Source organism: Macaca mulatta, chromosome 7 (assembly GCF_049350105.2).
Source record: "Macaca mulatta isolate MMU2019108-1 chromosome 7, T2T-MMU8v2.0, whole genome shotgun sequence".
Classification (NCBI taxonomy): Eukaryota; Metazoa; Chordata; class Mammalia; order Primates; family Cercopithecidae; genus Macaca; species Macaca mulatta.
Genome location: NC_133412.1, coordinates 100,707,898 through 100,779,986, shown reverse-complemented (window position 1 = coordinate 100,779,986; position 72,089 = coordinate 100,707,898). Strand labels below are relative to the sequence as shown.

Here is a 72,089-nt window from a genome sequence, read left to right as displayed (position 1 = left end):
AAAACCATCAGATCTTGTGAGACTTCTTTTCTATCACAAGAACAGCATGGGAAAAATTTGCCCCCATAATTCAATTACCTCCCACTGGGTCCCTCTCACAACACATGGGAATTCAAGATAAGATTTGGGTGGGGACACAGCAAAACCACATCACCGTTCATCAAAATAATCTCCTTTACAAAACTTAAATTGAGGTCACTCATTACTACTGTGTTTATACAACAATATCCTGGGCTAGAATTAGTAAAAGATCAAACCAAAACATACAAAAAAGAACCTCTAATCAACACATTTAGTTATCTTTAAAGCATTAAGATGGACAAAAAGTAGCATTATACTGGTAGTTCTTTATAGAAAAAAAAATCAGCAAGTAAAAAGTCATTTGTCTCTATGTCATAGTCTAAGGGAAAAGCAGATAAATATGTCATAGTAATAGTTTTGGCTGCTTTATTATTTAAAATAGGAAACATAGGAGAATGTTTAAATTAATACTTAATACTATTCATCTGATGAAATTGTATATATTGAAACTATATTTGTATACATTTTGATACTATGAAAAGTAGTTACTTTAAATATTAAATTAAAAATTACAAGCATATTAGTCTAACATACAGTATATTTTAGACAATAATTTTTAAAATTATAAATATGAATAGAAACAGAAAAGTCACAGATATTAATTTTGCTTACACCTTGTGAAGGAATAAGGAGTGAATGTAATGATTAAAACAGGATTTTTATTTCTCAAATATTATAAAATAATAAAAATATTGCCAGTTCAATTTCATTAAGTAATTTACAGGTTTCTGATTATATTTTTGGCAGAATCTTTTCATCAGTTTTCTGTCTTCTTCTCCTTCCACTGTCAAGTAATTTGACTGACAAATTTTTTTGAACATATCTTGCTCGTTTTATGTTTGGGGTTTCTTCCACTTCTCGTTTAAACTTACTTAAATTTTACATTTTTTGTTTGTTTGTTTTTGTTTATTTTTTCTAGACAGAGTAGAAAGACCTCAAGCTCGCAAATACTTTGGTCAAACAAGCATTTGCTACATATCTTTATTAATTTAATTTACCTATGGTCATCCATAAGCCTTTTTAGGTATTTGCTACTTAAAAACTATGATCACATTTCAGTGTCCAGGTATGCAGTTGCAGGTAGAAAGTACTGAATTTTAATACCTTAGACAATAAAGTTAGTTAAACTGCAAATAGTTAACTTTAAACATTCTTTCCCCAAACTTCAGATTACATTAATTTCAAACCAAACGGAATGAACAAAGATTCCATCTTAAAAGGTATAATTGAAGTTGCTTAATATATAAAACAAGTGATATGGGCATTTCTGCTGAACCTCAAGTTATAAAAATTATAAAAAAAGGAGATACTATAAATAGATTTTCAGGACAGTGCAAAAGAAAATAGAAACAAAACCAAATATACATATTGTGTCAGGCAATTTAATGTTAATCTTATTTTTTATGGTCTTTTAATATAATCCAGGGTTTATTTAAAAAAAACATTTAAAATATATTCTAGCTATCGGATCAGTACGATCAGTTAATTTTGTCCATTAAATAAAACTGAATCAAATCCTTCATTCTTCAGTCTGAGGAAATCGAATGTCCTTAAGTTTGTTTCAGTTTCTAAGGATTTGTTCTCAGAATCATCTCCTGCTTTTGATCTCATTCATATGTTACTTTAGAAGGTTGTTCTCATCCCCCTACCCTACTGGCTTATAGTGGTCAGTTAGGGCTGCCATAACAAAATGCCACAGACCAGGTGGCTTAAAAAACAGACGTTTATTTTCTCACAGTTCTAAAGGCCGGAAGTCAAGATCAAGGTGCCATGCCTTCCCCTGGCCTTCCCTCTGTGCACATACACAGAACTCAACCTCTGGTGTTTCTTCCTTTTCTTAGAAGGACACTAGTCCCATTGCACTGGCCTCACCCTTTTGACATCATTTAAGGATAATTACCTCCTTGAAGGCCGTAAGTCTATATACACACACCTCGGTGGTTAGGGCTTCAATATATTAATAAAATGAGGAAGGGGAACAATTCAGTTCATAACATGACTCAGGGTAATTTCTTCTCATTTCTTTGACATCACTTTCTCTCACCCTACTGCCCCATTCCAAAAACAAAAATACCACTCAAGCAGAGCACTCATGCATCTAAATACAATGAGACTTGAACTGACAAATGATTACATCAAATTGCCAAGTAGCAAAGAAAATAAAATATAATTAATATATTTTTGCACATACTGGAAATTCTGTCAGATACCATTCCTCCTAATGACTCCCCACTACTCACCATTTTTGAGTCCATGCTCTCCTTCTTGACAAATATTTTTTATTCACTAAGAAGCCCCCAAATTCCTATTAGATTGTTGGAAAGGGTAGCGGAGCTGCATCTTTGTCTTCTGATAATCCAGACAAAGCCTAGAACTTCATACTTTTACAAACAGACATAGACTAGGCTCTTTAAATAACATTTTTCCCCTAGCTTCCCTATATAGTTTCTAAGACAAGCATTAACTAGTTAAATATTCCATTATATACTTTATTTAAAATATTTGCAGTCTACATTTTCATGTTTTATGGAACTGCATGTCTAACTATAAATGAAATTATAAACATCTGCAGTTATAATATCATTGTCATGTTGTTATAGCCCATAGTGTAATACCACTATTTAGGTTTAAATTGAAATGTTTTAGTATTCACAAAAGGCATATCTGTAATTACATTAGACATATATCAATAAATTACATTTCTTGAGATATACATGTCTATGCTTTGGAGTGCATATTTATCGCAGTTTACTTGACAATGGCAGATTATTAGGTACTTCTGTACTCAAAACGTATAAGTAGATGTTCACTTATTTATTGTAAAAGTTTTCACTGAATGATTTACAAATTAAATATTCATACATGTTGTTCCAACTATGTATTACTGTGTAACAAACTACCCTTAAACTTCATGGTTGAAAACAACAATCATTGTTGTGTTTACAAATCTTCAATTTGGGCGGGGCTTAGTGGGAATAGGTGACCTTTGCTCTAGGCAAAGTCAAGTGGGGCAGGAATGGGCTGGAATATCCACTGCTAATTTGCTGGTCTCTTTTATATTGCTGGCAAAATAGCGATGAGTGAGGTCATTGCTGCTTGAGTCCATTAACCTCAGTTGCTTTCTATGTGAATTCTTTTGTGGTGTGTTTGCTTTCCTTTTCTTCCTTTTCCTTCATATAAATTTTTCTTTTATTTTTCTAATCATTTTCTGCTAATGCTATCATATATATATATTGTAATGTTTCATACTCTCTCAGAGCTCTCAATCTCCTCATTTTTTAAAAATAATTTTTCTTTCTGGTCTACCAATATGATTATTTCCATTGATGTATATTGAGTTTATTGGTCCTTTCACTTGCCATCAGAAACTTGCTGTTGGGTATACTTAGCACATTTTTTATTTTAGGTAATTTTTTTTTTTTTTTTTTTGAGACGCAATCTTGCTTTGCTGCCCAGGCTGGAGTGCAGTGGCGCGATCTCGGCTCACTGCAAGCTCCGCCTCCCGGGTTCGCGCCATTCTCCTGCCTCAGCCTGCCAAGTCGCCGGGAGTGCAGGCGCCCGCCATCACGCCAGGCTAATTTTTTTGTGTTTTTAGTAGAGTCAGGGTATTTCAGGTAATTTTCTATTCAACGCTCAACCTTTCTTTTGGCCCTATTTATTAATTTCTATTTTCTGTAGAGAGTCTTTATTTGTTGACTTATTATTGGCATGGCATCTTCGTATTTTTGTAAGTATAGTTTACTTCAATTATCTGATTATATTTATAACAATTGCTTGGAAGTATTTTCTTACTCAATCCAAAATCTAGGACCACTAAGTTGACAAGTTGTATTGAATGCTTTTTGGTCGTGAGTGTGGGTCGCAATTTTCTTCTTCTCTATATACCACTTATTTTTGGTTTGGAATCAGATTTTTAGATAGTGTAATGTGACAGCTCTAAGATGTGGTATATTTTATTTTTGAGGGGTTCTGTTGTTTGTTTATGTGCGTTCCTAACTTAGCTGGATTTATCACTGTGATATTTGTTTCCCTGCATTGTTTCCCCCAAGTGGCTATCTCTCACCAGATTTTATAATTTCCATTTATGGTTTTTAGCACGGCTAAAGGCCAGTCTTGCGGTTGTATAGTTTATTGGTCAGCCAAGATTTTGACAGCGGTTGTGCTCAAATAGTCCAGGCTCTGCTGGCTGAGCTATATGTTGTTGAAGACATTCAAACTTGTAACCAGTTCTTAAGTGTCTCTTGAGTTTCATATTTTGTTTTGCTCTCTTGGGTCTCCTGAATATATACAGTTATCAGTTAACCAGGGGTTTGGGGATTTCTGAAGAGATTCTCATCCGTATGTATTTCTCACTTCTATTTTCTTCCCATTAAATTTATGATCAGTCTGCTAATAACTCTAAAAAGACTGATAAACTGCTGATTTTCTCGATCTGTTTTTTATCTCCCATTCTGAATTGAATCATTCACCTTTAGCAACTACAGATCCCCCACCCTCACCACCACATCCTTGAGGCAAGAATCTACTGAGCCTGAGACAGTAGGAATAGGAGGAAATAGGGGAATGGGTATGATGGCCAAAAACTCAACACATTTCTTACACAACACTGTAAGAATTTTTTTAAGTAAATTCTCATATTTTAAACTTCATTTGTCAATTTTCAGTGCTCTTAATGATTGTTCTAGAAAATTGCCTCCCAGATTTTCTTGTTTTCTACAAAGACAAATTATATGACCTCTTTCTGTTGCCCCACCAGAAGTTAGAGACTTATAATAAGTTTACCTAACTTAAATTCTTTCTTTTCTTTTTCTTTTTCTTTCTCTTTTTTTTTACTACTTGCTTTGTGGCCTAACATATGTTCTACCCGAGTATGTTTCTTGTGCGTAAGAGGAAAATGTGTGTACTGCTATTGTTATATGGAGTGGTTTGTATATGTCTGTTAGGTCCAAATAGTCTATACTGTTGTGGGTACTGATGTCTTCTACTATCATTGTATAAGTGTTTTGTTTTGTTTTTTCCTCTTCAATTCTGTCAATGTTCGTTCATGCATTTTGGAGTTCTGATGATGGGTACCTATATCTTTATAATTCTTATGAATTCTCCATGAATTGAGCTTTCTCATGATATTTTCCCTTTTCAGCCTCTCATAATAGATTTTGACTTAGTCTATTTTGCGCGATGTTATACAGAAGCCCTGCTGTCTTTTAATTACGGTTTATACAGACCAGTTTTCCATCCTTTCATTTTTAACCTATGTCTGTCCTTGTATCTAAAGTAGACAGCATATGATTGGATCACGGTTTTATGTTAATTCATCCTGCCAATTCATATCTTTTGAATTATAAGTTTAATACATTTACATTTAAAGTAATTCCTGAAAGGGGAACAGTTTTGTCAGTTCTTTTGTTCGTTTTCTGTATGTCATAGATTTTTATTGTCTCTTTACCCTTACTACTGTCTTCCTTTGTGTTTATATTTTTGCAGGAGCATGTTTTGTGTTTTGAATCACTTCTTATTTCCTTTTCTGTATATTCTGATATATTTTCTTTGTGGTTATCATGGAGAGTACATATAACGTCCTGAAGTTATAATAATTTTAAATTAATATCAACCTAACTTTAGTCACATACAAAACCTCGACTCCTTTTCACCTCTGCTCCTCCATTTTGTCATAGACTTCATAATTTACATTGTATATATTGCATCCAATTAGCATAGATTTAGGCTTATTTTTATGCATTTGTGTTTGCATAATTATAAAATAAAAATTAACAAGGCACAGTAGCTCACACCTGTAATCCCAGCACTTTGGGAGGCTGAAGCAAACAGATCACTTGAGGTAAAGATTTACAGACCTGGCTGGTGAACATGGTGAAGCCACCTCTCTACTAAAAAATACGAAAATTAGCCAGGCAGGCTGGCAGGCGCCTATAATGCCAGCTACTTGGGAGGCTGAAGTGGGAGGATCACTTGAACCCAGGAGGTGGAGGTTGCAGTGAGCTGAGATCATGCCACTGCACTCCAGCCTGGGCAACAGAGACTCCATCTCAAAAACCAAACAAACAAATAAACACGAAAACCTAGAGGAACAAAACAATACAATTATGTGTGCGTGTGAGTATATTGATTTTTTTTATTTGTCTGCATACTTACCTTTACTGAAAAACTTAATATTGCATATAGCTTCAAGTTATTCCCTAGTGTCTCCTTATTTTAAAATTAATAACTTCTTTTATCATTCTTGCAGAGCAGTTTTATTAATAATTAACTCCCTAAATTTTTGTTTATCTAGGAGTGTCTTAATTTTTTCTTCAATTTTGAAAGATAGTTTTGCCAGATGTATGATTCTCCACTCATAGCTACTTTTTTCTTTCATCACTTAAAATATCATCTCACTTCCTTCTGGTCTATGTGGTTTCTGAGAAGTTCACTGATACGTTTACTGAAAATCTCTTGTATGTGATGAGTTACATTTTCTTTCTGCTTTGAAGATTCTTTCTTTGTCTTTCAAAAGTTTGATTATAATGGATTTCTGTGTGGGTCTTTTCGGTGTATCCCACTTGGAATTAACTTCTTGGATTTGTGTATCATACTTTTTTCCTCAAATTTTGGAAGTTTTTCGCTATTAGTTTTAAAAATAGTTTATCTTCTCTCTTTTCTATTATTCTCCTGATGATCCCATAATGCACTTCTCACAATGAAACTTCCTGGTTTCCATAAGTCCTTTAGGTTCTGTTCACAGTTTTTCATTGTTATTTTTAAATTTACATGATTTCTTCAAGTTTACTGATTATTTTATCTGTTCAAATTTTATGTTGCACCCTTCCAGCGAATTTTTCAATTCAACTATCATATATTTTGGGTTCCGAATTTCTATTTAGTTTTTTGTATATAATTAACTTGTTTTTGTTAATATTCTCATTTTGTTCATGAATCATTTCCTGATTTCCTTCACTATTTTTCTCATGTTTCCCTTATCTCTTTGAGTATATTAAAGACAATTATTTTAAAGAGTTTTTCTAGTATGTCTACTGCATGTGTTTTTTCAGACTGATTATGTGATTATTTTCTTCCTTTAAATGGGCCATGATTTCCATTTCTTTGTATGACTTATGCTCATTTTTGAGAATTAGGCATGTTAAGAAACGGCCAAGTTCCCCAGCCTGGACAGTATGGTGTAGAAGACCTTTGCTAATTAGCGGTTTTTTGAGCCTTGATAGCACTCTGGGGTGAAGGATTAAGATTTTGTCAGGTATAATTTTTAGATATGCTGCCTATCTTAGCCCATGTGTGTGCTTCTTTATTTTTCCCAAAGTTGCTTTAAGTGCTTTAATTCCTGCAAAAGTCCCACTCTAGCCTCCTCTCAGTGTCTTAGATATTTTGCTTTATTCTGTTACCCATAGCCTCTTGCCTCAGGCATGCATGGGTCTGATATTCCCCTGTAGTTTCCATGTACCATGATACTCACCGCTGTCTCTGCGCCTTCCAGCCTAAGAACCTAATTATGCTGCCATTCTGCTCTGATCTCTACATCATATGAGACAGATACTGGTCCTTCAGGCAGATTACAGATGGGCCAAATCACTGCAAATAACTTTCCCTGTACTTTTTTTTTTTTTTTTTGGCTCAAGGGAAGTAACCTGAAATTGTGCAACTTTCTCCCTTCTCTGCCACACTGGGAAAGGAGTAGGGCGAGGGTGTATAAACATGCCACACATTTTCCTACCATTTTCCATGTGACTTTTTCTTGAATGAGTGTTTTTACGGTTGCTGTAAATCTTGGAATAGTTTCGAGAGTTCCTGTAAAGTTTTATTTATTTAGACTATGGTTGTATATTTGATGTTTATATGTGGTAACAAAAGTCTGAAGCTTACTCTCAACTTAGTTTTTTAAATGTATCATAAGATTTTGTATAGAAAATAGTGACTTCTCATCTTTAATAGTTAAGACATCTCATTCTTTAGTTATTTTTTTTTTTATTGAGGTATAAAAGCACTTCAGTAGAGCAAAGAAGTCTCAACATACTACTTTGGTTGTGGAAATATAGATTGCTAGCTTCTTTAGTCTAAGGAGTGCTTATCTAGTTAGATCTATGCATATATATGACTGTCATCTCTTGAGATACTTGGAATCAAGTGTTTTTTTATAGGTGGAGTGCTCATTGCTGCCTATTCAGAACTAAAATGACATTTACCTTTACTCATGTGGAGATGCCTGATAACTCATATTTATCACATACTTCACAGTCATGAAGACTGAACACAATGGATCTTTCTTAGATTTATCTTGTAATTTCTCTTTGATTCCTTCTGGTGGTCGATTGGGGAAATATAGAGAAAGTATTAGCTCACAAGATAAAATAACTTATGTTTGGGTAATTATCCTGTATTAGTATATTTGAAAATATCTCCTATTTTTAAAAATAAAGAAACACACTAATATAAGCCCCTGGCCATTAAATGTCTTTGTTACCATGGCCACATGTTTTTACCGGTGTAAAGAAGATAATTTTCAGTTGCAAGAACTATACACAAAGCTTCAATTCATGTATTAAACATATGCACATGTGTTATAAAGCTGTATAGCACAGTGAAGAGCACAGTGATTGGATAAGAGCATGGATTCTGGCCCTAGACTCCCTGAGTTTAAAGCTTAGCTTTATTACTTACATATGTCCAGACTTATCTTTTTCAGTATTAAAATGGTGATAAAAGTATTATTTAACAAAGGTTTGTTATTAGAATTAACTTGTTTAAGTCCTCTTAAAATATAGACTACTTCTTGAGTAACAATATACCTTTCATAAATGTTATATAATCTATGTTTTTAGATATAGGTATGTGTAGCTATGGATGTATACATATTTGGGAAAATTCAGAATTTTCCAAAACTAAATAAAATGCCCAAGTTCAATTTTACTCATCTACAAATTTATATCATTATTTTATTTAATTTGACTTCATATTCAAAATATTACTTATAGATTTTACTTTCAACACAACTAAATGCAAATACCCATATATTCATGCATAAATATCATGTTCATTGAAATGCTGGATTTTCCCAATGAGAGAAACCAGTTTAGGTTTATTTGTTACATAAATAGGATGACTATAACTAGGGTGGATATAAGTAGAATAATAAACACCTTTAAGAGGAAAATTGGTAAAATAATTAGTTATGCTATGATTACATGCTTAATCCAGGACTGTTCTAGAAAATTTAGGGGGTAAATATTTAGTTTCAGGGTCCATAGTTCTACCGCTAATTGTGAAATCATCAGGATATAATTTGAAGTTTCAAAAAGATCATAAATAAAATATAGATAAAATAAATATTACCAAAACAGAAACCGTATCATAATCCAGTCTTGGCCCTAATTGTATTAAATTGGTTAGCCCTACATTATCTATTTAACAAATATTGAATGAACTCTCTATTATTGGATCTAAAAAATTGGATGCTTTTATAATTTTAAAAAGATAATGGACAAAAACATGGAGTATCACATAATATTTAATTTTTTTAAAAAAGATGGATAAACCAGTATGAACAATCTAGAAAGCTTCAAACTCAAATATGTCACTAGTAATATTAAATATGTAAAAATGAAAGACTACTCACAGTGACAAAGAATGTCAAATAAGGATAAAAATAAAATAGTTTTGCTATTTACAAGACACACCTGTTGAAATAAAACGTTGTAAATATAAATAAAAGGGTGGAAAATTTATCATGTAAATACAAAAGCAAGACAAAAAATAAAACCTACAGCTAACATCACACTCAAGGGGGAAACTGAAAGCTTTTCCTCTAAGACCAGAAATAAGACAATTTGCCCACTTTCACCAATTCTATTAAACACATTACAAAAGGTTTTAGCCAGAGCAATTACGCCCAAAAAATAGGCATCATAATTGGAAAGCAAGAAGTACAATTATCTCTTTTCACAGACAACATGATTTTATATGTAGAAAACCTTAAAATCTGTCTCTTTCTCTCTTCTCTTTCTCTCTCTCTCTCTGTTCCCCTATCTTCTGTCTCTCTCTCTCTCACACACACACAAATGAACACATACACACAATGATTAGAGCTAAAATAAATTCAGAAAAGTTTCAGAATAGCAAAAATCATGTTTCTGTATACTAACAATGAACAATCAGAAAAGGAATTTTTAATAATTCATTTACAATACTATCTAAAATAATAAAATACTATACTACAGGGCTACAGTAACCAAGACAGCATGGTACTGCTGCAAAAACTGACACATAGATCAGTGGAACAGTAAGGAGAACCCAGAAATAAGACCACACCTACAACTATTTGATCTTCAACAAACCTGACTTAAACAAACAATGGGAAAACTATTATCTATTCAAAGAAAGTTGCTAAGGTAACTGACTAGCAATATGCAAAAGATTAAACCTGGATTCCTTCCTTACACTTTATAAAAAAGAAACACACGATGGATTAAAGACTTAATGTTAAACCCAAAACTATAAGAACCCTGGGAGACAACCTATGCAATACTATTCAGGACATAGAAACAGGCAAAGGTCTCATGACGAAAATGCCCAAAGCAATTACAACAAAAGCAAAAATTAACAAATAGTATCTAATTAAACTAAAGAGATTCTGCACAGCAAAAGAAACTATCAAAATAGTAAACAAACCACCTACAGAATGGGAGAAAATTTTTGCACACTACGCATCTGACGAAAGTCTAATATCCAGCATCCATAAATAACTTAAACAAATGTACAAAAAAAGCAAACAACTCCATATAAAAAGTGAGCAAAGGACATGAACAGACACTTTTCAAAAGAAGATATGCATGCAACCAACAATCATATGAAAAAATGCTCAAAATCATTGGTCATTAGAGAAATGCAAATCAAAGCTACAGAGAGATACCATCTCACACCAGTCAGAATGGCTATTACTAAAAAGTCAAAAAATAACGGACTCTGGCAAAGTTGTGGAAAAATATGAATGTTTACACACTGTTGCTGGGTATGTAAATTAGTTCAGCCACTGTGGGAGTCAGTGTGGCAATTCCACAAAGACTTAACGACAGAAATAACGTTTGACCCAGCAATCCCATTATTGTGTATATACCCAAATAAATATAAATTATTCTGTTATAAAGACACATGCACATGTATGTTCATTACAGCAATAGTCATAATAGCAAAGACATGGAAACAACATAAATGCTCCTCAATGATAGATTGGATAAAGAAAATGCAGCACAAATACACCAGGGAATACTATGTAGCCATAAAAAAGAGAGATATCATGTTCGGTATAGGGACATGGATGGAGCTGGAGGTCATTATCCTTAGCAAACTGACATAGGGAAAGAAAAGCAAATACTGCATGTTCTCACTTATAAGTGGGAGCTAAATGATAAGAACACATGGCCACATAGAGAGGAACAACACACACTGGGGCCTTCAAAGGCTAGAGGGTGGGAGGATGCAAAGGATCAGGAAAAATAATTAATGGGTACTAGACTTAATACCTATGTGATGAAATAAACTGTGCAACATACCCTCATGACACAAGTTTACCTATGTAACAAATAGGCCCTTGTAACTCTGAACTTTAAATAAAAGTTTAAAAAATAAGAAAATACATAAACAATAAAGGATGAAAGAGGCTTATAAACTGTAAAGCATTGCTGAAGAGAATTAAAAAACACATAATTATGCAAATATTGGTGAAATATTCACACGTACCCAAAAAATAAAAGATAAAAAATAAATTAATTAAAGGAAACACAAATAAGTAGAAAGACATCCAGTATTTATGGATGAGAAGAATTAATAATATTTTAGATGCCAATACTAGCCAAAAAAACCTACAGATTTAAGACAGTCCTTAGTGAAATCCCATAGATATTTTTGCAGAAATAGATAAATCCATTCTAAAATCCATATGGAATCTCAAGGGACCTCAAATAGACAAAAGAATCTTATTTAAAACAAAACAAACCAAACAACAATTTGAGGCTTATATGGTTTGCCGGTGTCCTCACCTAAATCTCATCTTGTATTGTAGTTCCCATAATCCCCATATGTTAAGGGAGGGACTCAGTGGGAGGTAACAGAATCATGGGTGTAATTACCCCCATACTGCTCTTCATGTGACAGTGAATGAGTTCTCATGATATGATGGTTTTATAAGATGCTTTTCCCTCTTTGCTTGGCACTTCTCCTTCCTACCATTATGTGAAGAAGGACATATTTACTTCCCCTTCCACCATGATTGTAAGTTTCCTGAGGCCTTGCCAGCCGTGTGAAACTATGAGACAATTAAACCTCTTTTTCTTTATAACTTACCCAGCGTTGGGTATTTCTTATAGCAACATGAGAACAAATTAAACAGTAAATCATACCCAGTAATGGGGTGCTGTTGTAAAGATACCTGCAACTGTGAAAGCAACTTTGGAACTGGGTAACAGGCAGGGGTTGGAACAGTTTGGAGGGCTCAGCAGGAAAAAGGAAAATGTGGGAAAGTTTGGAACTTCCTAGAGACTTGTTGAATAGCTTTGACCAAATGTTATTAGTGATACAGACAATAAAGTCCAGGCTGAGGTGGCCTGAGATGGACATGAGAAACTTGTTGGGAAGTAGTGCAGAGGTGACTCTTGTTATGCTTTTGCAAACAGGCTGGTGACATTTTGTCCCATCCTAGAAATCTGTGGAACTTTGAACTTGAGAGATGATTTATGATATCTGGCAGAAGAAATTTCTAAGTGACAAAGCATTCAAGAGGAAGGAGAGCATATAAATTTGGAAAATTTGAAATCTGACAATGCAATAGAAAAGAAAAACCTATTTTACTGGGAGAAATTCAATCTGCTGCATAAATGTGCATAAGTAATGAGGAGCCAAATATTGATCTCCAAGATAATAAGGAAAATGACTCCAAAGCATGTCAGAAACCCTTGAGGCAGCCCCTCCCATCACATGCCCGGGGGCCTACAAGGAAAAAATGGTTTCATTGGTCAGGCCAAGGGCCCCCCTGATGTGTACAGCCTAGGGACTTGGTGTCCTGCGTCCTGGCCTCCCCAGCCATGGCTAAAATGGGTCATGATACAGCTCAGGCCAAGGCTTCAGAGGGTGCAAGCCCCAAACTGTGGCACCTTACATGTGGTATTAAGCATGTGGGTACACAGAAGTCAAATATTGATGTAGGGGAACCTCTGTCTAGATTTCTGAATATGCATGGAAATGCCTGGATATCAAGGCAGAAGTTTACTGCAGGGGTGGAGCCCTCATAGAGAACTTCCGTTAGGACAGTGTGGAAGGGAAATGTGGGGTGGAAACCACCACACAGTGTCACCACTGGGGCACTGCCTAGTGGAGCTGTGAGAAGGCGGCCATGGTCCTCCAGACCCCAGAATGGTAGAACTACTGGCAGCTTGCACCATGAGTCTGGAAAAGCCACAGGCACTCAATGACAGACTATAAAAGCAGCAGCTGGTGTGGGGGAGGGTGCTGTATCCTGCAAAGCCACAGGGATGGAGCTGCCCAAGGTCAGGGGAGCCCACCTCTTGCCTCAGTGTGACTAGGAAGTGAGACATGGAGTCAAAAAAAGATGATTTTGGAGTTTTAAAATTTAATTACTGCCTCATCCAGTTTCAGACTTGTATGGGACGTGTAGCCCCTTTGCTTTGGCCAATTTCTCCGATTTAGGAAGGGTGTATTTACCCATTGCCTATACCCTCACTGTATCTAGAAAGTAACTAACTTGCTTTTGATGTTACAGGCTCCTAGTCAGAAGGAACTTATTTTGTGCCAGATGATACTTTGGACTTGACTTTTGGGTTAATGCTGAAATGAGTTAAGGCTTTGGGGGACTGTGGGGAAGACATAATTGTGTTTTGAAATGTGAGGACACGAGATTTGGGAGGGGCCATGGGCAGAATGATATGGTTTGGCTATGTCCCCACCCTAATGTCATCTTGAATTGTAGTTCCCATAATCCCCAGGTGTCATGGGAGGGACCCAGTGGGAGGTAATTGAATCATGGGGGTAGTTACCCACATGCTGCTGTTCTCATGATATTCTTGAGATCCAATGGTTATATAAGGGACTTTTTTCTCTTTCTTTGGCACTTCTCCTTCCTGCCATCATGATCTTGTGAAAAGAATATGTTTGCTTCCCTTCTGCCATGATTGCCAGTTTCTTGAGGCTTCCTCAGCCATATAGAAATGTGAGTCGATTAAACCTCTTTTCTGTATAAATTACCCAGTCTCTAGAAGTTCTTTATAGCAGCATGAGAATGAACTAATACAGAGGCTTCATGTTTCCTGCCTTCAAACTTATAAAATTATATTATCAAAATCTTGTGGTGCTGCCATGAACACATACGTATAAACTAATGAGAAAATACAGAGAACACAAAAATAAACACTCACTTACGTGGTTAAAGAATTTTCAAGAGTGCAATTTAATGGAGAAAGGACAGTCTCTTCAATAAATGGTACTAGGAAAACTGGATATGCACTTGCAAGTAGAAAATGTGGTTAGAATTTTACCTTACAGAATATGCAAAAACTTAACTGAAAGTGAGTCAAAAATCTGATTATAGATGCTAAGGCTAAAAATTATTATTATAATTTTTAATTTTTGTGGGTAAATAGGAGGTGTATGTGTTTATGGGATACACAACCTATTATGATACAGGTATGGAATGCATAAAAACCATATCATGAAAAAATGAGGCATTCATCCTCTCAAGCACTTATCTTTTGTATTAAAATCAATCCAATTACTCTTTTAGTTATTTTTAAATGTATAAGAAAATTATTTTATTAATTATAGTCTCCCTGTTGTGCTATCAAATAATACATCTTATTCATTCTTTCTAAATATTTTTTGTATCCATGAACCATTCCAACTGCATTCCCTCCACCCCACCCCACCCCATAACCTTCCCAGCCTCTGGTAATCATCTTTCTACTCTCTATCTGCATGATGTCAATTATTTTGATTTGTAGATGCAACAAATAAGTGCAAACATGTGATGTTTGTCATTCTCTGCCTGGCTTAATTCACTTAACATAGTGACCTCCAATTCCACCCACAGTGTTTCAAATAACAGAATCTCATTCTATTTTATGGCTGAATAGTATTCCATTGTGTATATATACCACATTTTACTTATCCATTTATCTGTGAATGGACACTTAGTTTGTTTCCAAATCTTATCTATTGTGAACAGTACTGTAGAAAATATTGGAGTGCAGATATTTCTTTGATATGTTGATTTCCTTTCTTTTGAGTATATACCCAGCAGTGGGATTGCTGGGTTGTATGTTAGCTCTATTTTTACTGTTTTTAAAGAAACTCCAAACTATTCTCCATAGTGGTTGTACTAATGGACATACCTACCAAAAGTTGTACAAGGGTTCCCTTTTTTCCACATCCTCCTTAGCATTTGTCATTGCCTGTCTTTTGGATAAAGTCATTTTAACTGGGGTGAGATGATATCTCATTGTAGTTTTGATTTGCATTTCTCTGATGATCAATGATTTGGAGTACCTTTTCATATGCCTGTTTTCCATTTTTTAATATTTTTTCAAGAAATGTCTACTCAAAGCTTTTGCCCAATTTTTTATTTGATTATTATGGTTTTTTTTTCCTATAGAGGTTTTAAGCCTGTCGTATATTCTGGTTATTAATCCCTTGTCAGGGGGTAGTTTATAAATATTTTCTCCCATTCTGTGGGTTGTCTTTTCACTTTGTGGATTTTATTTGTTGTGCAGAAGCTTTTTAACTTGATGTGATCAAATTTGTTTATTTTGCTTTGATTGCCTGTGCTTGTGTAGTAACACTTAAGACATTTTTGCCCAGTATAAAATCCTGGAAAGCTTCCCCAATGATTTCTTTCTGTTGCATAGTATGAGGTCTTAAATTTATGTCTTTAGCTTGAGTTTTGTGTATGGCAAGAGAGAGTGGTCTAGTTTCATTATTCTGCCTATGGATATCCAGTTTTCTCAGCCCTATTTATTGAAGAGACTACCTTTTCCCCAGTGTATATTTTTGGTAACTTTGTTTTAATTAATTCACTGTAGGTGTGTGGATTTCTTTCTTGGTTCTCTATTCTGTTCCAGTGGTGTATGTGTCTGTTTTTATGCCAGTAATATTCTTTTTTTGGTAACTGCAGCTCTGTAGTGTAATTTGAAGTCAATTAATGTGATTTCTCTAGTTTTGACCTTCTTTGTTCAGGATAACTTTGGCCATTTGGGGTCTTTTTTGGTTCCATATAAATTTTAGCATTGTTTTTCACATTTCAGTGGAGAATGTAATTGATAACCTGAGAGAGGTAGCACTGAATATGTAGATTTCTTCGGGAAGTGTGGACATTTTAACTATATTCATTCTTCCTGTCCATGAACATGGAATATATTTCCATTTTTTTGTCTTCTTCAATTTCATAGTTTTTATTGTAGGTATTTTTCACTTCTTTGATTAAGTTAATTCTAACTTATGTGTGGGTATCGTAAATGGAATTACTTTTTAAAATTCTTTTTCAGATTGTTCACTATTATCATATGGAAGTGTTGCTGAGTTTTGTATGTTGATTTTGGGTCCTGAAACTTTACCAAATTAGTTTATCCGTTCGACTAGTTTTTTGTTATTGTTGTTGGGGTCTTTAGGTTTTACTAATATAAAATCATATCATCTGCAAACAAGAGTAATTTGATTTCTTCCTTCCCAATTTAGATGCCTGTTATTTCTTTATCTTGCCTGATTGCTCTAGCTAGGTCTTCTAGATCTGCAGAGAAAACATCACTGAACTCAAAGATACAATAATAGTAATTGATCAAATTTAGACATAGACAAAATAAGAAATGAACAGAACCTTTGGCATATGTAGAGCTATAAAGAAAACTTCAAACATGTGTGTCCTTGGAAAGCTAGAAATAAAGCTAAAAGAGGGTGGGGCTGAAAAATTTTTTTAAAAAATAATGGCTATCAAATTCCCATATTTGGAGAAACATATTAACCTTCAGTTTCAAAAACTGAGTAAGTACAAAGAGAATAAATTAAAAATAAAACCGATGCCAAGCTACATCACAGTCAAACTTCTGAAAACTAAAATTAAGAATGTTTGGAAAGCAGACAGGGAAAAACAATGTATTACTAATAAGGGAAAACATTTGGAATGGCAGGGTTTTTTTTTTTATCAAAAATTCCAGAGACAAGAAGAAAGGTCCACAACATTTTTCTAGTGCCAAAACAAAACAAAACAACAAAAAGAAAACTAGCTACTCACAATTATTTATCCAGCAAAAGTTATCCTTCATATATAAATGAAAATCAATAAACTTTTTCATTACATATGTACCCTAAAAACTAGCCAAAGTGCATTTTAAATCAGAACAGAAATAAAATAGAATGAACCCTGTGGTCAGGCATCATGGCTCATGTCTGTAATCCCAGAAGTTTGGGAGACTGAGGTGGGTGGATAACCTGAGGTCAGGAGTTTGAGAGCACCCTGGCTAACATGATGAAGCCCTATCTCTACTAAAACTACAAAAAAATAGCCTGGTTTGGTGGCAGAGATCTGTAATCCCAGCTACTCAGGAGTCTGAGGCGGGAGAATCGCTTGAACCTTGGAGGCAGAGGTTGCAGTGAGCTGAGATCATGCCATTGCACTCCAGCCTGGGTGACAGAATGAGACTGTGCCTCAAAAACAAACAAACAAACAAAAAGTAACATTGACAAAGAAGAAATAACAGAAGAAACAAAAATATAGGTAAATATAACAGATTTATCTTCTGTAGTTTTTAAAATTATGTTTGATAGTTGAAACAAAAATTTTAGTGCTGTGTCATGTAATTATCAATGAATATAGAGTAAGTATTTAAGGAATTGTATTATAAATAAAGAAGTACAAAATGACATAAAATGTTTAGGTTTTCTATACTTTATTTGCACTGGTAGATGCTACGCTGGCAAGTTATATTTAATATATAAATATATATTATATAACTATATATATTAACTAGAGCAGCTACTAAAAATGTTATACATAGAGATAAGTTCAAAAACACTATAGACAAACAAAAATAGAAATTTAAAAAAATTCCACAAAACCATAGGAAGGCAGAAAAAAGAAAACAGAAATAAAAATAGAGAATAAACAAAAAAAAGGTAAACTTATATATAAACTTATCAATAAATACACTAAATATAAATGATCTAAATACATTATTTAAAAGATAGAGATTAGTGCAGTGGATAAAACAAAATGACCCAGCTATATGATGTTGTGCATTAGCTCTATAGGGATGCCAGAGCAAAGTACCACAAACTGGGTAGCTGAAAACAACTGACAGTTGTTCTCTCATGGTTCTGCAATGACGAAATCAACATTCAAGATGTAGGTAGGTCCATGCATATTTAGGAAAGAATGCATATTTTCCTCTACTAGCTTCCTGTGGTATTTGCCAATTGTTGGTGTTCTTTGACTTGCAGCAACAGCACTTCAAATTCTTATTCTTTAGTTTCATGACATTCTCCCCTCAAGTGTCTCTGTCCAAATTTCTCTCTTCTTACAAAGACACAAGTCATATTGGATTAGGGATCCGTCATTCTTCAGTATGATCTCATCTTAACTAATTACACCAACGATGTCCTTATTTATAAATAGGATCACAATTTGTGTACTAGAGGTTAAGACATCAATGTATTTTGGAGTGGACAGAATTCAACTCATAACATGTAGGAAGGCTAAAAGTTAAAGAACAACAAAAAAGATACAGTATGAAAACATCAATCAAAGGAAATTAGGCATGAGCACATTAGTATTAATAGACAAGGAAGATACCAGAGCAAAGTTATTTATGGGATAGATAGTTGTCAGTACGTAATGTTAAAGGGGTAAATCCACCAAGAAGACACAGCAATCCTAAAACTACATGCACGAAACAATTAACTCCAAAATATGTGAAGCAACATTGATAAAACTGAGAGAAGAAACAGACAAATCTACAATTTTGGTGACTGACAAATCAGCAAGATGCTAGAATAACTCAACACCATGAACTGATAGCATCTAATTGAGATTTACAAAATGCACCTTCCAACAACATAAGAATACACAATTTTTCTCAAGTCCTCATGGAACATATGCACTGAGAGACTATATCCTGGGCCATTAAATAACTTATAAAGAATTTGAATATAAGATATAAAAAGTGTTATTTAACCATAATGGAATTAGACTAGAATCAGTAACAGAGAAACACCAGGAATGTTTTCAAACATTTGGAAAGCAACTAGTGCATCTCTAAATAATCCAAGGGTCACAGTCAAAGTCCAAAGAAATTTTATAGATAGATAGATAGATGGATACATTACAGGTATAGATATATAATCAAAGGGAATATAAACACAAACAATTCATATATATCTAAATAAAACTGAAAACATAGCATATAAAAATATGTAGAACACAACTAAAGTTATCCTGATAGTGAGGTTATAAACTGGATGCTTATAAAAGGAGAAAAGGTTTTAGATCAATAATCTAAGTTTCAACATCAAAAAATTATAAAAAGAACAAAATAAATCTAAGGGAAGAAGAAGAAAGGAAATTGTAAAGAAAGAAGCACAAATCAGCAAGATTAAAATATAAAAATAGAGAAAGTCATTAAAACAAAAATCAGGTTATTTCAAAAGATTATTAAAATAAATCTCTAGTAATTTGGACAAGGAAACACAGAGAAGATATAAATTACTAATATCAGTAAGAAAAAAAGAGATGTCACTACAGTTGATGCAAATATCAGAATGAGTAATTATGAACAACTCTGTATAGATTAATTTGACCGTTTGGAAGAATTGGACTAATTCCTTACGCAGTGAAAACTGGCAAAACTCCATGTGAAACAGAATATTTGAATAGTCCTATAACTATTAAGTGAACTGAATTTGTAATGGTAAACTTGAGGTAAAAGAAATCTCCAGGCCCAGGTAGTCTCACTGGAGAATTCTACCAAATGTTTAAAGAAAAATTAATACCAGTTAAAAAAAAGTATTTTACAGAAAATAGAAGAGTAATTTCTATCTCATTATATGGAGCAGAATAACCCTGATACCAAAACTAGATAATGAAATCTCTAGAGGAGAAAATTATATACCAATATTTCTCATGAATATTGATGACAAAATTCTTAATAAAATATTAGCAGATAGAATTCAACAATATCTAAGTACCATGACCAACTTGGATTTATTCCAAAGATAAAAGGCTGCTTCAATATTTGAAAATCAAACAATGTAATCTCTCTTTTTATCAGGCTAAAGAAAAATAAATCATATGATAATTGATGCAGAAGAAAATGAAAATATTCAACACCCATTAATGATAAGAACTATCAGAAAAAAGGTAATAGTAATTTCCTCAGGTTGATAAAAACAATCTACTCCAAATCCCCATCTATATCTAAAGTCATATTTAATGGAAAGACATTGAATGTTTTTCTTATGAGATTGGGAACAAGGCAAATAGAGCTATTTTTGCCTTGCTATTCAACGTAATACTGGAGGTTCTAGCCAGTACTACAAGACATACAAGGAAATGCAAGGCATAACAATTGGAAATAAAGAAATAAAATTATCTCTAGTAGCAGATGCTGGAATAGTCTACGCAGAAAATCTTGTGATGAGCAGGTGTACTTGTTCCCAAGGTCTTCAGTAATAAAGTGCCCAACTGGGTAGTTCAAAATAACAAAAATATATTGTCTCACAGTTCTGGAGTCTAGAAGTCTGAAATTAAGGTGTCACCAGAGCCATGATCCCTCTGAAACCTGTCAGGCAGAGAAGGGGCAGATACTTCTCTGCCTCTTATCCCTCTGGTGCTTGTTGGAAACCCTTCGTACTCCTTGGCTTGTAGGTACTTCACTTCAGTCTCTATCTGTTGTGGCATAGCCATCTTCTCTCTGGACATCTCCCTTCTCTTATAAAATCACAGGTCATATTGGAGTAAAGACTTACTCTATATCCAATATGACCTCATCTTAACTAATTACATTTATAACAACTCTATTTTTTAAATAAGATCACATTGTGAGTTACTGGGAGTTAGGACTGCCACATACTATTTTGGGGGAACACAATTCAATGTTTAACTGCAGCAAAAGCCAAGTGAGGGATAGCTATTCAGAGAGCCAAAAAAAAAAGAAAAAGAAAAAAAGAAAAACAGAGTTTAAAGGAGGACATAGTACCTTTACAGTTTTTAGTTTTGTTTATGTTTTCATTTTTGGGTCTCTCTCTGTCGCCCAGGCTGGACTGCAGTGGTTTGATGTCAGCTCACTGCAACTTCCGTCTACCTGGTGCAACCTCTGCCTCCTGGGCTCAAGCGATTCTCCTGTTTCCGCCTCCCAAGTAGCTGGGACTACAGGTATGCACCACCACAACCCGCTAATTCTCATATTTTTAATAAAGGCAGCCTTTCACCATGTTGCCCAGGCTGGTCTTGATCGCCTGGCCTCAAAGGATCTGCCTGTCTCAGCCTCTCAAAGTGCTGGAATTACACGCGTGAGCTACCATAACCAGCCTTTCACACTGTTTTAAGAGACTACCAACATTCTTTTTTTTTTTTTTTTTTTTTTTTTTGGCATAGCTGTACAGTCTCTGACTTACAGTGGTTTGGTTTATGACTTTTTTTTTGTTTGTTTTGCTTTTAGGATGTGTTTCTCAGGAGGTAATTCCATTATAAGTTGAGGCGCATCTGGATTTACAATGATTCAATTTATGTTTTTTAACTTTACGGTGGGTTTTGGGGTATCAATTGCATTTTCAACCTAGGAATTTTTACTTATGATGAGATTATTGGGACCTAACCCTATCACAAGTTTAAGAGAATCTGTATTTATTTTTCTCTTAGACTCCCCATGGAATAGAAGTGTTGTTCAGTAGAAATAATCAGGAGTTGAAATCATACCAGGTAAAAAATAGAAGCAGTAATTTTGAAGGTGCTGTCAGGAGAGTTATTGAAGTGGTCATGAACTCTAAAGTTATAGAGGCAACTATGTAAAGATAAGAGATAAATGTACGTAGTATAAAATAGAGGATTCAAAGCGCTCATGAATGTAATGAGGTCAAAGACCAAGTCAATGTAACTGAGAACTGGAAAATGAGGAAGTTGTGGTCCAGGAAGAGAGTGTTTGACTTTAATGCCTAACAGCTAGAATAGTTCTGTGATTATGGGCTCAGGACATGCATAGGAGGATCAGTATGTGAAAACAGCAGAGTTGCTTATTTTTATAGCTGTGAAATGAAAGAATTTAGAGACAAGGGGAGTGGATTTATCATCTTTGTTATAGCATCACCTATGATGATGACACAACTTGGCCTGAAAAAAGTGTTTCAGTCATATTCCAAAGTCTCCTTTAAAAAAGAGAATGACCAAGTAATCAGTATATAATAATAGACCAAGAAGGGTTAAATATGGTATGACTTGGATATATGAGCCCATGTAATGGGTAAAAAAAAAAGGGTTTGGAAAAAGCATTAGGGAACAATACACACATGTGAATTACACAGAGTATGGAGCAATAATTAATGTTGAGTTGAATATTGCTGGTAATGTTAAGAAGCATAGGTAAGGAATTGAGGCTTGAGAAAGAAATCAATATGATGGGACTTTGAATAACCCTTCTCTAATGCTTTAATTCTACATCCAATCTAGAGTCATGAGATGTTCCTTTCTAATAAATATTAACATATTATTTTATTACTTAGGATGGAAGTTTTTCTCTACTTGGTTATATACTTCCCTGGCCATTTTCTAAAGTACACTGCAAATATTTTAATAGTTTCTTGATAACCACTTATACATACCAAATTTACTTTCCCAGAATAAAGTGCTAACCTAAGGATTTAGCTATTTGTATCAAATAGCACTTTCTGGGAAAGTGCTAACCTAAGGATTTAGCTATTTGATACAAACTGTATACTACAGTTTATTATTGGCATACTATTCCTTTAGAGTTAGTTTTTATTATAGACTGCTGAGAAAGATGATACTTTTAATTTGTTGTAGCTTTAATTTCAATAAAGAAATATTAGTAAAACCTTACCTGTTTTACTGCTACCCATTTCCCAAATATCTGTTGATGTTTGAAACTACTTGCCCTTGCACGAATGGCATTAAATCCAGCATTTTTTTTTAATTTCTTTTGATTGTGTGGATTTCAAAGGAGTATGGACATGTAATCAATCCCCTACTAAGTACACAGAAAAAGAAAACTGGAATATTTAGGAACAAACTAGTAATCACTACATATAGTACTAATAAATCTGTAGAAAGAAATTTCTTAATAGGACCCATAAATCCCTAGGAAGTCTAGTAAATTACAGGTCTGTATAAACTCTTTGAAAATGTTATAAAATGATAAGTTTTGGGATATATCCATTGCCTTTGTCATATCATCAAAGGTTCATGAAGTTCTTTCATTAAAAAAGCATGTAGAAATCATATTATGTATCCAGAAAGTAAAAATATACTTACAAATAGGAAAAGTACTGAAAATAACTGTGTAGCACTTTACCCATAAAAAGTGACTATATTTGAAGTATTCTAGAATATTTTAGTTTGGACCATATTTCTTATCCCAAAATTTCTGTGTAATAATAGGCAATATTACTTCTTAGGAATTCTAGATTGTTCCATCTCATCTTTGCAGCAGTAAAATCAGGACATATGCTGATTAAGGGAATTGCTTTAAATTCACTGGAACAAATACCATCTTGTCTTGTAACATTAATTTTAGAATGATTCTCTTTTTCCATTTAGCACATCTAGTTCTAGGTTAAATGATGTATCTGTGATCTCGGAAAAAAACCAAGGTAGATGAAGAGTTATATTCCATACTAAATTGAAAGTTTCATTCTCTTTTTTCAGGCTTTTAAAGCACAGGGCAAGTTTATATTGCTCTTTGCTATTTCTTCTCTTTAAGAAATAATCCACTTTGCCATCAAAATAGAGTAGATGAATCTGGCTCATTAAAAATGTTGTTATAAAAGTGGTTATGATGATGCAGATTAATTTCCAACCATTCAGTGCTTTAAAAACTTTAAAACATTTATTATTGCCATGTTTATGTGCTGTGCTATTCAGTAAAATGACAGCAACATTTTATCTCAAGCAGATAGAGAATAATGTATTTTAAAGATACATTTATTGGACATTTTACTGAAAATACAGGGTTGTAATAATGCATACAACAGCATTATCATAAATAGTAGCTATAATAAACAGCAGTTAAAAAGATTTTATGGGAAAAATAGCTAAAAAACCGCTTTCTCTCCCAGTCTAGGATATGTATTTTGAAACTGTTAGAGAATTCTCCTAAGTCTATAGTTAATGGGATGTTTGCATTTTACTAACATAAGAAAAAAGTTGATAAAAAATTCTCACTGCGATTTTTGAATGTCAGAGGTTCATATATTTTTTTCTAGCTTAATTTTGTAAGCAGCGCCTATACATTCAAATTAAAGTAAGAAATCAAAGACATTACCTAGAGTAAAACAAATCCTGTTATTTTTCCCTTAATTGCCTAGATTGTTTATGTACAGAAGTGTTCAGGCTTTAAAAAAATCTAGATTGTTGTGTGAATTTCTCACTCCCCATATTGTTAGTGAGATTGATTAATTTTTGATTACATAAACATGGTGGGATTAAACTGGAATTTTTGACCGGAAATGCATTATAAAACATAAGATTAGTTTCGTAAAGAACACAAAGAATTCGGAGATTTTTTTAATTGAATGGATTTTTTAAATAAAAAGGATTGAGTAAACATTTATATATTAGCAAATGTGAGTTTACAATCTTTCTTTTTATATTTCTTATAAAATAGACAAGAGATATTAACGTCATCCGTTATAAAGGGCAATCAGAAAAGCCACAAGGTTTAGGCTGGGAGAGAAGATATGTACTTCACAGCTCCCATGAGATTTATGCCACATAAAATAGACTTTTATGACCCTGGATGAGATTGTGTTTTAGTCTCAGACATATCCATTTTTTATGGTCATTAAAAGTTATTGAGTTAACTGCTCATTATACAGTTTAATCTGCACCCTTAGTTTTGATCTACTTTCAGGACACCTGAAGTACTTAAGTTAAATTAAGAGCTCTTCCAAAACTTTAAAAATGTGTACAATTTGGCTTCAGGTATAAACGTGGTTGAAATTCAGAGAGATTTTGCTGACTTGATGAAGTGATCCTTCAGTTACACACATTACAAATATATTTTCCCAATCCATTGCTTCCATATTTATTGTCCCTAATAATTTTTTGAGGAAAAGTTTCTAATTTAAAAGCAGTCTAGTATATTAATTCATTTACTTTAAGAATTATGTTTTATACATCCTTTTTAACAAAATTTTCTGTACCACAATTCAGGAATGTATTCTCTTAGTATTTTTTGGAAGCACTGGGGATCTATATTTCTTGTATATTTGTATCAGTGATCCACTTGGAATTGATTTTAGGTATAGGATTATGGTATGGTGGAGTCAAGCTTCACTGAGGTAAATTCATAATAGAATTCTAATATTAAATAAACGTGTAATTAATGAACATATCAAAATTAAATTACAGAATATCTTGATAAAAATGTCCAAATGTTGAGGCTACCTGTGTATTCTAGAGATGTCAAAGCCTTAATATGTATAATTCATTATGAAGAAAGGAATAAATTTTATACAATATGCTTTTCAAAATGGCCAGACAGTATGTAGCTAATTGAAACAAAAATTAAAATTAAAAAAACCCCTTGACATTTAAAATGATTAACATGGAAGTTTGATGTTTAAAGTAAGTAATTCCCTCATTCCTTATGTTGGATTCAAATTTTGTGAAATGAAGAGGGCCTAACTGAATTCTGACTATCATGATTTGTTTTATATGCCATATTTCCTTACCGAAGCTTCCCAGTGAATCCAAAATATTAAAGTGGATTTTGATAATTCTTCTGGATAGCAATTATTTCAGATTTGCTTAGGGCCTCCACTGATGCCTCCACACTATTTCTCTTCCTCTTTCATGTAAAAACTCACTTGCATTTTGATCTTGTCATTTCTAGATTAGCTGTATTCAATTTCTAATTGTGTCTATCTCATATAATAATCACTTGATCACTCATTTTATTTACTAAAAAAAGTTTGTATCTATCTTAAGACTTATTGTCAAAGGACAGTTGCATCACGTGAATATAATGACAATCTTTTTTTCTTCTTTCTATTTTTCTTCCTTCTGTCTTTTTCCTTCTGTCTTCCTTCTCCTTATTGCACTGTGAGTACAGTGTTAATTGATGTGGTGATAAACAAGCATCTTTTTCTCATTCCTAATCACAGGAGAAACTTCCAATATTTCAAAATTGAGTATGATTTTTGCAGAGATTTCTAGGTGCTGTTTATTGAATAAGAAATTTTTATTTCTGATTACTAGCTTCTGCAATGAATAGACATATAACTTTGAAAATTACTGTATTTTCCTGAATTTGAGTACATAAAACTTTCCTTTCTTATACTTTTAATATGGTAAATTACAGACATTTAATTTCTATTGTTAAACCAATTCTAAAATCCTAGATTAAGTGTATTTGGTCTTGATTTTCATGTGTTACTGGATTTGACTTACTAATATTTTGTTTGGGATTTTATTTTTCTGTATTCTTGATAGAAGTCGACTTAGAATTTATCTGTTTCACTGACTGTATCCTAGTCTGGTTTTGTTATTAAAATAATAATGACCTGATTTTTTTTTAAGATGAGATTTATTTCTTATCTTATTGTTATTCTAACAATTTTATTTGAATAGTTTTATTTTTTCTTTAACTATTTGGAAGAAATTGCTGATAAAGTCAACCTAGACCTATAGATTACTTTTTTGAAATATTTAAAAATATGAATTCAATTTCTTTTACAAATACAGAACTGCTTAACTATACTATTTGTGTCAACTTTGAAAATTCTACTTTCTAGGAATTTGCTTTTGTCTTCCAAAATATATGGGCAGTAAATTGCTCAATGTCGAGTCCAGTTCCCGGTGACAAACCTATGAGTGATCTCTCAGACCTCACCATAGATAATTTCAGAGGTTTTAAATGAAAGGCAGGTAAAGCTAGGAAAGCTGCCCTTCCCACACCACAACTGGTGCAGCTAGTGCACTGCAACCTGTAAAGGAAGCTACAGTCAAGATATCAGCACCCTGGCCGATCATGGTCTTTCACATATTTACCTTCCCGGTCTGGTGGTGCTCTGATACCTAGGGCTCTTTATCTGAGGTATTTCTCAGGCTCTTCTGAGCAGGCCTCCTGATAGTAGGAGGAGAGGAAAATGTAAAAGGCGCTTTTTCTCACTGATGCAATCTCCAGTAGTTTTTTCACTCCTATTGCCCCCTGCACTCCAATGTACCTGCCATAGTCCATAATAGTGCTAGAGATTTTTTCTTGAAGATCTCCCCACAGTGATACGAACTCCACATCTGCTCTCATCCACCCTACCCTGGAGTATGCATCATTTCATGTGGGAAGATGGAAATGGGGAAGTTGGAGCTTTCACTGGATTTAGGGTGTTGCTTATACCACCGCAATAAGTGATAAAGGGCTTAACCCATTCACTTTTGGCTTATTGCTTTGTTGTAGTGGGGTTTTTTTTGTATTATTTTTGTTTATTTTTTAAGTTGTACATTTATTTTTTATATTTTTATATTTTTTAAATTTTACTTTAAGTTCTGGGGTACATGTGCAGAACATGCAGGTTTGTTACATAGGTATACATGTTCCATGCTGGTGTGCTGCACCTATGAACCCGTCATCTATGTGTTAAGCCTCTCATGCATTAGGTATTTGTCCTAGTGCTCTCCCTCCCTTGCTCCATACCTCCTGACATGCCCCAGTGTGTGATATTCCCCTCCCTGTGTCCATGTGTTCTCGAGTTCAACTCCTACTTATGAGTGAGAACATGCAGTGTTTGGTTTTTTGTTCCTGTGTTAGTCCGTGTCCCTGCGAAGGACATGAATCCATCCTTTTTTATGGCTGCATAGTATTCTGTGGTATATATGTGCCACATTTTCTTTATTCAGTCTGTCATTGATGGGCATTTGGGTTGGTTCCAAGTCTTTGCTATTGTGAATAGTGCTGCAATAAACATATGCATTCATTTGTTTTTATAGTAGAATGATTTATAATCCTTTGGGTATATATCTAGTAATGGCATTGCTGGGTCAGATGGTATTTCTGGTTCTAGATCCTTGAGGAATTGCCACACTGTCTTCCACAATGGTTGAACTAATTTACACTCCCACCAAGAGCGTAAAAGCATTCCAGTTTCTCCGCAGTCTTGTCAGCATCTGTTGTTTCCTGACTTTTTAATAATCACCATTCTAACTGGTGTGAGACAGTATCTCATTGTGATTTGATTTGCATTTCTCTAATGACCAGTGATGATGAGTTTTTTTCTTATGTTGACCACATAAATGTCTTCTTTTGAGAAGTGTCTGTTCATGTCCTTTGCCCACTTTTTGATAGGATTGTTTGTTTTTTCTTGTAAATTTTTTTAAGTTCCTTGTAGATTCTGGATATTAGACCTTTGTCAGATGGGTAGATTGCAAAAATTTTCTCCCATGGTGTAGGTTGCCTGTTCACTCTGATGATAGTTTCTTTTGATGTACAGAAGCTCTTTCATTTTATTAGATCCCATTTGTCAATTTTGGCTTTTGGTACTGGTACCAAAACAGATATATAGCCCAATGGAACAGAACAGAGGCCTCAGAAATAACACCACACATTTACAACCATCTGATCTTCCACAAACCTGAGAAAAAAACAATCACTGGGGAGAGAATTTCCTATTTAATAAATGGTGCTGGGAAAACTGGCTAGCCATATGCAGAAAACAGAACCTGGACCCCTTCCTTACACCTTAATACAAAAATTAACTCAAGATGGATTAAAGACTTAAATGTAAACCCAAAACCATACAAACCCTAGAAGAAAACCTAGGCAGTACCATTCAGGACATAGACATAGGCAAAGACTTCATGACTAAAACACCAAAAGCAATTACAACATAAGCTGTACATTTATTCTTTAAATTTTATTTGTATAAATTTATGGGGTACATGTGCCCTTTAGGCTTACTGCTGTAATGAGCTATTTCAGTCACCTGAGTTAGAGCTTAGCTCTAACTCTCCCAGCTGAACTGAACTCATGACAAATATATTAATAACATGTAATTACCATTATATATCATATAATCTATAATTATCATTATATATCATATAATCTATTGTATAATAAATAGATTAATAATAGTATTATTTGTTTGACGTGTCTAGAAGCCACGATACTTTTTTTGCATTAAAGAAATCCTCCTTTGAATCTTCTCTCTCACCCTTTCTCTTTCTAGATGAGTCTTTCTAGAGATTGCATTAATTTTTCAAATCCAAATTTGTTATCTATTTTCTCTTTTACACATTTGTTTTATTCACTTTTTTGATAATGATTTGCTTGACAGTTTTATCAATTTCTGTTACAATTCCATTACTATCTTCTGCCTGTTTCCTCTAGATGCAATCTTAACTCCTAAGGATGAATACATAATTGATTTTCAGCAAATTTTTTCTGATACACATAGGAAAGGGTATAAATTTATCTTCTGAATGCCTTTATCTGCATGACATCATTTATTATGCTTTATTTGTATAACTACCCAGCCCAATTTTTCTTTCTTTTTTTTTTTTTTTAAGAGAGAGTCTTACTCTGTCGCCCAGGTTGGAGTGCAGAGGGGCGATCTCAGCTCACTGCAAGCTCTGCCTTCCGGGTTCACGCCTTTCTCCTGCCTCAGCCTCCAGAGTAGCTGGGACTACAGGCGCCCGCTACCACGCCTGGCTAATTTTTGTATTTTTAGTAGAGACGGGGTTTCACTGTGTTAGCCAGGATGGTCTCGATCTCCTGACCTCGTGATCTGACCGCCTCGGTCTCCCAAAGTGCTGGGATTACAGGTGTGAGCCACCGCGCCCAGTCTCAGCTCAATTTTTCTAATTTGTATTTTTTTTTTATTTTGATCCATGGATTATGTCAAATGTTGCTACTTACATCTCAAATATCTGGAGGATTGTTTTTTTTTTTATTTTTCTGTTTCTTTTTATATTCTAGTTTAATTTTATTGTAGTCAAATAATTGCCTTTATGATTTAAAATTTAAAAATCTTGTTGAAGCTTTTTTATGGCCAAATATATGGTCAGCTCTGCTAAATGTTTAACGTGTAGACCAGAAAAAAAATGTGGATTCTGCATTGTCTTACATATATCAACAGTTTAATTTTGAACTGTGTTCTGATTATTTTCTGTTTAGTTTTGTATCATTTATAGCCTACTTGTTCCTACAAGTAGGAGGTGGTGTCTCATTATGGATTTTATTTGCATTTACCTAATGTCTATGATGTTGAGCATCTATGTGTTTATTGTCCATTTGCATATCTTCCTTAGAAAATATCTTTCATGTCCTTTGTTCATTTTTAGATTGAGTTTTTGGTTGCTGTTGTGGAAATGTAAGAGATTTAAAAATATATATTCTAGATACTAGACCCTTATCAGAAATATAATTCATAATTTTTTCCATTCTATTGTTGATTAATTGACTAATTAGCTCAGGATATTAACATTTTATTCTATTTTTTAAGTCATAGTACCTGGAAAATAGTAGTCACTCAATAAATGTTTGTTTAATTGATGTAATTAATTAGATGGTGACACCTTAGTAATCTTTTGATATGCATTATGACATGTGTGTTTTACTTTGCCCATTACCAGATATTTTGCCTTTCAAAATATATTTGGAGTTATATATTTTAAATATTTAAATACTTAATTGAAATATTTTAAAAGACACTTTGAGTCAGTAAAATCCATTGTTTGAGAATAATGACTTAAATTTCTACAAATCATAGCATGCTTAGGTAGCATTTAACTTATAAATATCAACTACTAGGGAAAAATAATTTTTAAAATATAAAATTTTCCCGAGTTTCTCATCACACAGCTATGAGCTAAAGAAAGCTATTGTATTTGTTTTAAATATAGTTGCTTTATTATTTCTTAAGTATCCTGTCATATTTCAATAATCACTTGCTAAAAACATATGAAACAAAATAAGGGAGTCAAAACAGGAAAGAAAATGAGACATTTTTCATAGATTGTACAGCTTAGATATTTCATTATTTGACCTAGTTAAAAAGTTGGAATAAGTCAGATAGGCATTATCTCATTAATTTCTACTGTTATATTTCATATATTCACAGAACAATAAATGCACTTTTTTTCTATGTATTTCCTTTCAAACATACGAGATAATATCTAAACCAATTAAGTCAGTAATAATTGGACTCGTGTTTCTTAGAAAACGACAGATTGAAAATATGAACATTGATATTTGTAGATATAAAAAGTATAAAATACATAGTATAATGATGCCCTTTGAATTTTAGCTTTAGAGATAATTATTTCTTTAGCTTTATTTCTTGTCTTTTGTTTGTTTGCTTTTGGTAAGAGGAATGAAGTATGAGAGCTTAAGAGACTTGTCCAAATTGACCCAATTAGAAAATAATGAAAGCCACAAAATAGAAAAGCATTTCCATGAATTTTGTCATGTAAAGTGTATCTGACAAACCTCTGAACCAGCAATTCTAAGCCCAATAAGATAAATATGCCATGCAAAATAATTATGTTCTCATGTGCCGAAATAAACTAATTATTCAGTGAAAATAAAATAGTCAAGAGTTTATAACAAAGAACAGAAGAAATAATCAAGTTGGTATTCAAATGAATAGAATACCATAGATTATGATATATTGAAGGAATATATAGAAGGAACAATGTTAAATCACTTAGGTATTAAAAATATCTAATGACAAAGTGGTTTTAATTTGTGGCTAATATTTCATGAGATAACTTTTTCAAGGTTCCGACAACATATTTATAAAGACTCAGAAGTAAATAAATAAATGCTCAGACAAATTTTTAAAAGATAGTTTACAAATCTACCTCTTGCCAATATCTTGAAGACATTTTGATAATTTGGCCAAGCCTAATTTATTATACTTGCTTTATTTTTGTAAAAGCTATCAATATTGATTTGAAGGACAGAACTCCCAGTAAGCAACAATGAATGGTGAATAACTCCAACATACAAGTGCCTAGCATTAATACAATTTATCTATGATGTCAAATAATATACTGATACATGCTGTGTTAAAAACATGGAAAACCTTATTGGTAGTGTATCATGTGCATTTGAATTCTACGTATACCCCACTTATTTCGGTTGTCAGGCAAGTATCAATAAAACTATGAGAAGATGCTTTTCAAATTCCCAGTGCTAGTGAATAGCCATATCATGAAAGTCGAATAGTATCTTTGTTTCCTTCTCTCCCTCATCCCTTGCACACACACATAAATTCACACACACAAAGTTGGCAAGTACTAACAATTCTATAGTCTAAATAGTTGTAAAATCTCTTATGTCTGACCCTGCATCAGTTTTTACGTAAATTATCCTCACCTCCCAATGATCACCCTTCTCCAGTACTGTCAGTTTGAACAGGATAATTTACATAAAACATTAATTTGATTATATCACTCCCTTAGCTAACCTATTATTAAAAGGAGTTCCATTTATTATCTTTGAGTTGTTTTACCTTATATCTTGTGATCTGACCTACTTGCTATATCTTCCTGACCTACTTGCTATATCTTTCTTTACTGTGAATTTTGTACCCCATACTCCTCATAGGTCATTAAATAATTTATTCAAAATTATTTAAGAATGGATTATTTATTATTTATTGACTTCTATATCTTCATTAACTAAAATTATCTAATGACTTCTCATAGGTCATTAGATCATTTATTCGAAATTATTTAAGGAACAACTACTTTGCACATGGCACCATGCAGGAACTGGAAAGAAACTATGAGACAAATATTTAAATGAGAATATTTGGATATTTATATACAGGCATATCTCATTTTACTGTACTTTGCAAACAGCACTTTTTAAATTGATAATTGTGGCAACCCTACATTAAGCAAGACTTTTAGCATCATTTTACCAACAGCGTGTGCTCACTTTGAGTCTCCTAGTCACATTTCGTTAATTTTCATAATATTTCAAACTTTTTAATTAGTATTATATCTGGCAGGGTGGTCTTGATTACTTATCTTTGTTATTAATATTGTAATTGTTTTAGGGCACCATGAAACATGTCTGTATGATACGGCAAACTTCATAAATGTTTTGTCTGCTCTGATTGCTCTTCAATCGGCCTTTTTTTCTGTCTCTCTTCATTTCCTCATGATTCTGTATTTCCAGAGACACGGCAATATTTAAATTCAGGCAATTTAATTATTCCACAATGGCATCTAAGGGTTCGAGTAAAAGAAAGAGTTGCATGTCTCAGTTTAAATCAAAAGCTGGAAATGATTGAGCTTAGTGAGGAAGGCATGTTGAAAGATGAGATAAGCCAAAAGCTAGGCCACTTGTTCCAAACATTTAACTAAGTTGTGAATGCAAGAAAATAGCTCATGAAGGAAATTAAATGTGATATTCCAGTTAAGTGATAAGTGACAAGAATGTGAAACATCCTTATTGCTGTTATGGGGAAAATTTTAGTGGTCTGGATGGAGGATCAATCAGTCACAACATTCCATTAAGCCAATGCCTAGTCTAGAGCAAAGCCTTAAGTGTAACTTTATGAAGGCTGAGAGAGGTGAAGTAGGAGGTTAGCAGAGATACATTCCTGAGGCTTAATCAAAGAAGTGATCTCCATAACATAAAGGTGCAAGGTGACATAGCGGGTGCTGATGTAAAGCTGCAGCAAGTTATTCACAGTATCTTACTAATATCATGATAACAGCGGCTACACTAACCAACAGATTTTCCATGTAGATAAAACATTCTCATACTGGAAGAAACTGCCGTCTAGAACTTTCATAGCTTGGAAGTAGAAGTCCATGCCTGGCTTCAGAGATTCAAAGGACAGTCTGACTCTTTGTTTAGGGAATAATGCAGCTTTATTGACTTTAAAGCCAATGCTCATTAACCGTTCTGAAGTTCCTAAGGCCCTTAAGAATTACAATAAATCTTCTCTACCTATGCTCCATAAATGAAACAACAAGCCTGGATGACAGTACATCTATTTGCAACATGGTTTACTGAATATTTTATGCTCTCTATTGAGACCTACTGTTCAGGAAAAAAGATTTCTTTAAAAATATTACTACTCATTGACATGACCATTAGTGCACCTGGTCATCTAAGAGCTCTGATGTGAAAGTACAGATTAATGTTGTTTTCATGCCTGCTAACAGAACACTGATCTGCAGTTCATGGATCAGGGAGTAATTTTCAACTTCAAGTCTTATAACTGTAGCCATGGATAAAGGATAAATTTCAAGTCTTGTTTTATTTAAGAAATATGTCCTGCAAGGCTATAGTTGCCATAGATTTTAATTTATCTGATAGATGTGGGAAAAGAAAATTGAAATCCTTCTGAAAAGGATTAATGATTTTTAGATGTCATTGAGAGCATTCAAGATTAATTGGTGGAGGACAGGATATTAACATAAATGGGAGTTTAGAAGAAGTCGACTCCAACCTTCATGGATGACATTGAGGGGTTCAAGACTTCAGCAGAGAAAGTAACTGCAAACATGGTAAAAATAAAAAGAGAACGATAATTAAATGGCATCTGAAGATATGACTAAATTAGTGCACTCTTATGAAATTTAAATGGATAAGGAGTTATTTTGAATGAACAAAAAACGTGGTATCTTGAAATGAAATCTATTCCTAGTGAAGATGTTATAAACATTGTCTAAATGAGAACAAAAGGTTTAGAACATGCCATAAACCTAGTTAATAAAGCTGTAGCAGGGTTTGAGAAGATTGACTCCAATTTTGAAAGTTCGATTGTGGATGAAAATGTAATCAAACAGCATCATAAACTACACAAAAATCTCTCACAAAAAAAAGAGGCAATCAATGCAGCAAACTGCATTGTTGTTTAAAGAAATTGCCACAGCCACCCAAAATTTAACAATCATCACCCTAATCAGTCAGCAGTCATGAACAAGGCAAGATCTGCCACCAACAAAAAAGATTATGACTCATTGAAGGCTCTGGTGATTAGTAGCATTTTTTTTAAGCAATAAAGTAGTTTTAAATTATATACATTTTTAAGATAAAATGTTATTGCACACTTAATAGACTACATTATCGGGTAAATGTAACATTTATTGAACTGAGAAACCAAAAATACTGTGTGACTCACTTCATTACAACATTGACTTCAGTGGTCTTGGAGCAAACTCATAATATGCCTGCAATATGACTGTATTAATATTCCATATGGACAAAAGGGAAAATATAGTAACCCTTAACCCTGTCTATTATAAAATATGCTCAGTATGGTATCATATTTTTAATTTCAGAAAATGATAACAGAAATACTAAAATGACATTAACCACAAAAATAAATGCCCACATTATATATATGTATATATATGTATATATATATGATTTCTAAAATTTTGTGACAATATTAGACATATTTTTATTACCCAGAAAAAATATTGTGAAAATGTTTTATCACAAATATATTATTTTACCAAACTTTTCAATAATTAAATGTTATATAAAGTATGTGGCCTCAACTTGGAGCAGAAAACACAGGAACAACATAAAAGCAAATAAAAAAGTGATGTTGACTTACATCAGAAATAATTTCAAGATAGTATAACAATTTTTATTGAAGAATTAAAATTTATGACTCTGTAACAGAAACCAGAATGAACAAAGTAAAATAAATTTAAAAGTGGTCCTACTGGAAAAGCACCAGTGGTAAATAAATACAAGTTTCTTTGCTCCTAGGTAAATAAATGGAAAGGTGAAATGGATTTTAGTGCTTTATTTTTATTTTTTTTAGGTGTCCCTAAAAGGTCTCCCTCTGTCACCCAGGCTGCAGTGTTGTGGTATGATCGTAACTCTTAGAGCCTCAAACTTATGGGCTCAAGTGATCCTCCTGCATCAGTCCCCCAAGTGACTAGGAATACTACTTGCCTGCATGTATTATTGACACTATGTGCATGACACTATGCAAAGCCAATTTTTAAAAATTATTTTATTGTAGAGACAAGATCTTGCTATGTTGCCCAGGCTGGTATTGAACCACTGGCCTCAAGCCATTCTCCCACCTTGGCCTCTCAAAGTACGGGGATTACAGCATAAGTTTCCACACCTGGTCTTCCTTTTTGAAAGGAGAAAAATAATGTAGAAATATGATGTAACGTATGATTTATAAAATATAAACCTTGTTATATAAAAATTACGGTAATAGACTCTGAAATATAATAGAATAATAAGGAATTAGAGAAAAACATGAAGAAAATAGTATGAAATTCTTTGTGAAAAATCACATTTTTTCATATGCTATTTTTTCATATGCTATTTTTTAAAAAAGAGATAATAAAATAAGTGGAAAACATACCAGAAACATTAAAATGTGCACAGTAAAAGGAAGAACACAGTAAGAAAGCATTAGCAAACTAACACAAGAACAGAAAACCAAACACCACATGTTCTCACTCATAAGTTGGAGTTGAACAATGAGAACACATGGACATAGGGAGGGGAACATCACATACCGAGGCCTGTCAGGTGTGGGGGTCTAGGGGAGGGATAGCATTAGCAGAAATACCTAATGTAGGTGATGGGTTGATGGGTGCAGCAAACCACCATGGCACGTGTATGCCTATGTAGTAGAAATACCTAATGTGTATACTATGTAACAAAACTGCACATTCTGCACATGTACCCCAGAACTTAAAGTATAATAAATAAATAAATAAGATAATTAAAACCAAAGTTAGCCTCATAACGATAAATGTAAATGGTTTAAATTATTTCAAAAGTAAATGACACTCAAAATTTTTGTGTGTGATGTGTTAAATAACCATATGCGATTAAGATGAGGAAAATCTAAACTAAGCACATAAAATGCCTTATTGTCATCTACATCTAGATTTTCCAGATCAATATTCTTTGGTCCTTTGTAAGATATAGTTTCCCTTTTTCGTGTTAAAAACAAAACTATTGGTAGAATAAGCTGTATATTATCTTTTCAGAAAAAAGCCTAAATTTCATATGCTCACCAAATTCAGCCATAATTTTGTGTTAATATAATGAGGCCATTATTATTTTTCCTGTTAATTTTTTATGGTACCACTCTTAAACATTTTTGAAAATTGTTGAAAAATAAAATGAGCACAGCCAACCAAAAGTACAGTATGAAATGTTTTTTAGTTTGCACTCTAAAGCAATTTCAAGTAAATTAAACTGAATTGAAATAGTAAGGAGAAAAATCACATAATGAAAATTCAAATTTTCCATATTTATTCTTGATGGGTGCAAACATATAACTATAGTGTGAAATCAATAAAAGAAAATATAGCAATAACATCACCTTGGTATAATACAATAATAAAGTCTTAACATCTGATATAAAAAGTTAGCTCCTCATGGCAATATCCACAGAGACATTAGGGAGCATAACTTAAAATTATATTTCTTGGGTATCAAATGCTTGAGGTCCCAGAATATGCCAATTTTCTGTCAATATCTGCAACCCAAAGATCTATTACTTACTTGGGAGAGCATCTCATCTTTCTACAGATCTCACTGTCACCCAGGCTGGAGTGCAGTGGCAAGAATTTGGCTCACTGGAGCCTCAACCCATCTGGGCGCAAGTGATGTTCTCTTCTCCATTCAGCCTCTGAGTAGCTGGGACCACAGGCACATGCCACCACATCCAACTAATTTTTTTTTTTTGTATCTTTTGTAAAGATGAGTTCTATTTTGTCTAGGCTGAGAGAATTGCCTTTTTAAAAATGATAAATATTTTCGTATAGGAGAATTGGAGCAAAATTCACCCCTAGTTATCTAAAAGATTATATCTTATAATCTAGTTATCAACTAGATTATAAAAATAAATTAAACGAATGTGTCTCTTAAGAAAGGTTAAGTATATGGACATCACAGGCAATTGTACTTTTTAGATTGCATAGTGTGTGTATAAAATTAAAATAATGTTTATATAAAATAAAATATAGTAGAGGAAAATGAATTGGCTTTATAGAAAATACAGAAAAAATGTGCCCTTGTTCAACTGTTTATTACCTCGATATTTGTCAAAGTATATCACATATTTTAATTATTTCAAATTAGAAATTAGATTAATCTGAATAGAATACGATGTAGCTTGAGTAAAAAAGTCACCCATCATTCATCCTGAGTGAAAAAAAGACAGTTATATAGGCCAGTCAAGTGAGTTTATTTTATACACAAGCCCACACATGCACACATACCTCAATTGCTTATCACAAAATGTCTGTAAAATGCCTATTATACTTCAGTGTTTTGAGAAAATATTTCTCAGAGTTGTTAAGTAACCTGCTCCATTTTAAACGACTAACTGATGACAGTCTGAGATCCAAAACTAATTCTGTCTGATTCAGATATCTGTCTTTTGTTTATTTTGTTTTTGCTTGTAATTTTTTGGTTTGTTTTCAAAATACTTGAAGGTATGTACAGTTCCATTACCAGATGGATTTTAGTGGGAAGCAGAGATGGGGAGAGAATGTCAGTTTTGGAGTGACCTTAACAGCTGCTACTAGATGCATAACCGTAAGTTATAAAGGAATATAAAGGAGAATGCCTACAATCATATCCATGTCCAAATAAGGCCTTCATTCCCAAACTCAGGCCATTTTGAAAATAGTTGGGGGTGGGGATGTGAGACCATATGATATTTTAGAGACCATATGACATTTGAGAGACAATATAACATTTATTTTTGTTTCCTAAAACACAGAAAGCATCTCATGAATAACTCAATTTAAAAACAGGTAAAATGAGGGTTTACATGGGTAGCCTGGGAGACACCTAAGAATTCCCACAAAAATTAACTATTTCTTTTAAAAACAGGAAAATGGTTAAGGCTTATTGTTTTGATGTCTGTAACTTGAAAAGAAAGCAGAGGGGAAAAGAGGCACCATCATAAACACTCTCAAATTTATGTCTTGGCATAATGTAGAGAAAAAAGAAAATCCATAAAACTTTGAGTAAATACATTGTTTCAGTACACAAGATAAGACACCATATACTCCTTTACAGCCAAATATTGATTCCACACTCAGTCTTAGAGTGAGGAATAGAGGGAGAAAGTGCCAGGAAAAGACTGGTGAAATGGAGGATGAAGATACATGAGATAGCTCACTGATACCAGCAAAGCCTTGGTGGCTCCGTGCTGAGTTAAGGAAGAGATTTGAAAGCAAGGATATTTCCCTGGAGGCAGTAAAACTGCCTCCTGGAATGAGAGCAAGCTATGGGGTTAGACGTTTAATAAAATTTTAGGTGAGAGAAAGAGTCCAGGACTTTCACCTAAATTGCACACCAGTTGAGCTCATCTGCTTGTTGTCCACATACTCAGGCTAGGGAAAAAGTGGGCATATTTCAAAACTCAACCCTTAAATTGTAGCTTGATGTGAAAAAGTAGAGACAAATTCGCCCATGCTACATCAAAGTGTAAGAAGTGTCCATCTTAAGCTGGGAAACCTGAAAGTCATGGCAAGTATAAAATCACTTTTTAGTAATAAGACAAGGAAAAAAATAGCATAAAAGAACATGCAAACAAAGTATTAGGAATCCATCCTATGAAATGCAAGTTTTAAAAATGACACAGTGTCCAAGAATAATTATACAGAAGGATGCAATTAAAACAAAAATTCAAAGAATCCATCAAGGACAGACACACAAAATTAACATGAAATGAGAAATTCAGAGCCAAAAAATACATATGTGGCTAAAATAACAGTTTACAAAATAACATAATTAGAAATAGCAAAGAAAAGAAAAGTATCTGTAATGTAAATAATTTTAAACCATTTTATAGAGTCAATGTTTGGCAAGGTTGTCCACAAGTAAATACTTTTTACTTTTGTTTGTGGCAACCCTACATTAAGGAAGTCTGTTAACATCATTTTACCAACAACATGTGCTCACTTTGAGTCTCCTAGTCATATTTTGTTAGTTGTCATTGTATTCAAACTTTTAAAAATTAGTATTATATCTGGCATAGTGCTCTGTGATTACTTATCTTTGTTATTAACATTGTAATTGTTTTAGGGTACCATGAAACACATCTATACAATATGGCATTGTAAATTGGTGTCACTTTTGCACAGGAATGTGGTAATATGGAGCAAAATTTAAAGTGTTTGTATGATTTGACTCCACCATAATCTCAAAATTTAATCTAGAATATACTAACAAAACATGTCAAGTTATGAATAAGAAGGCTTCTCATAACACTACTTGTTTAGCATCAGATTTCCAATTTATAACAAATTGGAAACAACCAGGATGTCTCTAGCTAGTAACCTAGAAAAATATGTAACCGATTAAAAATTTAGATAAAACTATATCTTTTGTGTGTATTGGGGATATATGAATAATAGTCACACTTCTGAAGAAATAGATACAGATACCATAAATATGAACAGCTTTCTTATTGACAAAGATGACGCTAACGATGTGGCATAATCACTAGTCAGTTTAACTACTTTATTCCCAGAATTAAACATATCCATGTATCATTAAGGATCTCCACAGGGTAATAGTGAACCCTGCTTTAGTAAACTCATTAAATTGTGAAACAGAATTAAAATAAATTGAGAACAGAGTGCTCCCAAAAGAGGTAGTGACTTGAGACACAGGTTCAGACCTTTATTTCCTCTCTCTCACCGATCTGATAACTCTCTGCTTCCTGAGGGAGAAGGACACAGATGATAATGAAAAAAAAAAAGTTATCCTCTTGTTAACTGTACTGTCTGAAGGAATGAGTGGAAGTTTTTTTTCCTTGAGCCATGGCCAGAAACAACTAGAGGAATAAAATATTTCCTCTAATGATGTGAATAAAGCAAAGTGTGGAGCAATGTTCTCTTACAAGCATCTTTATGCAAATTAATGCATTTTTTTGTTGTTATTTGACATCTCACTTCATAAATGAGATTCAACCTGCATGTAGGAAATGAAAAAGATGATCTTGACTTAAAGAAAACTAACATTTCATCCATAAAAGTAATTTTTGATTTATGGGCTGAACTTGCCCATAAAAACGTTGTGAAAAAGAAAGTTTATCTTCAACTTTCTTCACCTTCCTGTTTCCTTTTCTATGTTTCCTTTTTGCTTCCAGATCCCACTATTTTTTTCTAACAATATTCTTTAGGCTATATGTGTCCATACATTTCCTGGATCTTCATCTCTTATCACAGAATGTGGAGTTAGTATCTTAAGTCATTACGTATCCTTAAAAAAACCAGGTAGATCCATATTAAACAGGGTTTCATAGAAAGGTATGGATTTGAATTCTGTTTCTTTCCTTAGTGTTCTAGATGTAATTTATTGAGCAAGTTACTTTAGGTCCATTAGCGCCATTGTTTTTGTTTTTTCCCATACTTAAAATACAAATATCTTTTTCCCATACTTAAAATAAGAAATAAGTTTTTCTTATTAAGAAATTCCTAGATGAGTGGACATTTAATTAGATTTTAATTATTAAGCAAAAGCAGGAAATACCATGACATTTTTCCAATGGTGGCTATCAGGATTTAGAAATAGTCCATTAAAAGGCTTATTTTTAAGTGAATTTTTCTTCCTGGAATCCATGGGCTATGTATCTTGATATATATATATATATCACAGTTGTATGACTATAGACCTGACCACGTCATAATCAGGAGACCACAAGGTGAATTGGAGACATACTCAGTTAACATGTGCAGTTCTAAAGTATTTTTAAATATCCGTATGATCATTTGGTTTATTTGCCTAAAAACAACCATTAACACATGAAAGAATTTTGTGAAAAATCCCTTGTCAATGTGAATTAATTATTCTTGACCATTTAAGAGAAATACCTATATAATAGCTACCAAAATTGTTAGACTAAACCAATTAGTTGGAGTAAGGATGCTACATAAAAAGATTAATTCAGTTATAAATTAATTGGCCTAATACCAGTTAATATGGAATTTCCTTTATATAGACACAGCCTACCATTCCACACGAAAATGCACTATACTGTGCCAGAAAGAAAATAAAATGAATGCATAAAGTATTAGCAAAAATTGTTTTAAAATATGTAGTAACAGTTTATGACAGACTATCAGTAAGAGAATTGTAAATTTGGAAACAAAATCTCATTCTTCTCCACTTAATCTCTTCTTTTTCTTCTATTTTTTATTAAAATATTTCAAACATCTGGAACTTTACCATTTAGGAACTTTGTGGTTAATTTACCTGGTAGAGCATATTGACATGTAACTCTCAAAATTATTTGTTGTGAACTATGTCTGAAACCGTGCATTGCTGTTCTTGTATCTATCTACTTTATAATCCTTTCACTCTCTCTCCCCTAAAATGTGCTGATAAAGCTAGCATTATGTAAATGTTACTAGTTACTATAATCAAAGAAATGCTTCTACGCAGGCATTTTCCCTTTCCATTCTATGAACACCCACATACAGTATGTGTGTATATGAACACACATATACATATGTGCACACACACATATTATTTATTTTTAGAAATGAGCCTAATCATATATAATATATATATTATATATATGCAAGAGACACAGCTTTAAATTATACAGAATGACTAAGTTGTCATAGAGCCTGCTATCTGAGTGGAAGACTATATATTGGATTCTTTTTATAGCCAACCAAAAAAATAAAAAACAAAAAACAGAAGCCCCTCCCTCCAATGTTTGTCATTTAAGTCCCAACTGTGCTGTAGCCTTTAACTGTGTAAGACAGCAAGACAGCACATTTTGTAGATTAAACCAATAAACTCACAAACATAAAAGAAACAAATCTCATAATTGCGGATTTCAATTAAAGGAAGGGGGATCAAAGCAAACATTCTGCTGGAAATTACACAGCTGCTATCTATACAAAATGAGAAAAACGTCTAGAGCCAGCCATAATTTTACAGAGGCAAAAAAAAAAAAAAAAAAAAAAAAAAAAAAAAAAAAAAAAAAAAACCCCATGCAGCAAACCCTGCAGTAGGACAGATTGTCTATGCTCCTCACGTCCCAATCAGTAATACAGAAATATTGAGTAATAAATTCCTTGCCTCTCTCCATCTGAAAAGCTCCCACCATCTGTGAAAGACAATTTGTAACAGCCTCAATATTAAGATTCAGTAAACAGACAATCACTCCCCTCGTGCCAAGCCGTGGCTACATTTGGAGAAAAGCATAAAGCAAAACAATTAGTAACACCGAGACCCCTCTATTACAAATTATCCAGCCACCAAAACAACTAGTTTCAATTGCGGTTTCCCTTCAACTGGAGAGGAATGCAGGAGATCCTGCATATTTGGCTACCTCCGTGGCCCATGCGTAGGCCTCATTCTAATGCGTTGAATTATTATTGATGGCTGAGGCAGTTCTGCTCTGCTGGTGAACCAATAATGTCAAGGCACTACCTGCAAGATTAATTATAGGAGAGAATAGGCTGAGGTTTCTTGGGACTGAGACATTAATATAGACTGAGCATCAGTTTCAGGGGATTCAACAGACAGCTGAACTAACGCCTCAAACAACGTGACTCGCACTAAATCCCGGTAGCTGTATCTTAGCAGCATGTGGAAGCTTAGAACAATTGTTTTTAACTATGAGGTACAGCGCATTCTGTATACAAAAAAAAAAAAAAAAAAAAAAAAAAACCCTAAAATACAAAATCAACGGTTCTACCTGAGTTACAAATTCAACCTGAGCTTTGCAGAGAGCATAGATGATACTATTTATTTCACCACAAAGAAAAGGTGACACCACTTTCCTCATGCGTTTGTCCTTGGAACATGTAAAATATGTTCTTATTTACTGCATTTTCTAGGGTTTTGAGTAGGGTGACAAATCTTCCTGGTTTCCTTGGAAAAAATCTCAATTCCCACTTGGTATCCTGGAGTGATTATTAGAAACACACACATTTTATTCTTAAACTCTCGTAGTTTGGATGATAAGTTATACAGTCACTTTAGTTCTAAGGCATATGGAGCCTGAAGCATTTTCTCACTGTGGCTATAGCCATCTTTTATGTAAATATTTTATTTGCTTGTCATATGCAGGTATTTGTACACTTTCTTGGAAATAAAAATTTTAAAGAAGCTGAAGTGTGAAGTTAAATCGAAGGATATGCTACATTTGTAATCTTAGTGAAATTTAACTTGGGGCTTCTGCTTCATTTTGACAAATTCAAAGTTGTATGATATAAAATTATATTATATATGTGTGTGTGTATACATAAATGTATATACAAATATTTAAATATATGTATATACCGATATGATATCAGGTAACATTCATTTGATTCTTAATTCTTAATCTGTACTAGACACTCATCAAATGATTTTACATATTCTAATTCTTGCTTTATAGATAAATAGATATGTGTGTGTAAATATTTATGCATATATATATAGATGTATGGAATCTGTATATATCTATATGTATGTGTATATAAATATTCCATAAATCTATATATGTATGTGTATATATGTGTGTATACATATACAACATATATGTGTATATATACACATATACATATACACATATGTGTATATATACACGCACATATATACACGTGTGTGTATACATATATGTATGTATACATATATACACATATAAAATATGTATGGAATCTCTATATACTCTATATTCTCTCTATATATTTTATTAATATTTTCAACTGAAAAAAGTGAGGCACGGATGGCTGAATGATCATGTTCATGGTTACAGAGTGAGCAAATAGTAATGTCCAGATTCAAATTAAAGAACTCTGTCCTTAGTGTACAGTCTGTAACCAGTTAACAAGCTCTTATAATTCGTATGTGTATGCATTTAATACATGCATTGCGGAGGTTTCTGTATCAGTCTCACTATTTAAATCATCTGGAGTATACCAGAGAAAACAAACCATGGTAGCAAAACTAGTAAGGCTAAAGAATTACAACCATGCACTGCTGAATTTGTTATTGTAACTAGGAGGCCATTTTGTATTCTAACATGGAATAGTTATCTCAAAATAATTTATTTTACTTTGCAAGTTAATGCTATTCTCGACTATCTCTCTATTTTCCTCCCAGCAGCAATCAAAAGGAAATTGAAAAAAAAAATCCACGATAGATTTGATCTATTGTCTTAAAATGTCATGACTGTGGAGCGTATGATAGTTAGAAATAAGTTATCAGGCATCTCCACACGAGTAAAGACAAATGTCTTTGTCAGTTTTAAATAGACAGTGAGGAACACTCCGCTTGCGAAGGAAACTAAATTCCAAGTAACTGGAAGGACTGCCTTTATATATATGTATACGTCACCTATCACCTGCACTTCTGTTTAGAGTGTTTCAATAGAAAATTTATAATTAAAAAGTCTTGTAATCTGAATATACTATATACAGTTATGCATGTTAAGAGTCTGTCTAGTTTTATTGGTGTTATTATTTCACATGAGGAAAACACAAGAATAGAGACAACACATTTTGCTAACCAGAGAGGATGAGGAGCAAGGGTCAACCTGTCTGTAAGATTCTTTCCAAAGTGCCTCAGATCACATTTAAAAGACTAAGTTAAACAAAGTTTAGAAAGATTCTGTAGCTTTTCTAGCATTCCATAGTTGTACCTGCCTCAAGGAGATTTTCATGCTAGTTGATAAAATGGTCCTCTTTCTATGGCTGTCCATCCTAAATATACTCTTTAGTTATTAAATAAACATTATGTTTCAGGCACAGTTCAACACTGGGGTAGATGCTTGAGCAGTGAGGTGAATGAGACACACAAGGAATCTGCCCTCATAATGTGTAAAACCTTGTGGACAAGGTAAGTAATGAATATAGAAATGAAAAGACAACTGGAATATTTGCTCACTCTTCTTTTTGCTGATATAACCTTTAACACTTTTCTTCCTTTTAATTCAGTGTCTCCTCTGACTTGTCTTATTTCTGTTATCAGTACCTCGCCAAATTCTTGTGATTTGATATTTCAGGGAATTTCCTTCTTGTTCCTCTTTTCCTTTCCATTCTTATGAGATCTTCAACCACAAAAGGCATGTTTAAAATTTATGATAGCAGCTATGAAGTCTTTAGTATTATTTCCTTGGGTTTATTGATTTTCTGTAATTATCTTTCTAAAATGAACTGCATCTTCTTTTCTTATATATTGTTTGGCTTGCTTGTCTTTATGTGTTTATATTTGTGACTGTCATAAATTTATTTAAAGTTTTTAGCTCAGAATTCTCAGTTTGAATTTTATTATTAAAATATGATTTATTATTAATTCATTATTAAAATGTGGAATTTGGGTACCGTGTGTTGAATTCATAAAACTCCGTAGTTAATGGCACATCATCGTCACTGATCTGTGTCACAAAACTCTTGAAAAATGTTATTTACTTTATTCTGTATTCTTTATTCCTATTTTCCTCTCCATTATACCACATAGAAAGACATTTTATAATATTTAACATGGGAAAAATTTTGGTATACTTTTTTTTAAAGTAGGCATTTATATTCAGTGCTTCAATTTTAAGTTGCATAATAAAACTATTGGATATTTGATTTTAGAGATTCGTCCATGTTGTTGTTTTCATATCTAGTCTTTTAACAGCTGGCCAGGGTTTCATGGTGCATGCTCATCAAAGCAAACTGCACACTTGCCTGCTGATGTACAACTTGCCACAACAAATCTCACTGTAATACCATACTTGAATATATTCCCTTATACTTACCTATGAAATAAGGTCTTTGGTTGTATACCAAGTCGATTTTCTGCGTCATAGCTTATGAAAGGAAAGAGTTAACAGCAGGCCTGTGATCTGTTTTTTCCACCTCTTCTTTAGGAATGGGACAGGATGAAAGACTTTCCCGTCAAACCATCTTTTAAACATATGAATGTCAAGACTTCTACAAAACATATGTTGATATTTTCTAGTGGGTGAGTCCTTATCTTTGAAATATTGTGGCCAACTCTATGAGTTTGCCAGAACTACCACAACAGAATACCATAGACTGAGTGGCTTCAACAATAGAAATTTATTTTTTCACAGTTCTAGGGGGAAGAATTACAATATTGAGGTACCAACAGGTTTGATTTTCTCTGGTGTCTCTCTCCTTGGCTTGTGGATGTCCACTTTCATGCTGTGTGTTCACATGGTTTTTCCTCTGTGTAGGCACATCACTGGTGTCTCTTTGTATGTCAAAATTTCCTCTTATGAGTACACAAATCCAATTGAATGAAGGTCCACTTTAACAGTCTCTTTTTAACTTAATTATCTCTTTAAAGGCCCTGTCTTCAAATACAGATACATTCTGGGATACTGGGGATTACAGCTTTGACATATGAATTTTGGGAGAACATGATTCAGCCTATGTACCTGGTTGGTCTATGTTGCTTATTGTAAATTCACCTAGAATATCATTCCCTTAGAAAATGTCTTATAGACCAGATAATTTTCAGATCATAACATAAAAATATTTCATGACTTGCATAGCTCCCTTTTGTGTAAGTTATACCCTTCTAGCATAGGTGAGACCTATATGTTAAATCTGTGTCTGACACACTGTAAAATAAAAACTTAGGACTCAAGAACAGTCCTGGATTTTTCCATGCCTCTTCTAGGCTTCGCAATTACCCAAGAGTTCTGTAAAAGGGCCGTATATGCAAAGTGGCCTCCAAGTGCCAAAGGAGCAAAGAAGCTGCAGAAGGAGGCAGACAAATCCAGTTTGTTGGTTTTGAGTGATTTATTAAGGGAACTTGCAGAAAGAATAGTGGCCTTGGGCAACCACAACACAGGTAGATTTTTACACTGTGAACTCTCAGACCCACGGCTTATACCTTGGGGAAAAAGCCTATGTACGCTGGAGGAATGTGTAAGTCGTTGCAGACATTTCAGCCTATAATTTCCGGGACTATAAGGGTTGTTTTGGAGGAAACTTGCTGTGAATAGGTGTTCTTACATAGGAGCAATAACACATCAACTAGACATTTTGGCGGCATTCCTGAACTGGGGTTAGTCAGATGTTATATGGCAGATTAGCATTTAATAAAGTCACTCTTGTCCCTATACCATGGTCCTGAAATTATTAGTACATTTTGATATTTAATAAGATCTCAGATTCGTGTGTGTCTTACTGAACAACTAACACTTTTTGTTGTGATATGCAGTTTTAGAAACTGATAGGGTTTTTTGTTCTTATGTCTACACATTATCAGTTCTTCTATCACTCTATTCATAAGGACTTTAGAATCATAACACTTACTTCACATTTTTAATTTTAAAACATATTGAGGATCTATTGACCATATTTTTTCTACCATGTTATTAAATAACTCATTGCTATGTATTTTTTTGTATTAAAAAATGTTGAAAGGTATTCAAAAAGAGAAGCCAAAATACCTTGTAGTATAAGAAGGAATAAAAAAAATACGAAAAATGTATGATGACATGTATCTACCATTTTATTATCATCTTGAGTAAATTTATTGCCCCCAAAATTTTGTGTTCTGTTTATCCTTCCCTCTTGCAACTCCTGTCAACCACTGATCTCACTATTTCCACAGTTTTGCCTTTCCTACATGTCATATAGTTGAAATTATACAGTATACAGTCTTTCTAAATTGACCTCTTTCACTTAATAATATATGTTTAAGGCTCCTCCATGTCTTTTTGTAGCTTTATAGCTCTTTCTTTTTAGGAGTGAATGATATTCTATTGTTTTAACACAGTTTATTTATCTATTCATATACTGAAAAACATCTTGATGGCTTCCAAGTTTTTGACAGTTATGAATAAAGTAGCTATAAACATGTGTGTGTAAGTTTTTATAGACATAAGTTTTTAACTCCTTTGGGTGAATACCAAGAAATGTGATTACTGAATAGTATGAAAGGAGTATGTTTAGTTTTGCAAGAAACTGCCAAATTTTGTTCCAAAGAAACTGCACAATTTGCATTTTCAGTAGCAATAAATGAAATTTCCTATTTCTCCACATCCTTGTCAGCATTTGATGTTGTCAATGTTTTAGACTGTGGCCAATTCTAATATGTATGTAGTAGTTTTTTATTATTGTTTTAATTTTCATTTTCCTGATGACATATAATGTGAAAATGTTTTCATGTGCTTATTTGCCATCTGTATGTTTTCTCTGGTGAGGTTCTGTTTAGGTCTTTCACTGATTTAAAACTCTAGTGTCTTTTTATTGTTGAGTTTTAAGGGTTCTTTGAATATTTTACCTAATAGGTTTTTTTTTTTTTTAAATCAAATGTGTGTCCTGAAAATATCTTCTCTCATGCTTGTGTTTTCATTCTCTTGACAGTGTCTTTTTCAGGACAGACATTTTTAATTTGAATAACATCTATTTTATTAATTTTTTCTTTCATCAATCATGCCTTTGGTGTTGTATCTAAAATGTCATCACCAAATCAAAGGTCATCTATTTTTCCTTATGTAATCTCTAAGTGTTTTATGGTTTTTCAATTTAACATTTAGGTCTGTAATTCATTTTCAGTTAATTTTTGTGAATGGAATGATCTGTGTCTAGAGTCATCTTTTTGAATGTGGATGTCCAAGTGTACAAGGACTGTTTGCTGAAAAGACTACAAAGGATCTTCAAACAGTTCACAAAAATTTTCTAAATTTTCCATGAATTTCAACTTTTCTCACAAAAATAAACTTGCATTGTCTTGTTGTAACATGTCTAAACAGGACCTAGTTTGAGGTACTAAGAAGAATATCACACCAGTTTGAAAATAACACCTATCAGAGCAACATGAATTCTGATAAAATGAAGCAAGAACAAGCATCAAATTTATGGTAAGGCTTGAGCAGAAACATAGAGAAATAATTGACCAAAAGCCTATGGGGACAATATCCAAAATAAATCGGCAGTTTACAAATTATAACTGATGTTAAGAAGGGATGAGATAATGTTGAAGCTGAAAGCTCAAAAGAGCAGACCATCCACATCAGTTTATGAGAAAAGAAAACAACAATAACAACAACAACAAAAAACTTATTTGTGCCCTAATTGAAGAGCACCAAAAATTAACAGCACAAATAGGTAACAACCTGGATACGTCAATTGGTCCAGTCTACAAAATTCTGATTGTAAAATCAAAGGTGAGCAAACTTTCAACTTTATGGGTGCCAAAACCATTGCACAGAGATGAGCTACAGGTAAGAGTAGAGCTTTCAATTGAAATTTTAAACAAGTGGAGTCAATATCATGAAACATTTCTTTGAAGAATTGTAACAAAAGATGGAACACGGCTTTAACAGCATGATCTTGAAGACAAAGAAGAATCAAAGCAATGGTACCAATATGTGGAAGTGGACTAGTCAAAGTAAAAGCAGATCAGTCAAGAGCAAATATTATGGCAACAGTTTTTTAAGGATGCTCAAAGGAATTTCGATTGTTGACTTTCTGGAGGGCCAAATAATGATAACATCTGCTTATTATAAGAGTGTTTTGCGAAAGTTAGCCACAGCTTTAGCGGAAAACACCTGAGAAAGCTTCACTAGAGTCTTTTCTCCACCATGACAAGGTTCCTGCTCATGCCTCTCAAACAAGAGCAATTTTGCAAGAGTTTCAATGGGAAATCATTAGGCATCCCCCTTGCAGTTTTAGTTTGGTTTCTTTTGATTTCTTTTTCTTCCTGATGTTAAAAAAATCTAAAAAGGGTGGCCAATTTTCTTCAGTTGATTATGTAAAAAAGCATTGACATCATTAAATTCCCAAGACTCTCAGTTCTTTAGGGATTGACTCAATAATTGGCACCATCTCTTACATAATTGTGTTGAACTTGGTGGAGTTAATGTTAAAAGTTTTTATCTTTAATTTTTATCTTTAAATTCCAGTTTTCTACATATTTTAAAAATTTCCCTCATATCTTTCCTGCATCGTGTTGCCTTTGTCCTTTGTGAAAGATCAATTGGCTATATTTATATGGGTTTATTCCTTCACTCTCTATTATTTTCCATTGACCTATTTGTGTATTTCTTTGTCAATACAACCCTGAATTGATTACCCTAGCTTTATAGAAAGTCTCAAAACGGGGTAGTATCAGTCCTCCAACGTTATTCTTTTTCTTTAATATTGTGTTTGCTATTCTGCATCTTTTGCCTATTCATATCAATATTAAAATCAATTTGTCATTATCCATAAGATAACTTGTTGGGATTTTATATTGGAGATTATATTGAACCTGTAGATTAAGTTGGAAAGAATAATATCTTTACAGTATTGAATCTTCCTGTTTATGAACATGAAATGTCTCTCCAAGTTTTTAGCTCTTCTTTAATTTCTTTCATCAGAGTTTTGTACTTCATATAAATCTTGAACACAGTTTGTTAGATTTATACATGAATATTTCTTTTCTGGGTGCTAATTAATGTAAAGGTTATTGCATTTTTTAATATGCAAAAGTTACCAATGTAAAACACAACAAAAAAGTGCTTGCATCATGAATACATTAGTTGCAAATAACAAAAAGCCCAAATATCAATGGCTTTAACATAAAATAGATTTACTGTTTCCTTATATTTACAAGATGCTCCTTCATGTAACAGACTGTATTCCAGGTACACAGAAGAAGGAATAAAAACCAAAGAAATTTATGAGACTTTTTTTTAAATCAGGAAGATACTAAAACTCTCACCAAAGCCTTTTATCAAATTCCTCTTACATATTATTGGCTAGAATTTTATCTCGTGATCAAACTTTGCTGCAAGAGAATATAAAAAGGTGTGTATTTTGAGCATTACATGTTGAAACTTCAATATGGATATTTTTACAGTGGGGAAAAAAGAGTACAACAGATATTGAATAGACAACTAAGAGTTAGGGCTAAATTAATACTTCAGAAACGTACGTGTAGAACAGCTGAATATTTGAAAGAACAGGCCACCAAACATATTAGACTTGAGTTCTCTAATTTATGTATTTATTTTAAATTAATATTAAAATAACCATCTGTTTCTGTAAAGCATATGGTTGTTAAATAGATATTCAATAATAAAGTTTGCTTTGTTTATGAAAGAAATAGTTGCTTGGAATTTTTTACAAGAGACATTAGCAAATGATGCTAGGAATAAAATTTTATTCATAATGTATCTATTTTGCAATACTATGAACAAATAATCACCATTAGAAAATGTAAAAGAGACCTGGGGTTGTAGTAAATCTCTGACATATCCCTTGCCATGATCACAGAATCTGTATGTATATCATCTTGTATAATCTGGCCAATCACTACTCTTTGAAGTAATCATTCCTTTGATTGAAATTGTAGCTTCTTTTGTTGCATGAAACTATTTTTAACAGATTGCATATTTACTTGAGAAGTTGTATTTTTTATATGACTACACTATACATATCAGAAATATGACTTATTCATTTGTATATCCTTGTATTATCTAACCAATTTTTAGCAAAGTGGGTTCCTCACTCACACTTGTAGAACAAACATTAATAAATCGAACGAATACTGATGGCCTCGTGATTCCACAAATTTGTTGTGTTTAGCAAATTTGTCTGAAACATAATTTCAACCCTAAACAACATACGAACTAAACTTTATGCTCCTGAGGGGTGTGTGTGTGTGTGTGTGTGTGTGTGTGTGTGTGTGATTTTCACATTTTAGTAACAATCTATAAGCTAGGGATGCTGTGCAAAGTTCAGTAGATGTTTTTATGGGTTTCTGTTGTTGCTATTGCTGTATTTTATACCTTCATAATGTCATGAGAAAATTTATGAATTCACACATGTTGGTTGATATGATTTGGATGTGTCCCCACCCAAGTCTCACCTTGAATTGTAGCTCCCATAATTCCCATGTGTCATAGGAGAAACCTGCTGGGATGGAATTGAATCATGGGAATGGGTCTTTCATGTGCTATTGTCATGATAGTGAGTTAATTTTCACAAGATCTCATGGTTTTATAAGTGGCTTTTCCCCCTTTTGCACTGGAATTCTCTATTGCATGCTGTCATTTAAGACACGACTCTGCTCCTCATTTGCCTATTGCCATAATTGTGAGGCCTCCCCAGCCATGTGGAACTGTGAGTGAATTAAACCTCTTTCCTTTGTAAATTATGCTGTCTTGGGTATGTCTTTATTAGCAGTGTGAGAATTAATAATACAATAAATTGTTACTGGGAGTGGAGTGCTGTTGTATAGATACCCAAAAATGTGAAAATGACTTTGGAACTGTGTCACAGTCAGAGGTTGGAACAGTTTGGAGGACTCAGAAGAAGATAGGGAAATGTGGGAAAGTTTGGAACTTCTGAGAGACTTCTTGATTGGCTTTGACCAAAAGGCTGATAGTGATATGGACAATAAAATCCAGGCTGAAATGGTCTCAGATGGAGATGAAGAACTTGTTGAGAACTAGAGTAAAGGTCACTGTTGCTATACAAAGAAACTGGTGGCATTTTGCCCCTGCCCTGGAGATCTGTGGAACTTTGAACTTGAGAGAGATGATTTGGGGTATCTTGTAGAAGAAATTTATAAGCAGCAAAGCATTCAAGAGGTGACAGAGCATAAAAGTTTGAAAAATTTGCAGCGTGATTCAGTAGAAAATAAAAAACTATTTTTCTGCAAAGATATGCAAGCCAGCTGCAGAAATTCATGTAAGTAACAAGGAGCCAGATGCTAATTTCCAAAGCAATGGGGAAAATGTCTCCAGGGCATGTCAGAGACCTTCATGGCAGCCCCTGACATCACAGGCCTGAGGCCTAAGAGGAAAAAATGGTTTTGTGGGCCGGGCCCAGAGTCCCCTTCACTGCTCTGTGTAGTCTCCAAACATGGTGTTCTGCATCCCAGCTGTTTCAGCTCCAGTTGTGACTAAAAGGGGCCATCACACAGCTCAGTTTGTTCCTTCAGAGGATGCAAACTCCAAGCCTTGACAGCTTACATGTGATGTCGGGCCTGTGGGTGCACAGAAGTCAAGAATTGAGGTTTTGGAACCTGCATCTAGATTTCAGAGGATGTATGGAAATGCCTGGGTGTCCAAGCAGAAGTTTGCTGCAGGGGTGGGGCCCTCATAAACAACCTCTGCTAGGGCAGTTCAGAAGGGAAATGTGGAGTTTGAGCCACCACACAGAGTCCCCACTGGAGCACTGCCTAGTAGAGCTGTGAGAAGAGGGCCACTGTCCCCTAGACCCCAGATGGTAGATCCATTCACAGCTTGCTCCACGTGCCTGGAAAAGCCACAGGACCGGAACTTCCCATGCTGTGGGAGCACACCTTTTGCTTTAGCATGAACCGAATGTGAGACATGGAGTAAAAAGGAGATTATTTTGGAACTTTAAAGTTTAATGACTGCCCTATTGAATTTCAGACTTGCATGGGGCCTATAGCCCCTTTGTTTCTTTCATCGGATATTTACCCAATGCCTGTACCCCCATCGTATCTGGGAAATAACTTGCTTTTGATTTTATATGCTCATAGGTGGAAGGGATTTGCTTTGTCTCAGATGAGAATTTTGACTGTGGACTTTTGAGTTAATACTGAAGTAAGTTAAGACTTTGGACTGTTTAGAAGGCTTATTTGGTTTTGAAATGTGAGGAAATGAGATTTGGGAGAGGCCAGGGGTAGAATGATATGGTTTGGCTCTGTCCCCACCCAAAAGTCTCATCTTGAATTGGGAGGAATCTGGTTGGAGGGAATTGAGTCATGGGGGTAGGTCTTTCCTGTGCTGTTCTCATGATAGTGAGTTAGTTCTCATGAGATCTGATAGTTTTATAAGGGGAATTTTCCCTCTTTTGCACTGCACTTCTCTTCTGCCTGTTGCCATGTAAGACATTACTGCTCCTCATTTGCTTCTTTCATAATTGTGAGGCCTCCCCAGTCATATGGTACTGTGAGTCCATTAAGCATCTTTTTCTTTATAAATTACCCAGTCTTGGGTACATCTTTATTAGGAGCATGAGAATAGACCAACATGTAGTTTCTCTATTTTATAAGATTTGTCTCATTTTTGCCTATTTTTAATAAGAAATTGTATTTTGTATATATTTAATTTGTTCCAACTTCAACACTTGTGGGAACCCTTATAAGGTTCTTCCCTCAAAGTTGCTCATGTTTCATGCTGAGAACCTGTGAATATGTCAAGAGGGACTTTACAGATGCAGGTATGATTAAATTAAACATCTTGAGATGGAGGGATTATCCTGTATTATTTAATGGAACTAATGTAATCACAAGGATGCTTATAAGACAGAGGCAGGAGAGCCAACCTCTGAGAGAGAGAGAGAGAGACTTCAAGATGTTACACTGTTGGCTTTGAAAATGGAACAAAGAGCCAGGAGCAAACAAATGAAGGTGGCATCAGGAAGCTTGAAACACAGAGAGAGATTCTCCTCTAGAGCCTTCAGACTCTTTAGCCCAGTCAGACTCATCCTGGACTTCTCTCCTCCCCAAATTATGCAATTTTAAGCTACTATATTTTAGGTAACTGTAACAGCAGTAATAGGACACTAATACAACTCCCTACCACAATTAATGAAAACAGTCTCTTTTGGATGACACTTAAGAGTCTCTTTAAGTAAAATGTTCAATCCCTACGAGTCCTGCTTAATCCCTCTTACATACTCAAAATATAGGCAGTGACTTACAGTGTTTTTATATTACAGAGTTAAAGAGGACCCCAAAACTATGCAGAGACCATGGCTCCTATGTCTTCAGTCAACTTTGTTTTTTTCTGATTATGCTGCAAGTATTGACTTATTGGTCAGTCTTTTACCATTAAGTATAATGTTAGATGTAGGGTTTTTTGTAGATTATCTTTACCAAGCTGAAGGAGGATACCTCTCTATTCCTGTTTTCCTGAGAGATTTTATAATAAATGATGTTGATATGTTTCACATTTTTTTCTGCATAGATTGTAATAATCAAGTGATTTTCATCTTCTAGGCTAAAATAATGTGTAGTGGAATTAATTAATTTGTGACCCTTGAACTAGTCATATGTTCCTAGTGTAACCTTTATTGGTCATGGTGTATGACTGCTATTACTAAATTAGACTTGCTAACATTTAAAAAATGATTTTGTGTTTATATTCACAAGTGATAGACTCCATAATTTTTGTGCTTTCTTTTTTTGATATCAGATATCAGCACAATAGTAGTCTTATAAAATAAATTAAAGATTGTTGCTTCCTCTTTACTTATCTGAAAGAGTTTGTAAACTCATATTAATACTTCAAAAGTTTGATATAATTCTTGATGAAAACCATTTGGGCATATAACTTTCTTTTTCAGGAGGTTTATAATTTAAAAATCCACTTGCTTAATAGCTATAAGATTATTCGAATTACCTATTTCATCTTGGATGAGTTGTGAAAATATTTTCAAGACTTGGTCCAGGTTGTCTAAGTTGTCAAATTTATGTGTTTTAGAGTTGTATATAGTATTCTTTTTTGCCTTTTTTAATCTATAGGATTTATAATTGTATCCTATTTTTATTCCTGATATTTATACTAATAATTTGGTTATTCTTTTTTCCTTACTCTTACTAGATACATGTTAATATTATTGATTTTGCCAAAGAATAAACTCGGTTGTTTTCCAATATTTATGTTTTTATTTTTTATTTTATTCACTTATAGTCTTATTATTTTCTTTCTTATGCTTACTTTGCATTCATTTTACAGCTTTTTATATATGTTCTTTAAGTGGGAGAGTAGATGATTTATTTGATTCTTTTAATTTTTTTGAAAGTCTTTATTTATAGCTTTACATTTCTTTCTAAAAACCAATTTAGCTGTCTCCTACAAATTTTGGTAGGTTGTCTATTCCATTTTTTTATTTCAATATATTTTCACAAATTCCTTTGAGACTCTTTTGACCCATAGATTATTCACAAGTGTCTAGATAATTTTCAAGGGTTTGAATATTTTTCTGTTATCTTTTTGTTATTGATTTTTAGTTTGATACCTTTGTGATTAGAGAACATACTCTGTATGGTTTCTAGGGTTTTACATTTTTGAATTTTTTTTTAATGTTCCAGAACATTATCTTTCTTTGGTTATGTTCTGTGGGCATTTAAAATTAATGTGTATTCTCCTGTTGTTGCTTGGCATGTTCTAGAAATGTTGATTATATCTTGGTGGTTGATGGTGTTGCTGAGTTTTACTGAAATTCTGTTTAGTTGCTCTACTAATTCTTCAGAGAAGGGTGTTGAAGTCTCTGATCTTTATTGTGGACTTGTCTATTTCTTCTTCAGTTTTTTCAGTTTTCACTTCACATATTTTATGGCTCTGGTGTTCAGTGCATGAGCTTTAAAATTGCTAAGTCTTTTTGGTAGATTGCCCTTTCTATAATTATATAATGTCCCTCTCTGTCTCTAGTAATTGTCTTTGCTCTGAAGTCTACTTTATCTAATCCTTTATTCAGGCTGTTTTCAAGTTAATATGATTCACATTTTCATGATTTGTCTTTATCCATCCTTTTACTGTCAACTTGCCTATAACATTATACTTGAAGTGAATTTCTTGTTGACCAAAAATAATAGTCATGTTATTTAATCCACTCTGCCAATATTTTTATTGGACAATTCAGATTATTTCCATTTAATATAAATATTGATGTTAGGTTTAAAGCCTATCATTTTATTTTTATTTTAGTTTATCTCTTTTTTTATTTTTTTTATTTTTTCTGCTTTTATAATGAGTAGTTTGTTTTTTGACTTGCATTTCTCTCTGTGTGTGTTTTTATGTATGTATCTATTTCTTTTTTTTAATAAGCTTTGTTGGTGGTTGTGCCAAGTATTTTATATATATATATATATATATATATATATATATATACACACACACACACACATAATTTATCATGGTATACTAGTGTTATCATTTTTATCAGTTCAAGTGAAATATAGAAATCTTACCTCTGTTTACATTGTTACTGCTCCCTGCTATAACTGTCTTAAATACTTCCTCTACATATAATAAGAACAAAATAAATCAGTGATATAATTTTTGACTCAATATCAATAATAATTTAGATAACTCAAGAGAAGAAGAGTGTTTCATATTAGCTGATTTTTTTTCATTTTTCTTCATTTTTTGCTTTATTTTTAAAGAATTTTTTCCCTTTTATTTATTTTTTAATTTTCAATTTTTATAGATACATAACAGCTGTACATATTTATGGGGTAAAAGTGAAATTTTGATCCAAGCATACAATGTGTAATAATCAAATCATGGTAATTGGGATATCCATTACTTAAAGGACTTTTTTTTGTTGTTAGAAACATTCCAGTTTCTTACTCTTACTAGATATATGTTAATATTAACAGTTTCACTTGTTTAGTTATTTTGAAATATACTGTAAGTTCTTATTAACTATAGTCATTCTGTTGTGCTACTAAACACTAGATCTTATTCCTTCTAACTATATTTTTTATACCAATTAAGAATTCCCACTTATTCTGCCCCTACTCACCCTTACGATAGATTTACTGGCAACAAATTATCTTAATTCTCACTCCTGTGAGATCATCTTGATTTTCCCTTCATTCTTGAAGGCTATTTTCACTGTTTATAGGATTCTGAGCTTTCCTGGCCTCCATTGTTTGTGAGGAAAAATTTCTGTCATTATAATAGTTTTTTTTTTTTTCCTATACTTTCAAAAGTATAATGAAGATATATCTTAGGGACATCGATTTATTTAGTCTTATTTTGTTTGGTGTTCATTCAGCTTCTTGAATTTGTATCTTTTATGTTTTTTGCCAAATTTTGAAAAGCATTCCCCTATTATTACTTCAGGTAATTTTTTACCCCAGTCTTTTGTCTTATTCCAGTGCTTTGATGACAGAAAATGTAGATATTTCACTATATGATAGTTTGCTACGTAATGATATTTTGGTCAATGATGGGTCATATATGTTATGGCAGTCCCATAAGATCATAATAGCATGATTTAACTGTACCATTTCTATGTTTAGATAAGTTTAGATAAACAAAGACTTACCGTTTTGTTACAGTTGCCTACAGTATTACGTGTTGTACCAGTTTAGCCCAGGAGCAATAGGCTTTGTAGTATAGTAGGTTATACCACTGAGATGTGTGTAAATATACTCTATGATGTTTGCACAATGACAAAATCACCCGAGGATGTATTTCTCAGAATATATCCTCTTTGTTAAGTGATACATGGCTATATTTTCACACGTTGCTGGAGAATTTGTGTGTAATTTTCTCAGTTTTGCAGATTGTTTAATTTCTGCCTGCAGCCTCTCATTCGTTTTTTTTTTTTTTTTTTTTTCCTCCCCTCTATTCTACCCATTCACTGAACTTTATATTTTGGTAATTGAATGTTTTAATTCTAAAATTCAATTTGGCTCCTGTTGATATGTTCTATTTCTCTGCTAAGATGTTTCAACTCTTTGTTGACATATCCTTTTGTTTTTTAAGGACATTTGTTTGTAATTGCTTACTGAAGCATAATTATTATAACTGTTTAAAATATTTTTAGATGATATGAACATCTCTGTCATCTCATTGTTGGCATCTATTGCTCACCTTTTTAATCAAGTCTGGTATCTTCCTACTTCTTGGTATGATAAGTGATTTATTATTGAAGACTAGACATTTTTGTGTTATTTTGTGAGACACTAAATTTTCTTTAAACTTTCTGTTTTAACTGGCTTTCTGTGACACTGCTCCAGCCGAAGAAGAAAAGCAGCTGGTTATAAATACAAGTCCGGGTTCCTTACTCATCCTTCATTGAAACCCAAGGGGAGTGGTCTTTTGATGCACTAGGTGAGTGCTGATGTGTTGGTGTCTCACATGATATCTACTGACATTATGGTGAGAGTGGGTTTGTTATCACTGGGTAATGGTGAAATCCCTGATTCTCCAGTAAGCTTTCTCTGATGCCACCTAGGTATCGAGAAGGAGGGACACTACATTGCTGATGAGTGGGGTGAAAGTCCATGTTCTTCATGTGGTTTTCACTGACATTGCTGGACAGAGGACTTGTTACAGGCTGATGGTGATGTATTGGTTTCCTATTTGACTTTCTCTACCATCAAGACAGCAGTTATTTTTTAACAGACTTGTGATTGTGAAAATCAAGATTTCTAATTCAGTCTTTGCTGACTCAATTTGGAATGGGGCCACCATTTTTGTTGATGTTGTTTTCTTGATTTGTTTCTTGGTGTTTGCCTGGAGTAGAGTGGTTATTAGGTAAAAGTTTTCTCTCTAGCTAGGCTGCTTTTCTCCTAATCCTTTGACTAGAGAAAACAGTCATTTTCTGGAGATTTTTTTGTCTGTGCCCATTGGCATTTTCAAGCAGACAGCTTTTTCAGCTCCAAGTCTAGTATACATGAAACAAAAACCAAACCCAGGAAACTATCATTGTGTTGTTTTTTATTCCTGAGGTCCCTTGCTGGTCTGCTGTCTTCTTTATACCTATATAGATCTTTTTACACTTATTTTATATATAATGTACAAGGTTTTAGCTATGATTAGTGAGAGGAATAGGAAAAAGTATTTCTCCTCCATCTTCCCAAAAGTGGAAGTCACTCCTAAAAATGTGGTTTCAAGTTTCTAATGTTAGGAATTTTATAGATGTCTGTTTTTCTTATTTCTGACTATATTCCATAGGAATAACAAAGCCAGATTATTTTATTCCTTTTAAACCAATTAAATCATACACACATCTTAATGAATATTCCATTTTCATCTGGAAAGAATGCATGCTCTTCTGTTTTGAAGTAGAATGTTCTATAAATGTAATTTAGAAAAAACTGGTTAACAATGTAAACCTTCTATATTCATATTTGTTTTCCCTATAAATGTTATATAAATGAATAGCATATGTGTGTTGAAATCTCAATCTTATAGTGTGACTTTATTTCTGCTTTCAATTATTTTGATTTTTGCTTCATATATTTCAAAGTTCTGTTATTAAGCATGTATACATTTGAGATTATTATGTCATCTTGGTGAACTAGTCTCTTTATCATTAAAAAACATCCCTCTTTGTCCCAGGGAATATAAATTGTTTTGAAGTCTCTTTTTAATATTAATATAGGCACATAATATTTTTATAGATAACAATGTCAAGGTATGGTCTTTTCTACTTCTTAACTTGAAAAACAAAACACAATGAAACTATCTTTTAACTTTTGACCTGTTTACAAGTAAAATTGCTTTCTTGAAGTCAGCACATAGATTGACTTTGGTTCTGTATTAATTCTATCAATGGCTCTCTTGTATTTGGAGCTTGTAGCACATTTACAATTAACTTACTTTTCTATAATGTTGAGGTTGAATCTATCATTTTGCTCTTCATTTTCTTTTGTTCTCAAGGTTCTTTTCTTCTTTTTTTGTCTTTTCTTGGCTTCGAAGATATTAATTATTTTTTAAAATTATTTTATTTTCCATATTAGCACATTATACCCACTGGTCCTTTATTGCATAGAAGAATGAGCACCAGACAAATAGAAAAATGAATTGAGTTGTGCTGTGTGCTTTGTTTTGTTTGTCATTAATTGATATTAAATTGACCAAGCTAGATGGGCATAGTGGCTCACATCTCTAATTCCAGCACTTTGGGAGGCCAAGGCTGAAGGATCACTTAAGCCTAGGAGTTCAAGACCAGCCCTGACAAGAAAGCAACACACCATCTATACAAAAAAATTAAAAATTAGCAGGCATGGTGACATGTACTTATAGTCCCAGCCACTCAGAAGACTGAGGTGGGAGAATCAGTTGAGCCCAGAAGTTCTAGATTGCAGTGAGCTATGTTCACACTCCTGCAGTCTAGCCTAGGTGACAGAGTGGGACCTTATCTCAAATAAATAAATGAATTTTTTAAAAAAGCACATTTATCTTTTTTGACCTTTTTAACCAACTGTAGTATTAGACGGTTTTAGCGGCTTAATTCTGTTTTATTACCTGTATGTAAACCATCTTAATATACTTGCACAGCAAGCTTATAAATAGAGCTTCTAAATTTTTAATTAAATGATTAATTAATCTTAACCAAATAAATCAGATAAAACATCAAATATGCTTTGAGGCATAAACCAACATTATCTGCTCCAAATAATATTATTACATATATACAAATATTTTACATGGAATCTTCACTACTTAAAAAATTTAAAAGCAGATTTTAGCAACATTTTTCTTATTTCAATTAGTGTGTTAATCATGTACAAGCTATTGCAATTCATGTTTACAATTCTACAAAAACTTAAGTAGTTACAAATTTGTATAAAATGATATAGTCATAAATAAAATTCTGAAGTTGAAAATATTTGTTTTTATTGTCTTCTAATTTTTATTCTCTTCCTTATGAAGTGTAATAACCCGTGAAGGTGAGACAAGCATTTAAATTGCAAAAAAAAAAAGAAGAAGAAGAAGAAAAAAAACAATTAACTAATTCAATCAACTGGATGAGTTCTTGAATACACCAGGGAAGAATATCAAGCTTTAAGTAGTAAAATATTTTAAGTAGTAAAAGTTTCAAATAAGGAGTGCAATAGAAAATTTTGTTGCAACAAGATAACTTCAAAGAAACCTTAATTACATATTGGTTATACTTTTCAAAACTTTTTTATAAGCTATAAAGGAATGCCTTCATATCATAATATCTGATATAGTAGTCAATTTTTTATAAAAGGACCCTGAAAATTTTACTTTTATTATTATTACTCCCTGTACTTAGTAAAGGTAATGGTAAGTGTTTATGCCTCATTATGAAATATTAAACACAGTATTACAACAAGCAGATATTATTTTAAGGTTCTCTTTTTTCCCAACATAACATGTTTCTCAAATATTTTTGAGATACAATTACCAATATCCTTTAAAATTCTGTTTATTCTTGTTTAAGCATTTGGATTTCAGAAAAACATTATGTCACTTGAATTTTTTAAAAAAATTTTTATTCAAACTGTGAACCCAAAAGTATTTGAGGCAGGTATCAATCAATTTAGAAAGTTTCTTTTGCCAAGGATAAGGATTCACATGTAATAAAGCCATTCATATGGCTGGGGGACCTTAGAATTTTATTTTGGTTTACATTCTCCCCCTTCTGGCCAAGGTTTGCCGGAGATAGCATCAATGTCCACCAAATGTTTATTTTGTTTCATAGCATTGCCAGGGCTACAGGATTGTCTGCCCCAGGTCCATCCTGTCCCTTAGTGGGACACTCTGTGGCAAAGGGACTTAGAGTCAAGAGACTTATAGTCAATTAAATATTCTAGGCCAGATAGGAATGAACATGAACAAGGCATTCATTATCTCTTAATTTTTTTGTTGTTTTAAAGAACCAACAATCAAAAAGCCAAAGGCTTATATTTAAATTCTGTGTGTTGAGCTACTGCAATCTTGTTTTTAGTTACAGACATATAACAATTCACTATATAAAGCATAACATTGTTCTGAAAAATAAATTTTAAATATATATATTTATCTGCACAACTCATAACTGGGAGTATTATACTAAGGAGGCTTGGTCACAAAGTATCATCATCCTCCTAGTAATTATTTTCTCTTAATTCTGTGGGAAGCAGGAGATTCCTTATGGTTGAGGTGGATGAAAAGGTGCCACATAATAGCTCAGAAAACAAAGTCCTTTGTTTTACTAGCCATTTAGGCGTATTTGTACCCATCTTTGATTTGGAGGGTCTGACCTTGATCTACTTCTATACCTCAAAACCAGCCCTTACAATCTTATGTGACAACCTCTTCCATGATAGTCTCTGGGCCTAGAGGGAGGGGGCTTCTGTAGCCTTAAACAGCAGGGCATTTTCAGTGAAAAACAGATCAGGCCCAGTGGAATGCCAAATGAGGCAAATTTACATCTTTCATGATTCAATCTGCACTCAAAAACAAAAGTCAGGGCTGAAATATAGTAAAAAGTGTTATAGTTTTACTTTGAAACAATTTCTTCCTCTCTCTAGCCCTCCTTTCCCATTGAAGAGATATTATAGTAAGACTAATTTATGTGCAAAATAAGTTTTAGGCTTATTGTACTTTGCGTGATTATTTGCATAGATTGCAGCAAGAATTGATTGCCATATAGGCTCCTTTTAAGTTGGCTTTCTGAAACTTTACGTAAAAATATGTTATTCTAGTCAAACTTTGGTAAAATAACCAGTGTCTCAAATTGTCCTGTTTTAAAAGAAAAGACTCTTACTAAACTTATGGAAATAACTATATTTTCATAAAATCAGAATACTCACAGTTTCTGAATTTTGGAGAATTCAGAGAGAAAGGTAAATTTGCTCACAAAAACATACTTCATCCAATTGGTCTAAACTGTACAAAAACAGAAAGGAAAAAGATTTTCTAGAATTTTCCTTGGAGCAGCACAGTTCCAAACAAGATGTTGTTTGTTCACCTTGGAACTGCTATTCACATGCTAAGTAGCTCTTCTTAGATGAGAGCTGTTTATTAGGTACTGTAGAATCTAGCAGCTCCTTACATAAAGTTACTTCTAGGGAAAATGGAGGCTCTCTGCTCATGAGAATTTCCTTCTGCCATCTCTAGGTAGTAAGATTCTATTTAAACCATTTTTATTTTATTATAGAACTCTTTGGGGCACCATTACTTCCATTAGCATAGGAGTAGCTTCAGTTAACATTTCATAGCAAGGTGGTAAATGCCCCTCAGGTGGAAATTCTCTAGTCCAGTAGTTGTCATTGGGAAGTGCTTACAGTCTTTTGTCATAAGCTCCAATAAATGTTCCACAAAGGACTATGAAGTGGAGGATTTTTCCTGACTAGCACTCCAGCTTTTGCCCTATATTCTGTGGGCTCAGGCAATCTTATTAGTTCCTATGTGTTTAGCATGTCCATGTTCTGTGCGGGAAACGCATGAGGGGAGAAGAAAAGACACACACACAATACCTTTAAGAGTAAACAAACTTTATCTCATGTAAATGGCAATGCAGATGTAATAAGCAAATGATATAATAAGCAAATAATATAATAAGCAGACTGACATAATAAGCAAATTGAATAGGAAGGGGAGAAGGGAAAAGATTTTTACACTCACTAGACTATGGAGGATTCACCACCAGACTGGATAGCAACAGCCTGGGCTCCAGAGTCAGCTACTTGTCCATCCACAGAGGAGGAGAAGTCTCATGACTTCAGCGCAGTCCGGGACCCTAGCTCTTTTTGTAACAAGTTATTTGGCATGAGGCCCGGTCACGAGGGCCCTTATGACTGGGCTCAACAAACACAAAAATGTCAATTTGTTTTCCCGATTGTCTATTGTTTTTCAATAACTAACATATAGGAATAGATCGAAATAGAGATTTCTCTGAGATAGCACTGGAGAAACACCTCAAGGGGTTCACACAACCTGTTCCGGGACTTGGTGACCATTGTTTGTGTCTATGTTCAATTGAGTTCAAATTCAATATTTAACTTTTTCTCCACAGTCCAATGAACACGTCTCATAGAATAGACTTACATGCCTTCGGTTTTATGGTACTAGATAGGGAAACCTTCCCCCGTCAGATACAATATCTATTTTCATAGCCATTTATGTAAAGGAGTCACAACTACCTTTTATGAAATCTGTTTAAACATCTCAAATTTTATAACTCTAGTAATTTATACATTTTTATGCTTTGGTCCCAGAACCTTTTTTTTTTTTTTTCCTACCCACAGTCTATTTTACCTTTTCCCTTGAAAGAGGATCTGGGTCCCCAGCCATGGGTTGAGCCAAGGAACTCAGTCTCTTTTGTCAATCTTTATCATAATTTGCCTTAGCCTTGCTTCACAAAATATTAGCTTCTTATTATAACCTTTGCCTTTTGATATTTCTTAAATTTCCCCAATTTGGGGTAAATGCAGAAAATGGATGCGGGGCCTTTTAATGTTAGAGAATGAACAGGATGGGTCATCATAAAGCCAGTCACACCGGGCTTTCAAATATGAAGCATATTAACTGCTTCATCTGGGGTGCTCTACTTGACATTTTTAGGGAGAGTTAGGCAGTTTCCTTCTTAGGGTAAACAGACCTTACAGTGGCATTTATCTGGTCACTGGGCAGGTTGTTTTCTCAGGAATAACCTCCTGTGCATTTGTTTTACATGTACTCATCAGCAAATGTTTAATAGTAAGCTATGGGCCTTGCGTAAACTTAAACAAGCCCTTTCATTCTGTAGCATTTAAATTAAAGATTCTGTCCTTAAAGTAGTTATTTGTACAATTCACTATAGCAAAGATTTCTCAGGAAACTGATGATACCAATCTACAAAATGGAACAATTCCTTTACGTTATACACTCTTTTTAATAGTTGCTTGGTCTTGCCATTCTCCTGCATTGACTAACTTCTTGGTAACCACAGGTCTAAGAGGTAAGTTTTATTGCCCTGGCTTAATTTTTCATTTTGTGTGTAGCTTTCAGGCTGGTGGCCTGACCTGAGACAGACCCACATCTAAGCTTGGCCCATCCTTAAGGCCAAACCCGGCACTCTTTTACTTTCAGTTAGCTGTTACAGATAACAATAACCAAGAGATTGAATATTTTGCTTTTTTCTTATTAATTTGCATTTCTGTAATTAATTAGTTCGGTGAACTAATTCCCTGAGACTGAGTATGATCCATCTCTAAATTCCACTGTAGCTTTTACCTTTAGTAATTGAATGCAGCCCAGCTGCAGCTCTTTAAGATGGGTAACCACGTGGCCACTCAATAATCAAGTTTTCCTGTGACCTGCCTTTTCATTTTTGTCTTTACTCATTTAGTTTTATTTATACGATCTTTTTCTTTATTTTAAAGCAACTCTGAAACAGTCTCCAAACTAGGAAAAAGAATTACATTTTCCTTAGCAAAAACCACATCATTGTGTTTTTACAAACTTCACCAAAAACACCTTTTATTGGCTATTATTTTAACTCTTAATAATCCAAAGTGCCAGTGAAAAAAACTGAAGTTATGTAATGTAACATAATATAACTTTAAATTTTAAACTACTAGAGATAATTTTGAGATTAAATTTACCAAATTAAGCTTACCAAAGATTACCAAGGTCATGTGAACTAAAAAGGATCTGAACTAGCTTCTATCAGTCTGATAGGCACTTTCTTTTCTTTAAACGAATTGATTAGAGCACTTTCATATAGTTTCGTAGTGAAATATCACTTCCACATGACACATACAAACATATAGATATAGCAGACATGCCACAAGAGAAGATCCAAAAGATTTTTCTTTTGCTTATTTTCAAAAATTCTCTCCCTCCCTTACTTTAGATAATTAATATAAAAAGTTACAGGAACCAACAAAAGGTGAAAGAGAGAGTTACCATCCCAGGCCTTGCAAAAGAGAGAAAGAACTGAAGCAACAGGTTGCAGTTTCTGAGATATTAATCTGAATAATTTCAAAAAGAAACATTATAGAATTTAAAAATTAAAAACTTCTCACCATAAGAGTAACTCAATATTTTTAATAAAATCTTCTAATCGGTTTTTTAGTTTTATATTTAACCGTTTCATATCAAATTTCAATTTTTGGAAAAACAATTATAATTTTAATTATAGTCAACTTAATCATATAACATTTTTATAATTTCCTTTTTTATTAGTATCATTATGACTTACACAGACCATTCACAACATTTTTGGACTTTCTGGTTTGTCTCAAATAGCCCTCTTTTTCAGACAATGAATCATTTCATTTTAGGACAAAAATTCGTCATGCAAGATTTTTTCTCATTTGATATTGCTTTCAAGATTTCATAGCAAAAATATCTCTTCATATCTGTAACTTTCTTTACATCTCTCTTATTTCTTGGTTTATTTCATCTTGTTTTATATATAACCTTTAACCTTTGGATTAGACAAAATTTTACCTTTTAATAAAAATATATTTTAAATATGTTTTTTTCTATAATTTTTAATTTGGTAATTGCCCACTTAACTAATTAAAAATATTAATTAAAAGTAACATCAGATATAAACCTGGCAGAAAAATATCTATTATTTAATATAAACTTAGATTCTAAATTATATGACAAGTTTGTTAACAAGCATTTTTTCTAGTGCAAGCATTTTTCCTGGTTATTTAATAGTTTACCTAGATTATTTATAAAACTCTGAATATTATCATTGGAAATTATTTTTCTGTTAACCATGTTTAAACCTACGAATTTCAGTTGTTCGCCTAAGTAAAACCTTAAGGTTAAAAATACAGGTATTTTACCCATAACTCAGAATTTATCTGTTTTCATTAAACCAAAAAATAAATGTTTTATTTATTAAACATTACACAAGGAAAGACCATTCTGTTTTGGGATGGGATTATAATTTTATAAGTGTTTTGGCAAATTTTGAAACCTTATAATAGTATTCTGCACCCGTAAGTATAAAATAACTTGATTAATTAATGAAAATAAAAATGCTAACAATTCTTAAGACATTTCTAATACTACTTAACCAATATTTTTAAAGTCACCTTATTTATTAAAGATTTTACTTAAGTCGCATGAACTTGAAAAGCATTTGGGCTTCTTATTTATGTGTACTCTTTAACTTTAAGCCAATTTGGTATCTAGTGGCCAAAAACACATAACAAAATATGTGTATGTACACATAAAACACACATACACACTCATACAAACAGAGATCCTATAGCTTTTGCTTCAGAACCATAGCTATGAGATATTCATAGAAACACACCAGTTTGGGGGTGGGGGGGAAAAGGTTGTATCTAAACTGGTTTTTATCTCAATAGAAAAGTAACATCAGATGTAAAGCAGGCAGAAAAGAAATAAATAGAGAACTTAAGAACTTTATAGTTGCAGGTAGACTTTGGGGCTCTGAATTTTTCTTGATGTAATTTGTCCATCAGTTTTAAATGTGCACAAAGTTTATAATATATAGACCAGCTGGAGTACTAGAAAAACATGACATGCCTTTGAAATTTCTCATTTTACACAAACACTTGCAAGTATAGGTGCCGTAAAACTAACGGGGTACCCAAAAGGAAGCCATTCTCTTTTGACTTTTCTCATTCTTAGACTATTTGTCTCTTCGTCTTCCTTTTCCTCTTCCTCTTCCTCTTCCTCTTCCTCTTCCTCTTCTTCTTCTTCTTCTTCTTCTTCTTCTTCTTCTTCTTCTTCTTCTTCTTCTTCTTCTTCTTCTTCTTTCTTCTTTCTTCTTCTTCTTCTTCTCTGCTTCTTCTCCTGTGTCTGATTCTGCTTCTGCTTCTGCTTCATTTTTCCAGCTGGGACCTAGGGTTTAGTATAGTAGATTGAAATGTGCTGGTTGTAGGTGGGACTCCACATTGTGTCACCATTGAGTTGCTTCTGTCCTCTTACACGTCTCAGTTATTCTCTATAGAGGTATTGCACTTTCAAAAAACCTCAAAATATTGAGCACCCAGCTCCTATATGCATTACTTGACTGATCCCTTTTAAACTAATGTTGTTTAGGGCTCCCTGTAGGACTGCTGTATATCATGGGGTGTCAAACCCCCAGACATTTCCAGTTGGACTTTGATCACCCAGGGACACCTTTTGGCTGAGAAGTGCAAAATGCCTTGCCTCTTTGGAGCTGAGGAAACTCAGTCTCTCATTTAACTATAAAAATGACAGTTCAGTTTCTCACGCAAATGCAAATACAAGCCAAACAAGCTTAATTTGGAGAGAAAAAGTGATGGAGAAAATCCTATAGAATGCACCTCCAAATTGGAATTAAGATCCTAAATGACAACTTCTTAGTGGGGAGGGGGGAACCCACAGCTAAGACCACTTTATCTAGACTGTCCTCAGCCACCCCTAACTCTCTTTTGCCAAAGTCAAATCTTACATTACAAGGTGATCTCTGGTACCCAAAAACCAAAGAGGTCAGGTAATGTGATACAAGAAAGCAGGGCTGTAGACCCAAGAGGAATCTGTCCATGACTCTTGAAACTTAACAAACTAAAAAGAACACCCCCAAAAGGAGTGAGCAGTGCCTTTGTTCTGTGTTCTTTAAGGGGTTTGAGTCATTAGAAGCCTTCTCTAGATTTTCCTTGGTACCAAAGATGGCAAAAGGGGAAGGCGGAATAAAGTGGAGGAAAAGGAAACAGAACAATGTTTTTAAGACAAGAAGCAAACACAAAAACCAAATGCATGTCTTCGTTGTTGTCACTGCTGTTGTTGTTGCAGCTGTGAGGAATTTTAGCCAATTCAGAGGTCTTGTTCCCTACAATTCGAAATTCTTACTCGGATTAGATCAAGTCAGGTAACGTTGGTCAAATTTGATGAGAGAAAGACTGGAACAACAACAAAAAACCCAACAATATGATTAATGAGCACTCTAAATTAAGACCAGTTGGTTGTCAATTTTAACTTTTAGTCATTGAGGACAATTTCTAAGACAAAAATCCCCAATTCAGCTACTTACCTAGGAATGGGGCCCCGGCTCAAGACTGCTCTTTACCATCTTAGAAGCAAGAAGTAGAAAACCTCTCAAAATCACCTTCCCTATTGGAAATTAGCTGAAACTCCAGAAAGGAGTTATTTGCTTTCCATTGTCATTTAAGCAGGAAAACTCGCCTTCCTTGTTGGTAGCAAGTAAAACTTCAGAAAAGGAGTTGTACAGCAAAATAAACCACTCATCTCAACCAAATTTGGAAAGACCACGAATTATCTGGAGGTGGGGGAGCTCCCAGACCTCAGCAAATTGTCCTATTGGTTTGAGCTGCAAGGATAACTCAAGCTGGTACCAAGTACCAGTAGGAAATTTCTTAAAAGTCAGGGACACCTCTACTCAGAATTCTGTGGTTACCAATTTGGAAACCCAAAATTACCCGAGACAGGTCTCAATCAATTTAAAAAGTTTATTTTTCCAAGGTTAAGGGTGTGCCCATCACACAGCTTCAGGAGGTCTTGATGGTATGTGTCCAAGGTGGTCAGAGAACAGCTTGCTTTTATGCATTTTAGGGAGACACAATGCATCAATTAATACATGTAAGATTTACATTGGTTGTATCTGAAAGGGTGGAACAAATAGAAAGGGAGGGGGCTTCCACGTCATAGGTGGATTTAAAAATTGTCTGATTGGCAATTGGTTAAAAGAGTTATTATCAATAGAAATAAATGTCTGGGTAATAATAAGGGGTAGTGGAGGCCAAGGTTTCCTCATGCAGATGAGACCTCCAGGTAGCAAGCTTCAGAGAGAACAGATTGCAAATATTTCTTATCAGATTTAAAGTCTATGTTGATACTAATGCTGGTTGGCTTTTCCTGAATTCCAAAAGGGAGAAGGGGTCCATTCATATATTTGGGGAAACCTAACTTTTATTTTGGTTTAAAAACTGACATTCCATTTTGTATATTTATGATGTTTTAAGAAAGTAATTTTAAAGTTTGAATGGGTTAAGACTAATAGGGAGTCAAGACACAATAAGTAATTTGAACATCACAGAGAAACTAATATATGAATTCATAGCTATAATTTGAGATTAGAGTAATGAAGAATTAGCAAAGGTAACACAAAAAGAATAGACAAAAGAGGCAGTAGATGAAGCACGTAAATAAGACTCCTCTTGGGGCTGAGTTCCAGACCCTGTTGCAGATGGCTTGACTGTTGATCAATAAGTGGCAAGGAAATTGCTGTAATCTTGTGCCAGTGGAATTTATTTTTGTTCCAATGCTGCATATCATTTATTAGCATCTATGATAATAGATAAGTACTTGGGTATTATCTTGCACCTACTCCAACTAACATACAAATAATAATTTTCCTCCCCATTGTTCAAATATAGTTATAAATAAATTTTTGATTCTCATAATTTGATGTTTATATTATACATCGACATAAAAGT

At 33.5% G+C, this 72,089-nt stretch overlaps 1 long non-coding RNA gene across 1 annotated transcript; it reads right to left on the bottom strand.

The window, feature by feature from the left end:
• Positions 1 to 38,341: 38,341 nt before the first annotated feature.
• LOC106999342 (uncharacterized) lies at positions 38,342 to 65,409 on the bottom strand. The gene is made up of 5 exons (XR_001446151.3): positions 65,320 to 65,409; positions 64,506 to 64,581; positions 58,191 to 58,241; positions 43,630 to 43,730; positions 38,342 to 41,546 (listed from the first exon to the last, which is right to left on the bottom strand). It is a non-coding gene; the product is annotated as an uncharacterized LOC106999342 (long non-coding RNA).
• Between the last annotated feature and the right edge of the window lie 6,680 nt (positions 65,410 to 72,089).